This window comes from Ictalurus punctatus, chromosome 18 (genome assembly GCF_001660625.3).
Source record: "Ictalurus punctatus breed USDA103 chromosome 18, Coco_2.0, whole genome shotgun sequence".
NCBI classification, from domain to species: domain Eukaryota; kingdom Metazoa; phylum Chordata; class Actinopteri; order Siluriformes; family Ictaluridae; genus Ictalurus; species Ictalurus punctatus.
Genome location: NC_030433.2, coordinates 9,179,014 through 9,251,102, shown reverse-complemented (window position 1 = coordinate 9,251,102; position 72,089 = coordinate 9,179,014). Strand labels below are relative to the sequence as shown.

General features: G+C 38.9%; 5 protein-coding genes across 6 annotated transcripts in view; all 5 read left to right on the top strand.

Moving 5' to 3' along the window:
• Positions 1-3,018, top strand: part of cdx1b (caudal type homeobox 1 b) — a 12,256-nt gene extending 9,238 nt beyond the window's left edge. The window contains exons 2-3 of the mRNA XM_017492589.2: positions 1,832-1,980; positions 2,497-3,018. Of these exons, the coding sequence (XP_017348078.1) occupies positions 1,832-1,980; positions 2,497-2,670 (323 nt within the window). The 3' untranslated portion in view covers positions 2,671-3,018. The remainder of the gene's footprint in view (positions 1-1,831; positions 1,981-2,496) is intronic.
• Positions 3,019-15,242: 12,224 nt separating this feature from the next.
• Positions 15,243-17,940, top strand: LOC108278547 (uncharacterized). The gene is made up of 2 exons (XM_047161770.2): positions 15,243-15,428; positions 15,994-17,940. The coding sequence occupies exons 1-2, from the start codon at positions 15,375-15,377 to the stop codon at positions 17,164-17,166; spliced, it is 1,227 nt and encodes a 408-aa protein (XP_047017726.1). The 5' UTR covers positions 15,243-15,374; the 3' UTR covers positions 17,167-17,940.
• Positions 17,941-18,642: 702 nt separating this feature from the next.
• rbm11 (RNA binding motif protein 11) lies at positions 18,643-22,304 on the top strand. Its single transcript, XM_017492099.3, has 4 exons — positions 18,643-18,795; positions 20,062-20,224; positions 21,135-21,178; positions 21,696-22,304. Exons 1-4 carry the CDS (start codon positions 18,700-18,702, stop codon positions 21,945-21,947), a joined length of 555 nt encoding a protein of 184 aa, XP_017347588.1. The 5' UTR covers positions 18,643-18,699; the 3' UTR covers positions 21,948-22,304.
• Positions 22,305-23,503: 1,199 nt separating this feature from the next.
• tmprss15 (transmembrane serine protease 15) lies at positions 23,504-42,623 on the top strand. The gene is made up of 25 exons (XM_017491953.3): positions 23,504-23,784; positions 24,778-24,917; positions 25,081-25,148; positions 25,397-25,539; positions 27,249-27,293; positions 28,128-28,247; positions 28,914-29,022; positions 29,350-29,459; positions 29,956-30,093; positions 30,515-30,664; positions 30,780-30,885; positions 31,013-31,160; positions 31,863-32,001; positions 32,576-32,665; positions 34,472-34,597; positions 36,984-37,124; positions 37,537-37,647; positions 39,083-39,215; positions 39,584-39,679; positions 39,917-39,966; positions 40,068-40,308; positions 40,457-40,638; positions 41,514-41,609; positions 41,885-42,024; positions 42,193-42,623. Exons 1-25 carry the CDS (start codon positions 23,658-23,660, stop codon positions 42,376-42,378), a joined length of 3,135 nt encoding a protein of 1,044 aa, XP_017347442.1. The 5' UTR covers positions 23,504-23,657; the 3' UTR covers positions 42,379-42,623.
• A 928-nt stretch (positions 42,624-43,551) lies between these two features.
• poglut3 (protein O-glucosyltransferase 3) lies at positions 43,552-49,138 on the top strand. 2 transcript variants are annotated; one of them, XM_017491864.3, is made up of 8 exons: positions 43,552-43,843; positions 45,155-45,346; positions 45,768-46,048; positions 46,138-46,354; positions 46,858-47,054; positions 47,369-47,563; positions 47,738-47,842; positions 48,360-49,138. In XM_017491864.3, exons 1-8 carry the CDS (start codon positions 43,567-43,569, stop codon positions 48,489-48,491), a joined length of 1,596 nt encoding a protein of 531 aa, XP_017347353.1. In that variant the 5' UTR covers positions 43,552-43,566; the 3' UTR covers positions 48,492-49,138. The 2 variants fall into 2 exon arrangements, with proteins under 2 accessions (XP_017347353.1, XP_017347352.1); XM_017491863.3 differs by having other exon boundaries at positions 45,149-45,346.
• The last annotated feature ends 22,951 nt before the right edge of the window (positions 49,139-72,089 follow it).

The following is a 72,089-nucleotide window of genomic DNA, read 5'->3' as shown; positions in this document are numbered from 1 at the left end:
CTCAACTATTTCACTATCTCAACTATCTCACAATCTCAACTATCTCACTATCTCAACTATTTCACTATCTCAACTATCTCACAATCTCAACTATCTCACTATCTCAACTATTTCACTATCTCAACTATCTCACGATCTCAACTATCTCACTATCTCAATTATCTCAACTATCTCAGTTTAAACCTCAATCATCTGACTTTAACCCAAACATCTCACTTTAATATCAGATTTTAAATATAAAATCATTTACATCTAAAAATATTTTTATTTTAACAGTGAGGCTGATTACATTAACACCACAATGTACAGCTTAGATTAGACTACATACCAGACACATAAACACACACACGCACACACACACACACACACACACTGTGCTGTATTATTAAATAGACTTTATAAAACATTATATATAGTGTTAATTAACCAAGGAATGACTCGAGCTTGTCTCTCTCTCTCTCTGTCTCTCTCTCTCTCTGTCTCTCTCTCTCTCTGTCTCTCTCTCTCTCTGTCTTTCTCTCTGTCTCTCTCAGATGGACATATTGCGTCTCGTGGAGCAACTCATTTGTGTAAACAGTTAAATTAGTAAAGATAGCTCATCACAACCGGCGCCCGGCTGAATGAATGTTAACTCGAGAGATTAAGAGTACTAATGAGTGTTTCCCCTAATGGCCTCCTGACACACACACACACACACACACACACGCACACACGCACACACACGCTTATACCTTAATGTTTAACTCGGAGGCTGCTTTAGCACTTAAAGCTCTGACAGGATAAATGGGGTTTGATATACGGCGCTAATTAAAGAGACGCTTCATGTGTGTGCTTTTAATTACAGGTTTGATAAATTAGAGCTAAAACATGCTGCAGTATGGCACTGTTTTTACATTCACACTTCATCTTATCCACAGCAACTTACAAGTGAAGCAGAATTTAAAACAAGGACACAGACAGACAGTCAGACGTGTAAAAACATACTGACTTATTATATAAAGTAAACTTCAGTGGAAATTTTTAGAATAAAGTTGTGGAAATAAAACGTCACTTTCCAAATTGTGTCTTTTATTTTTATTTTAATTCATTGTCAGTTTGTTTATGAGTGTAGGGAATGAACATGTAGAATCTCTGCTGTTTCCTTTAAAATTTTTGAAAGATAATTTTTTTCTCATCGTCTCATTAAAAACTTAATTTAATGCAAAAGCTAAACACAAATCATCTGATTTAAAAACTACATCATTTTATTTGAAACAAATTCAATTTACAACTAAAACTAAACACCTGGTTACAGCCACTAAACCAAAACACGTCAACATCTGAACTTCCTGTTAAAATCATTTCACTTTGAAAGTCACCGAAAATATATCACAGTTTTATATCAGAAATGTCTCTTTTCAGCACTCAAATGATCCTAATTTAAATCTATATCTAAATTCAACTTAAACCTAAATATTTCAAAGTCCAAAATCTCATTTTAAACCTAAAAATAATATGAACTCTAAATATTTAAATTGATAATGAATCTGGGCTTTAAATTAAAACTAAACTGTCTGATTTCAGATCTATTAGCCTGAATTTAAATGTAAAACGAGTCCAATTTTAAAAATAAAGCAAAGTCTAATCAGTCAGGTTCGAACTTCTTTTTAAACCATCGCACTTTAACAACTACTCCTAAACTAGTTCCTAAACTAGATCCTAAACTCGATCCTAAACTAGATCCTAAACTCATTCCTAAACTCGTTCCTAAAATCGATCCTAAACTTGATCCTAAACAATTTGTTTTTTAAACTGACTCATTTTTTTCTCTTTTCTCTCATTCTATGTTCAGGAGGAAAGACCAGGACGAAGGATAAGTACCGCGTGGTGTACACTGATCATCAGCGTCTGGAGCTGGAGAAGGAGTTTCACTACAGCCGCTACATCACCATCAGGAGGAAGGCAGAGCTTGCCACGGCCCTCAGTCTATCAGAGAGACAGGTTCTTTAAACAATTCAAAATTATTAAATTTATCCTGACGCTAATTAGTGTGGTGTACACTACTGAGCACACTATGTGTTATTAGTGTGTTATTAGTGTAACCATTAGTGTAACCATAATCATAATCATAATGAATATTATAGGTTTAAAGACAAAATAAAATAAGAATAAGTGAAAAAATTTAGCTAAAAATACTAAAGAAAGAAACTGGGCTGAAAAAATAAACAAAAAGGCTCAAGTTGAAAAGGTAAAGAAAGAATACGAGAAAAATAAAAGCATACGAGGATGAAATAATAATAATAATAATAATAATAATAATAATAATAATAATAATAATAATAATAATTAATTGATTGAGTATGTAAGTAAACAAATAAACATGGCAACGCATTACTTAGAAGAAAGTTATACATGCATGACAGGTCAGAGTAGTCTTGTGTCTACAGATGTTTCTCACCTCCATCTATCATACACATTATTCTTAAGTTTTTTCTTTTATCTTATTTTGTGTTTTAGGTGAAAATTTGGTTTCAGAACCGACGTGCCAAAGAGAGAAAAATTAACAAAAAGAAACAGCAGCAGCCACAGGCTTCCACCACCACGCCCACTCCTCCGGGCTCCAACATCACCAGCAGCAGCGCAGGTCTGGTCTCATCCTCCATGCCCATGACCATTAAAGAAGAGTACTGAGATAAAAACAACCCACCGTACACATCTGTAATATTCATAATAACAATGATATTCAATATTCACAGAATTCTCACTTGTTGAGTCATTCTGGACAGTGGAAAACTCCAACGCATGTTTCTGCGCTTTATAAAACAGAAATACAATAACTCACTGCTGTGCTTTTAGAAGGAAAACTTTTACTATTCATAAAACAGTCATTAAAAATTTCTTTGGTCATGTTTGTTTCTGCTGTTAAAACTACATTCGTTTTGCTGATTCCACAACCTGAAATATTTGTAAATGCTTTCGATTCAAATGTTAAAACCCCAATAAGTGTATATTTTAAATATAATTTGTATTAAAAGCTTAGTTTGTGAAACCTGTTTTGTTTTATTCATACATTTCCACAAGACACTGAAGCTCCTAGAGTTCTAGGTTAATCCATACTGAACTTCAGGAAAATAACATAACAAACTGATCGGGTCAAATATGAAATACGGGGCCCAAGAAAACAGGGTATGAACATGAGAACATGGGAGGAGGAAGAAGTCTTGCTGGAGTTCCTGCTTAAACACAGAAGAGTTATAAAGACAGTGTTTATGCCAATGACACTAGTGTACAAACTAGCCAACAAGTTCAAACAATGATTAAGGGGGAGGTCAAAGATGAGTTGTAACTGGAACTGACGAACATTCTGTAACATCAAATTCACGTACGAAAATGACCAAAGAGACCAGATCATTCGTTTATTCATTTTCAGTAAGTGCTTCATTCTGGTCAAGGTTAAGGTGGATCTGCAGCCAGTCCTGGGAACACCTGGTATGAGGAGGACCATCGACACCCTGGATGTATTGTAGAGCACCATGCGTACACTCATTCACATGTAGGGCTAGTTTTAGCCTAGCCAATTCACCTATTGGCATGTTTTTGGAAAGAACCCAGAGAACTCAGTCAGACACTGGGAGAACATACTCAGCTCAGGATCGAACCTGAGACCCTGAAGATGTCAAAGCCAACCCAAAATCTGAGGCGCCGGTGGGGGCGGCATCGAGTGTCCTGATTGACAGAAGACCTAGAAGAACCCACTTCCACGGAATGCTATTTGTTTGGTGTAGGTGGGAAGGATTCACACAGGATTAACCTGTGAAAGGGGCCAGAATTCCTCCTGGTGACCCTGATACGTGTTATTAGCACCGCTGGAAGATACCAGGTCAGTGGTCAAGGGACTTGAGAACCTGCAGAAGTCCTGGAAGTGGTTGAGATTAAGAGGTAGGGGAGATAATAATATATAAAAGGCATGGGACCAGAATGCTAAGCTAGGGTATGTGATCTAGAAAGAATTGTAAGTGAATAATGGCTTAGTAAAACCCTGCCTCAGATTTATTAGCAGGACGAGCCTGTGCTGGAGACTGGAGAAGCTCAGGGCAGGGATGAGTTCAGTCAGGAGCTGAAGCATCACAAACACCAAGATGTGCATGGATAGTCAAAAACCAGGACAAGAAAACAATGAACTGGTTTAATTCCCCCTCAAGTATTTAAAGTTGGTGTGTGTGTGTGTGTGTGTGTGTGTGTGTGTGTGTGAACAGGATTCACAGGGCTGTGTTTTAACTGTTTACTCAGTGTAACGAGACGGCTGGATAAGAGATGATTGCACGCTGGGAGTCCCTCTCCACTCGTCCTTATCAGGGAGGGATGGAGAGATGAAGAGATGCAGCGGCCATGTTTACAAACGTTTACCAACCACGCTAACAAAGTCAGGGTGCGGCGGGCAAAGGGCAAAGCCATCGCAGTGCATGAGCAAACACAACATATGCGAGGCCAAGCAGATCATCGACTGACGTTCATAGGTTTTAAACTGGACCAACACTAGCTCGCTCGCTTTTAAAGTTTACTTTCAATGCAGAAATACCTGATATGATTAATTCACTTTTCTTTTTGGCCCTATATTAGTGCGAAAGATGACTTAACCCCGTAAAGTTCTTTGATGGTTTCATTATTCAGTTATTCATCTGGAAGAATGGTAAATAAGTGCTATAAATCCAGAACTACATTAAGACTAATAAAATTAAACATGTGTCTCGGTCTCATGATTATATCCTAAACTCACTGGCTATAAATGTTATACAACCAGGCTGAAGAGGCGTGAAAGTGAGAATGGGTCACCGAATCGGGGTGACCAACAGGCTGAATGTATCAAGAGATAAGACTACACACACACACACACACACACACACACACACACACACACACACACACACACACAATAACACTTTTGTCCTGGCCGGGTGAGTTAGTGAGTGGAAAAAGTCTGTCAAGAATTTTAAACCCAGTAGAGGAAATGATCTGGTCATGACTTTGCAGTGTAACTGAAGAATGTGGCAATATTTCTGAGAAAAACACACTTCCTGTATCCAGCTACGTCTTGTTTGGATGCCAGTAAATCGTAAATGACACTGCTGCTAACCTTTGATCACCAGAGAGAGAGAGAGAGAGAGAGAGAGAGAGAGAGAGAGAGAGAGAGAGAGAGATGCACTTCATGAGAAAGTAACTCCACATGACTTCATATGATGGGCTGTAATAATTTTGATAATTATACATTATTATACAGACTGTGATAATTATACATTCTCTATCTGCATGTGTCATGCTCCAAATATCAGTATTCTGGTATTCACACCTGAAGTGGGTGTTGCCTAATCTGGAGGTGTTCTGTTCTTTCTTTCTTTCTTTCTTTCTTTCTTTCTTTCTTGTCAGCATAATTGTTCATAATTGGTCTCAACTATGTACATTTTTAATTTATTTATTTAAATTGATGAATCAAGGAAAACAACAACAACAACAAAAATTGTTGCACCTCCTACTTATATCTGTATTTGTATCTGTTTATAGCACAGTAACTCTTCATATTAATGAAATCTCTAGAAAAACTATGTCTCATTTGAAATGATGCATAAATACAGCTCCGTATTTTGGTGAAGATGCAAATAAACAGCAAGTGAAGGTTTAATCTCAAAATGTGTAATTTTTCACACAGACGCATGTTAATAGTATATACAGTCAATACGTGTGATTATTTTCTGTTCTTTTAGTAACAGTTTACAGAATTAGCATGCTATTATTTTGGTATGACAGTTTGCTTATTAAAGAAACAACCTTAAACCACCGTGACGTTTCCAAAAGAAGGCCTCTTGACTTGCAAGACAAGCTGCTGATCCGAAAAAAAGATTTGATGATAATATAATATTGAATATCATGATATTCAACTGATTATTGGTTATAACTGCACTGAGGAAATTGATGGATCAAAGTATTTAAATTAAAGGCATTTCTACTCAAGTAAAATATATAGCTTTAACATATCTGTATAATGTTTATGTTACCACAATTAACTGAGTTCGTAAATGCTCATATTTCTATTAGATGAGTTTAACAAAAACCTGACGTTATTTACCTGTTTACTTTTTCATTTCATTTACTTTTAATTCTGCCCTTAATTTAAATCCACTGATCCACTTTCATCATCTGCTGTGGTCTGAGTAAATCAGAAATAGATCAGAATTGCATTTCGAGACACTGAAACGCTTGAATAACTTCTTTGAATAACATCCTTTTGTAAAGAACTGCACGAATACTGAAGCTACATTTTATATTCAGCAGGGTTTTATCGCTGCTCAGATTCTCATGAGCGATCTATTTTCAGTAAACACGATGTTAATTGTTAAAACAACAGGAGGCATTTGCTTCTTTCCCCAGTGGCTCGTAAAGTTTATTAGAGGGCTGCTGTCGTAAAACTGGCCTCACCACAGTAACACAAACACGCTCGGGGAAAGTCAATACAACAGGATCTAAACGGACGGACTTGTTAGAAGAAAACATTAGCGTCCTTCCATTTAACCGCTCAAACAAACAAGAAAAAAAAAACATCAAAAAACTTACATCACTTACATCATGTCAAGCTGGACATGATGGAAAATCTGGGATTTTTATCTCGGCAGCATTTTATCTATAGTTAAAGAGTTTTCAATCTATTAAATTAAATAAATGTGAAACTATATTGCTGAAGAAGTGAAGGATATACATTATGTTTGTAATGTAATCTAATCTCCAAACTGGTGTTTAATTGTGAATGTCATGACTCCGACGCTGGCACGTGTGAGATCTGCTGCACTTCATGTCGATTACTGCTCAGTCCTCGTACCGAACAGTGTTTATGGGGCAGTTTTACCATAAACTCTCATTTACAATATACTAACTGCCCCCCTAATATCCTCTATATTGGTGAGATTTATTCTGAATAAACACTGAAGCTGTAAAGCAATAGCAATCAGAATGCAGTAGTCGTTTGGAAATTACAGACAGGTTGAAGTGGCCGTGGTGCATTATGGCTTTTAATCTGGACCGCTGGAATCCGATCGCGGATAACGGAACACGCTCGGCCGTTTTTGCATGCTTTAACAACACTGTATCTTAATTAGAATATCAAAAAAGGATTCTTAGGAGTATTAAAAGCAGTAATTAGTAGCAGTTGCACTTATAGTGGCAGTAGTAATAGTTTATACTTTAATATGCATTCATTTTACACTCTTAGAAAAAAAGGTCAAATCTGGAACTGATAAAAGTTCTTTGTAGAACCATGTATATGGCTGAGAACCCTTCATATAGCCTACAAAGAATCCCTTAACACACCCGTTTAAACAGTGAAGACAGGAGGAGTAGCAGCAGTAGTAATGTTAGTATTAGTAACAGTTTAGTAATAATATCAGTGTCAGTAATATTAGAATATTGTCCGTAGCATTCACACTAATTTTAGCACTGGTTTTAGTAATGTAACATTAGCAGAATTATCAGCGCTACTACTAAAATATACTACTAAATTACTACTACAATTAGTGTTAATGCAACTGCTACCTCATCTATGATAATGCTATCAAAGCTAATACTACTTTACCTTACCTACTGTACTAACACTTTAGTAGTAGTATAGCATTATAAGTACAATAGTAACAACAGTAATACTAATACTATAACTGCTATTACTATTGCTATTACTATTACTAGAGTGTATATAGGAGTATCTATAGTAGGAATGGCATTATTAATTACAATAGCAATAGTAGTATAAGAATTAGTAGTATTCTAGTAGAGCTAGTAATATTAGTACTAATCCTAGTACTAATCCTAGTGTGGTATAGTTATTACTATAAGTATTATTCGTATAGCATTAGCAGTATTGATAGCAGCAGTAATAATAATAACTGGCACACTTTACTAGCAATATTCATACTAGTATTAGGAGTATTAGCCACAGTATAAATATGATAATACTTCTACTAATATAATAGTAATTCTAATAAAACTAGTAATTAATAATACCATGATAGAGGTGTTGGTAATAAGCATCAATACTAGTAATAACACTCTAAACGCACTTTACTAGCGATATTAGTATCAGTATTAGTAGTAGTATACAGCAGTGTTGCATTATAATAATTATTATTATTATTATTAGCAGCAGCAGTAGTAGTAGTAGTAGTAGTAGTAGTAGTAGTAGTAGTACATTAACAGGATAAATATTAGTAGAAAAAAGTTTTAAGGACGAAAGCATTACTCCTAGGCTTGGTGGTGAAAATAGTAGAGACTTTGGTAAAATTAGTACTAAACAAATACATGTTACTAGCAATAATAATATCAGTATTAGTATTAGTAGTGTAGTTTATTACATCTGTAATATTGGTATTAGTAGCCTTAATAGAAATAGTATCTGTATTAATAACGTTAGTAATAGTAGTAAGAGATGTTAGTTGTAGTGAGGAATGCATTAGATTGTGGGATTAGTATTACAGGTGGGAGCAGTAGCTATTTTTTTTTTTATTGGAAGAGTTCTTGGAGTACTGTTAGCACTTTTAATACTAGCAGTAAAATAGCAATAGTGGTAGTATAACTAGAGTAGTAGTAACAGCAGTGAAAGTGTATGTAGAATAACTTTAGAGAGGCCTATTTTCAGGCGAATGTGTGGTCATTTTATTCATGCGGTTTAAACTGGAGGCTATAAGCTTGCATTACTTGTTTGTACCATTAGCATTAGTGTCATAGCCTCAAGTGCAAAAACACATCTCGACTGATCGGCCACATCTGGTGGGTGTTTGATTTCAGTTTTGCCCAAACTGTAACACGTACACACACACACACACACACACACACACACACACACACACACACACACACACACACACACACACACAGCTCCAGTTAAAGACTTTCACCCTTCACTCAACTCATTAACCTTTGCCTCCATTGATAAATGTAAGAATTTCACCATGACCGAGCAGAATATGTGTGTGTGTGTGTGTGTGTGTGTGTGTGTGTGTGTGTGTGTGTGTGTGTGTGTGTGTGTGTGTGTGTGATGCTGAGTTCAAGTTTAGTAACATGAAGTATATTTCACCCTTTGTGAATGATTGATACACTTGGATTGTAATATATTCTGTAAAATCTCATGACATTCCTATAAACTTTGGAAAGATGAAAAGCACAATAGGTTATTCACGTGCCTCAGACTGCCGGGGTGGAGTGACCAAGCAGAGTCACTCTTATCACCCCAACGCTGCTTATTTTTCTATTCCAGCATGTCCCTGAGAGTCTTATTCCTCTCACTCCACAGCAACTTACCAACAATTACAATGTTTTATTTACTATTAAAGAACGGCACACTATGCTTTTATCCATTTAGAGTTACCTTTAATGTTGTTAGTTCATGTTACCACCAAAAGTGTAAACTCCTCTGTGCTGAAGATGTGGGAAAACTTAAAGTTACAGCTTTACCTCTGACTGTTACACAGCTCTAACAGTGGAGACTCCTTCCATACACGTTACATAAATAAACATCTCCTTACTTTAAGAAATCAGGACCACATCCACAATGGAGTCCATATGAACAAGCCGTTACTATAGAAACGATAACGTATTAGAAAGAGCACATTAAATGATATATAAACCTGCACTACTGTCAGAGCTGCTGTTATAGAGAATGAATCAACACCTTCTGACCAATCACAGTCCAGATCTCATTAGCAGCGCTGTGGTATAGTATACACAGTGTTTATCGTTTATTGTATAATGTTTAATGTCAGTATTTATGGTCTTGTCTCTAATCTTATTGCCTGTCACTTTTCCTTCCTCACATTACCTCTGTGTGTGATGAGATGAGAGGAAAGTCAGAAAAGCCGAATCGACCCGACTCGACTCAACTCGTGCGTTTGTGGATCAGCTGACTCGGGGAATCCTGTAACATCATGTCACTGCGCTACGCTGCACTAGTAAAGAATGCTGACTCATTAAGGTAATTAGCCATATAGAGATTATATAACTCAGATATACAGTTTCTGTTTTATCACGCGTGACAGGCTCATCACCTGTTTACACACATATTATTAGTAGTAGTAGTAGTAGTAGTAATAATAGTAATCTATTCATTTTTATTCAATTTTTTTTCATTTATTCATTTTTATTCAATTCATTTTTAACACTTATTTCACAATCTTAACTTGTAACTTGCATGATGTTTTAAAAAATAAAGCTCTATAAAATATCCTCTTTATTTGCTCTTGCTTATCAAACCAACACTAAATATACATAAGTTTTTATTATCTTGTATTAATATTAATTTCTCTTTATTTTATAGTATTATTATTATAGTAGTTTTATTTTTATGGTATTAATAGGTCTTTAATTATTTGCTTATTACTAATAATAAGGCGGCTGTGGCTCAGGTGGTAGAGCGGGTTGCCCACTAATCATAGGGTTGACGGTTCGATTCCCGGCCCACATGACTCCACATGCCGACACGTCCTTGGGCAAGACACTGAACCCCAAGTTGCTCCCAATGGCAAGCTAGTGCCTTGCATGGCAGCTCTGCTACCATTGATGTGTGTGTGTGAATGGGTGAATGAGAACCAGTTTAATGCGCTTTGGATAAAAGCACTATATATAAGTGCAGATCATTAACTTTTATATATTTATTCACTTAACTGGTATATTTTAAATTTTTGGCATTTTACTGTATCAAGTTTTTAAACCATAAATTAAGATCTATTTATTTCTCTTTATTTATGATCTGAAAATTATGAAGTAATTTTTATTAAAGTATAAAAATTAAATATTACAATAAAAAATTGTATTACAATAAGTTTTATTGTAGATGTTTTAAAAGCTCAAATGAAGAGCTATTAATTTATTCATATTTTTTGTGTATATTATATATAAAACAAATGTGAATATAAAAAGTGTTGTAGTGAAGTGTTGTAGTAAAGTGAAGAGTGTGTCATGGTGTGTGCTGTGATATAAACACATACCTGCTGCATCGTCATCAGGCAGCAAGACCTCAGCTACGCTGATGAGAAACTTTTATTTATTTTAAATGTGAATAAAATAGGTGTGATAGCTCAGGTGTGTGTGTTTGTGTGTGTGTGTGTGTGTGTGTGTGTGTGTGTGTGTGTGTGTGTGTGTGTGTGTGTGTGTATGTGTGTGTGTGTGTGTGTTTCACCTATTTGTGTCACTGTCACCTGTCTCATTAATGATTGACTAAAGTAAAGCAATAAAAGGTGTAGATTATGGAAAGGTTGATCATGGCATGGTCGTAAAGATCCTGCGGTTTATTGCTCTCAGCGCCGTTTTACCTTGACACGATTTGCATGCGAGCCTTTGACCCTTTCTGAAGAACTCGCAGGTCCTCAGCTCACTGATCACCTTTACACAGCGCTTCCGTTTATTTATTTCATGTTAATGGTATTCACCACAGGTCTGTCGAATAACTTCATACGTTATAGCTCACAATCCGGTTTTAACGCAAGTTCGCACGCACAAGTTCGCATGTTGTTCCATTACGTTAATTTAGTCAAACATAAGAAGTCTGTCCAATCCAAATGAAATCCGATCTCACAGGGACATTTCGGCTTCAGTTGGAAAACATGTGGATTGACACTACCGCCTTCTTCAGAGGACCATGGAGTTTCTGTTAGAGTTGTTTAGATGTGTCACAGCGTAATTAAGTCAGGTAAATGTGTAAAGCAACACTAGGAAGTGCAACCAAAAATGATAAAAAACAAATAGACAAGACACACAGAACACAGTGATGCAGAGACAAATACAGATAATAATGCCAAAGTAAAGCGTAAGTTTAATAGCAATAACAACTCATTAGTAAGTTACCCTGGAGGTAAGGGTTCCAAAACCAGGGAGCGACTGATTTACAAATCTCCTCTTTTATTTATTTTGTTTATTTTACAAACACAGTACTGCTGGGTCTCAAATCGTCCTTTGGTTTGCTTTAGAAACACTTTAGATGCATTGTTTAGCTGTCTTTCTTTGTTAACGTAATATAAAACAGCACTTTCATTCTCATATCTATTCCATAACAATCAGCACAAATGTCTGCCATTTGTTTGAAATGGAAGGACACAACCAACAGATGGACGTCTAATTTAGACGTTATTCAGTGCTAACGCTAACCCTGTTTCCTGTAATCATTAAAATTGTTCAACCTTGCCTTCAAACCTACTGAAAGCTCTGTTTTTAGTTCCAGCCTTCTGGATTTTCTAGATTGGCTAAATACTTTTAAATGTAGAGTTTCCTGCAACCCTCACCAGGACGAGCAGTGTTGAAAATAGATGGATGGATAGAAGAGTTTCAATTTGAGACGCAGCTCAGGACAGCAATCACGACAACAGCAGCAAATCTTAAAAGAGACCCAGAGCTCGTCAGCGTGTTTAACAACGCTCAATACTTTACAGTTGGACTTGGAAACCTGACGGGCAGTGATGTTTTGGATCCGATGTGTCATCTAGTGAACGTGGATTTTAAATCTCACAGCTGTATATAACATACGCAACGAGCATGTGAACAATCACAACTTGAAATAAAATGTCTATTAACAGATTTTCAGCAGAGCAAATGTGTGCAATTCTGTGTTTTATTTTAAAATGAATAATACTATCATGCAGACAGTTGTTAGGGAAGTGTGCTGTTTTTGTATAAAGCGGCAGAAAATTGAACTGCTTTATACAAAGAAACTTTATGTGAACTCTGCGTTTTCATTCCTTATAGAAAACAAGTTTAAGTGATCAGATTAATTAATAAACACAAGTGGGTCATGTTCCCATCAGTGCTGAAGCCATTCAACACTGGGGAAAATGTACATGAATGACTGAAGCTCCGCCCCTCATCGTCTCCTATTGGACTCCTGCGGCCAGTCAGATAATAACACATAATAACAGAAGCAAAACATTCCAACCTAATATAAAGCCTTTTTACAAAAAAACTGGGCAAAATGGGGTCTCTGTATATATATTCATACAAATTTAGATAGTATAGTTGATTTGTTCCTTTAACTATTTATGGCTTTATGCAGAAGTAGAACGCTTCATTTAACTGTGTTATGCCTCCTGCTGGTAGTGAGCAGAACTGCATGGTAGGAAATTTCAGCTCTTTCTCTCTCTCTCTCACACACACACACACACACACACACACACACACACACACACACACACACACACACACACACACACACACACACACACACACTGTATGTACCCTCTTACACTGCATTTAAACTGTATTTATTATTTTTTAGACCACCATGTGTGAATAAACCACAGTGATTTAATAGAAGGTCAGTCGAGTGAACAGGAAGTCTTGATAGATTTGATGAGCACGAAATTTACGTTAGACATGCTGGATAGGCTCTCTGAAAAAGAGCAGACTAAAACATCATCGATATGATCATCTTCTTGAGCAATTCTCAGAGTTAGGTTTGCTATAACTAACGTTAGTACCAGGAATCACTAATAGGTTCCATGTTATATCTCCTGTATGTGTGTATGTCTGTATGTATCTCTATATGATGTTATATCTCCTGATATGTGTTTCCTTTCAGCCTGTTTTGTATCTTGAACTGCCATAATGCTGTCTGACTTCAGAGCAAAACATGAAACTTAGCTTCCTTTGTTCATGCTGCCAAATAGATCAATCCATGCGAGCCTTCCTTCCACACATGGAATGTCTTCACTCACAAAACATGAAGAGAGATTTAAATCATGAGTAAATTAAATTTGTTTACTATTTGTTTGTTCTGAGACAGACACAGGACCAGACCAGTCATGTGGCGATGAGGAGGAAGATCATCACTGAGCATATCGTGAGAATCTGAGGAGTTCAGGTGGTGGTTTTACCTCAGGAAATTCAATAGAGCTGGAAGATACGCTAACCACACAGCAAGACTGAGAGGACCTGGGTCTAATGCTGCATTCGACTTACCTCAGAAACAGGATAGCAGACCTCGGAAATTAATCATTTTGTGGAAAAATCGTGGGAAAAAAATCATGGTTGCCGTCTGTTAGCAACAAGCTAGCCAGCTAACTGTGCTGAGTGGTATATATTTACCTCAGAACAGCCAACTGTTGAGTCAGTGTTATAGATTTATAGATATAATAAGTGAACATGTCTGTATGGGTTAGGGTTAGCACCCCGGTGCCATCTGGTAGCCCCTCAGGGTGCCACGGCCCCCAGTTTGAGAACCACTGATTTAAGCCACTCCAGTGTGTGTGTGTGTGTGTCTGTGTGTGTGTGTGTATGTGTGTGTGTGTGTGTGTGTGTATACGTTCCTCACAATCTGTTAATATTCCAACTAAAAGCTCATTCAGAACTAAAACAGTTCATGTCAAAGTCAAAGTCAGCTTTATTGTAATTTTTAGCACCTTGCATGTCAATGAATAAAAACAAAGCACAGTTCCTTCAGAAGTCTATACCGTGCAACATGTAATAGATAGACATTGACGAGATAATATTACCATAAGGTACACTGAGTCACAGTTAGACATGGCAGTTTAGAAGTCTGACTGCTTGTTCTGAATACTTCTTAGCTTCTTCCCGGATCAGAGGGGCTTAAACCAGTCAAAGGATGGGTGAGAGGGGTCCTTCCTGATGGAGGTTGCCTTCCTCACACACCTTGTGGTGTAAATGTCCTTAATGCCAGGAAGGTTGGTACCAGTGATGCACTGTGCCATCTTCAGTACCCGCTGCAGGGCTTTTCTGTCAGATGCTGAGCAGTTTCCATACCAGACGGTAATGCAGAAGGTGAGTACACTCTCAGTGACACGCCTGTAGACACCAGTGAGCATGGAGGGCGTGCCAGCTCTCTTCATCCTCATTAGAAAATACAGGTGCTGTTGGGCCTTCTTTACTAAGGAGGAAGTGTTCAGTGACCATGTCAGGTGTAGGCCCAGGAATTTGAAGGTCTGCGTCGTTTGTGTGTGTGTGTGGGTGTGTGTGCAATTTTACAAGAAACCCAGTGTTATATTTTTATGTAGGCATTTCTTCGGAAATTTTACTTCATCGAGCTGTTCTCTAATCTTCTAAAGATCACAACCTCGATTACCAGAGAATGGAAATAAACACTTCCTCCTCTGGCTGCTTGACACGAAATGGGTCAAAAGGTAATCAGGGTGTTGGGAAATGCTTTTGTGTAGATTATTAAGAAATTGGTTCCAACTACAGTAACTTATGTGATAACCTTCCAGAAATCAAGAGAAACCTCCCAGAAATTATCTGGAACAATGATGACACTGGGCATTACGTGAAACTGAGTAAAAGTATAAGCCTCCTCATGTCCTATATAAGACTTGGATCAGTAGCCGGATTTCACTCGTTGGTCAGGAAGAACGAAAAGCAAAAAGATGGCAAGCAAAATTCCCAGCGGCAGCAAAAGGACCAGAGACCCCTCTACTCAGGTTAGATCTTACATTTAATAATATCTGTGATACTGTGATACTATTCATTGCTTGCTTTCTCATTATAAATACAGTCAGGAACATAAGTATTTGGACAGCAACACAATGTTGGTAATGTTTCCTCTGTATTCCACCCCAGCAGATTTGAAACGAAGCAGTCAGGGACTGCAATTAGGAATTACAGTCATTTGTTTTACAGCGTCCGTCCATAATATTTATGGTTATGTTTGTTTGCCCAATAACTTTTGAGCCTGTGAGACTCTACCGTTAATGCAATATTTTTGTTAAACTCATTGAATTAAAGCTGAAAGTTGACACTTTAATCACATCTTGATTGCTGCGTTTCAAATCCACTGTGGTGGCTCCACAGCCACTAATGTGGCCTCCACAGAGGTAGCATTACCAAAATTGTGTCCCTGTCCAAATACTTATGGATTCGACTGTATTTTAAATGAAAAAGTAAGCCATTTTGGTCACTTTTGTAGATTAGACTAATTAATGAACTATAATCTGTGCCTGTCCAAATACTTTTGGACCTGACTGTAAGTGTGTTCTGTCTCTTCAGAGGGTAAAGGTCAAGTTTTTGATCAATATACCTTTGAAGGTGGATTCAGAGGTTGAGGCAAAGAAGAGGTGTGGTTATCTCCTCGATGCTTTAATTGATGGATTTAGGGAAGAGGATCGGAAATTAATAAAGGATAAGAATGGCAAAGTCGTTCTGGAAGACGTAGCTGTGATTTTTGGCATGAACGGAAAATATAACGCAAATCTAGCTGAGGTCCTCAAGAAGCTCCAGACCTTCAGGTACAATTGTAAATATGATATCAAGTATTCTATAATCACGTACACCTGGGGAAGCGGTGGAACAATAGCACCAAATGCGACTATGACACCGTACCAGGATATTCGAGAACATCTGAAAAAGGACGCTGCTACAACAAAACTTGTGGAGGAGTTGAGGGGGGGCGATCCAGCATGTCTGGTTTACTTCAGTTTCGTTGATAGCGACACAGTCAGATTCAACTTCATCTACAGTGAATACTTACAAATTGTGAGAGAGGAGCTGGACAAAGACTCCATCCCGCCCACCGTGATGTCAACTGGTTACGAGTTCGTCCACGACAGCAAGCATCACATTGGGAGTTGGCTGGACCGCTGGATTCGTGTAGCCATGGCAGAGGTCGATCCTCTGCTTGTGTACTACCCAGAACCAAACTTCTGTGTTCTAGTGTGTGATGGACTCAACACCCTACAGGAGAGCTTCATCAAGCCACGTAGGAAGACGAACGAGTACAAGATGGAGTCACCAGTTCTGATCTCGCAGGTCAAAAAGCGTGCCCATTTTAAAGCTGTGTTTCCCGACAGAAATCCCATCATCATCATTGATCCGGAGAGATTCAGCCTTCGTGGCGAGGGCTTAATTACCGGACAGTCATGTCTGGATGCGAGAAAATTGGCAATCTGTGCTTACTCTAATGGGGTACTCACAAATAAAGAAACATATATAAAGGAGGATCGCCCAAATGAAACCAAACTGCTGAAAGGAGTAACTGGCTTAAACAGAGGGTTTATCATTGACTTACTTAACTCTAAAGATGACAAGGAATTTGAAAAGCTGAGTCAGAAAAATCCATACAGAATGTACGAAGAAGATGCAAAACCACTAGTCGATGCTATTAGAGAAGCAAGAGAATTAAAAAAGTTTTTTTATGAGTTTAATGACAAGCTCCCTGAATAGATTTCATTAAACTCATCTGTTTCTTCCCCTCATTCTGATCGAAAAATGATTGTATGCAAATTACACATATATATCCATATGTTTATATACAGTACAGTCATCTGAATCTGGAACAGCTACAATAATTATGGCCTGTTTTATGTAAATAATGTGCGCATGTTATGGAAATGAAGCTGATTATGAAGCTGATCAATTTGATGCTGTATAGCATTTTAATGAATAGTTTGTAGCTGGTGTTGAAGCTTGAATCGTAAATAACAAATAAATGTGTACTTATTAAAGTGGCATCTAATGCTATCTGCTGAGTAATTAAAATATGAGTGCATTCTGAATTATATTTACCCTTTTACATTTATTTCCCCAAATGATTTTAGTTGTTTGCTGTTGGCCAGAAAAGTGTTTATTAATATTAATTAGATTTTGATTTGTGCATTGCTATAATCAATAACCTATAAAATGACTATAAAGGGATTATTTGTCAGTGTGTTATTATTTTATTTTTTTTAAATCGTAATTTTTTAACAAATCGGAAGCTTTATTTGATTCTGGACAAATGTATTAAAGATGTAAAGATGAAGAAATATAGCCTGGATATTATGTGTGTCATTTTTTGAGTGTTAGTTCTTAATAGTGAGGTAGCCTATTTAAAAAAACAAACAAACTAGATACTTGATTAAAAATATAAGATGCCTTTCTGGCTTAAAACTAATATACAGTAACTGTGGACTGTATGTGGGGGAACTTTCTACTTTATTACTGAACACCACTGATGTGTGGACCACAGAGTGTGGCCATTTTACATTTTAATTAAAATGTTTAACGTCTCAAATATTTGGATTTTTTTTTTTTTCTGATGAGAGCTTTAAGTGATCTCTAAGTGATATTAAGTGATATTTAAGTGATCTGTACATGTGAATTATCCACTACAAGAGGATTCTTTAGAGGATATATTTATATAAACATTTACCCACGTTTCAGCCTTAATTACTATTTCATTTACATGTTTGGGTTTAATTCATTCAAAGAATTCAAACAAATGCGAGAACCCGCTCCTCATTCAAGTCACGAGTAGAAGAATTAACAAACAAAACAAAAAGCCAAATAAATCAAATATATAATAAATATGAATCAGTCTATATTAATATGTACATCAAGCAGATACATATTTTTTAACTTGTTTGATTTATTTATTAAATGTATGCACGAATTATAAATAAATATAACATTAAAGATGATTAATAAATCAATAATAAAATTATGGTATTTGTTATTATCAGTAAATAAACAATATAACAAATATTGTTAATAAATTAATCAACAATAGCCTAATAGATGTGTTTTGGTTGGTGTTTTAATGTGCTTTTCGCGCTCCTCTATTAAACATATGTATATTAAACATGCGCCCTCTGCTGGAGCAAAGCGGAAGTGCAGTGTCGGAAAATCTGCCATTTTATCACGACAGAGCGGAAAGCGGAAGGAGGCGTTTAATTCTTCTTTCACTTCCGGTCGGTGCTGATGTGAGTAAAGTGAAAGATGCAGGAGAGTGAGGGAGAAGAGCAGCACACTGTGTTCGTGTTCAATCTGAGCAACTGTGTGAGGGAGGAGATTTTATATGAGCTCTTCCTGCAGGTGACACACACACACACACACACACACACAGTAATAATTAACTGATTAATGAATAATTAATTTGAGCTTTAATTACAGTTAATAAAATTTTTTATATAATAATTTATATAGTATATATATATATATATATATATATATATATATATATATATATATATATATATATATATATTAGTGTATGTTACAGAGTGTGTTTATAAGGGTGATGTGTGTTAAAACATCTCACACCACAATGCTGTTGAGTTCTGGATTGTGACTGGTCAGAAGGTGTTGATTAATTCTCTGTAACAGCAGCTCGGACAGTAGCGCAGCTGCAAAGTTCAGGTTTATATTAATGCGCTCCAATGATAATAATAAATGAATTAAAATAATCATTGATGTAGTGACGTTTTCATAAAATAGGGAGATGTTTATGTAACGTTGATGGCAGGAGTATCCAGTGTCAGCACTGTGTAACAGTCACATTTAAAGTTGGAACTTTAAGTTTTCCCACATCTTCAGCACAGAGGAGTTTACACTTCTTTACTGTTTCTCAGTAAATTGACAAGCTGAGCTTTTTGTCTTATTAACTTGAAGAGAGAAAATAGAGAGAGAAGAAAGAGAGAAAATGTATAGAGAGAATAAAGAGAGAGCATAGAGAGAGAAAAGAGAGAGAATAGAGAGAGAATAGAGAGTGAATAAAGAGAGAGAATAAAGAGCTTGGTGATAGAAGGAGTGTTTACAGCTGCTCTATCATAAGTGACAAAAGGAATTAACATGAATTAACATTAAATGTAACTATAAACAGATAAAAAGTATGACATGTCGTTCTTTAATAAATAATACATTGTAACGTCACTCAGAATTGTACTGTAACACCCCCACACACTCAGCTTTAGTAATTAAGCCTTCACATGTGAGCAGTTGATAATAAAACAGTACAGAGCACCTGGAAAAATCTGTGAGGTTTCAAACCTTTAAAAACAAAATGAATTGAGTTTACTGGCATTAAATGATTAAATGATTATGAAACAATAAACTCAGAGGAGAACTCACAGAAAAACTCAATTTTTATTCTGTATATTTGTATATTATCCTGGATTTTCAGCTCCAGGAGCCAAACTCGGTCTTCAGTATAAACAGCATTAATGACCTACACAGCTACAGGAAAACACACTGTAATTCACTAATAATATTGTAAACCATAATAAAACATTCAATCTGTAAATTTCCTGCTGGTGAAGAATGAAATAACGTATTAACTGATTTCTGTTGCCGTGTTCTCAGGCAGGACCGGTGCGGAAAGTCGTTATTCCCAAAGATCGAGACGGAAATCAGAAATCTTACGGCTTTGTTTACTATAAACATGCTGAGGCAGTTCCCTATGCCATTGCGCTATTGGATGGGATCTGGCTCTACGGCTGTCCAATCACACTGCGGCATCATTACGGTAAGTGGCTCACTTTAACGCACTAAAACTTGTAAGAAATTATCTGCACATTTGGCTGTACCATTTATTTCTGTACAGTACATAAATGCAATCAGGCCTCATTAGCGCCTCCTACAGGTGCAGTGTGGTTTAGTGTTTGCTGGCAGTGTTGATGGAGCACAGTGGTATGGTGTTTCCTGAGCAAGTCTTTAGCTAACTTCATAAGGAGCTTTTGTTTGTTTATAACAATTTCAGATATGAGAATTTTACTGCTGTAAGTAACAAACACTGTACTTTCTTTCGTAAACGCACTAACACGCTGTCACATTACAATTAAAGTCCCTATTAAAGTTCTAACACCTGCAGAACAGGAGTCCTGAATCATTCGAGTCGCTTGAGTTAAATGATTTGTTCACTGATTTGTTTAATTGAATATTTTTGAGTGAATCCTTTCACTGATGACCAAATGATTCGTTCACGTGAACACTGATTCTTTGAACAGGAGAGGAACTTAAGCTTGAAAGATTCAGTGAGTCAAGGAATGTGGATCAGCACACATGCAGTTGAGCAAATGACTCACGCGATTCTCACTCACTCACATACGGTCAGTGAAATTGCGCTTTGCCATGCCCATTATCAGCAAAGGAATTAAAAACAAAATGACTCACCTAAGTGAAAGTATTGATTCACTCACCTTCACTCAGTGATTCACTCAGTGAGTAACACGATTGAATTATTCACGAACGAAGCATGGCTACAAACGTATTAGCCCGAAAATATATTTTCGTGATATGAACATGCTAATTGCTTAATATTTTATTGAGTTTTATGAAGCGCTCATATGATCACTATATTATATTTTTAAAAGCATACATTGTGTTTACTTGCAGCGTTTTATAACCACATATCATTTCTCTTGTTTATTTTTCAGTACACACACTCACAGCTCAGGATGATCACAGCTGGAGAGATGCGGTAAAACACACACACACACTCTCTCTCTCTCTCTCTCTCTCTCTCTCTCTCTCTCTCTCTCTCTCTCTCTCTCTCTCTCTTTCAGCTCATAAATATCTTCCTGACGGTTTCTGAGCTTTAAATGTTTTTCTAATTGAATCAAATTCTTTGTAAACCTGAAAGAAATACAGTGCAAAAAACATCTAGTGTTCTCCATATAAGGCAATCACAGGAAGTGATGTCACATTAAACATATATACGATGATTGTGCAGAATAAAAGAATTAAAGCGAGACTTCTGGCAAAAATTAAACATCCTCAGTATCAGTGTCTCTTTACTTCACACCAAATGTAGATGATCAGTCAGGTATACAGTATGTTTAAGTTTTTGCACTGGATTTACAAGGCTAATGCTAATGTAGCTAGGAAGTAATGGAAACAAATGGCCACCAGCTTAGCATCATGCAAACTGCTGGTCTAAATCATAAACTAAATGAAGTCTAAGAAACTAAAGCTAAAGATTCCTTCTGTTCCTTTAGACGTGTGCCCTACGGGGAGTTCCATCTATGTGCCCTATGCAGGGTCCCTACTTCCCTCCTGTAATTCCATGGGCGTGGCCAAAAGGTGGATTTGTTTCCTGGACTTCCTGTTCAGATGAGCTGACCCAGGCTTCAGACTGTACCAACTCGGAAGAGATGGGCGCAGAGCAAAACACAGAGATGGAAAATCATCGTAAAGGCAGAAGAGGCCATGAGAGGAGAAACAAACCCAAGAAAAAATACAGAAGTTAATTCAAAAGTTTTACACACAGCTGCGTCTGTTCATGTGTTAGGCTGATTACACTGTTAAACATGGTTAATGTGTGTGTGTGTGTATTAGCAGGAGGTGTGTTTATGTTTAGACTATCAGGATCATTACAAAACATTTAAGTTTATGAGTATGATAATAATAATAATAATAATAATAATAATAATAATAATATTGATGATGATGATGATGATGATTGGAGGAACAGTCCGGCTCTCGTTCAGTAAAGAGAATTTACACACATCCTTAATATTTGTTGAAAATAAGTGGCCTTAGAAGTCAGCTGACTTTCCTAATGTGACGCACTTTGTTCCTGAAGTGTAAATGTTATAAAAAAAGAAAGAAAAAAAAGTAGAAATATCTCATATATATATATATATATATATATTTGCACATTTCCTTATTTACAGTTTGATTGATTTGTTGTTTGTCTTAATTTATTTGATTTCTTGCTTGTACATCAGAAGGTCACCTGTGCGTAATTTTACACTTCTGAAATTAAATGCACTGTTAAATCCAGTTTGTTTTCAGACAGTTATTACATTTCTGTGAAATCAGACTCAGGAGTGGACATGGCCTGTATCATAAAATTCCACACGTGCAGCCCGATCAAGGCGTTTCTGCTTTTCCGAAGTAGTCGGATTCACATAAAAGAGGACTTTGCATCCACTGCATTTAATGACCTTTGTGATAAAACGATAATCAAACATCTTTAAGTGACGGTTTTATTGCCGGAGGAAAACCACGGCCCCTTCAGGAAGGACACAGAACATTGATCCGGGCTCCAGACGATCCTCCTGATTGATAAATACCCTTTAGATAGGAATTAAAATTACTGCGTTCTCGGCTTTAGTGATAATATACCGAGTGTGTTTAATAAACCGCTGTGTGCAAGGTCATTCCGGGAAATGATTACATATTAATAAATAAATGTGTTGAGAAATGTATTTACTCAGAAAGGTATGACCTAGGAGCTCTCGTGATTTGAGAAATGTCTGCTCATATGAAGACAGAAAAACATATTGAGAACACGTGGGTAATATTATAAAGACTTAGAGTGCAAAGTAAAATATCAGCCTTTTAAAAACCATCATTGTGTGTGTGTGTGGTTTGGGACATGGCCTCGTTAGACTATTGATGTGTCTCAAACCACATGCCTTATTCACTATATACACACATCAATAATCCATTGTGGATGTGTCCCAGATCACACACTATATTTCATACAAAGGCCATATGCATTATAAGTAACACAAACTAGTGCACTATATAGTGCATGTGTCATCTAGGACGCATCTTTCAGGTTATTTTAATCCATTATATTGAAAAAGCTGTGATCAACTGTGAGTTTAATTGTATTCTCAATGATACACTTGATACCCTGATATGGTTCCTGACTTCTTCTCTGCGTCATTAGCGTTGAAAGCTGCTCATTTGCATTGGATGAGGAGTAATAAACGTTTACAGCCATCATTGCGGCACATAAACAGAGGCGTCATAAAGTTATTACAAACTCAGATCTTCACTGATGCTCGTTCTATTTAAGGAGGAAGAAGGTAACGTGCATCAGATCTGTGTTCAGGGTTAAGAGGGAACACTCAGTAAGTATTAGTATTATAAGTATTATTAGGGTTATTAAGTATTATTATAAGTAATATAAGGTTTAGAGTTGGCGAGTAGACGACTGAATAGCGATGTGCAGGAAGACGAGGAGGACGGCACCATGGTCCTCTCTGGAGGTTCTGCTGAGCACCGTGACCATCGTCTTGTTTGCGGTGTGTGTCGGGCTCATCGTCCTGTCCTTTTTAGTGCTCCAAACAGGTGAACTTTCTGCTATTAATTGTGTACGCTGCATAGACTTGACATAGAGGCTTAGACTGATGTAGTGCACTTTGATGAAGAGGTTAACTAAACGAACTGTAAATATTAAATATTACAGTTCCACATGAAACGTACAGTAGAATGAAAAGGGGGTGTGGTCTGGGCAGGGTCGGGAGCGTCATTTAAAAAATTTATTCCGTTAAAGTTACAGATAACATTTTTAAAAATGTCATCAGTAACGTAATCCAACTATCACCATACGAAAGTAATGTAATCTGATTCGTTTTGGATTACTTCAAGGTCATATATGTAAATAAAGTCAAGAGAAAAGCAGTATGATCTAAAATACTTTTATTTAGAGCTTATTTTAGAGCTAAATAAATAAAAGATCACTGGCCCTGATGCAGGTAACATTACATCACAAAAGCTAGACCATATTCTGGTTTTCCAAAGAGGGCTCACCTTTTATTTATTTGGTGCAGTATTAGACCATAAACACATCATAATGAAACTAAAGCTGAATTTTCTCAAACATTTTCTCAAATTTAGACGCACCCTTAAGGTCCGAGGACATGTCCCGGGAAAAGAGGACGTATGGTCCCCTAACAAAAACATTTCAAAGAACAATTTGTGTTCATTTCTACCAAATTAACCTGAAATTTATTAACACCTGCACCAGGAGGTTGTTCACGTGAGTAACGACTGGCGAGAGAACCAGAACTTTAATTAAGAGTGTACCTGTAATCTGATTACTTTGTTTTATGACGTAACTGTAACAGATTACAGCTACCAGTGTTTTATACCCTGATTACGTAACACCATCACATGTATTCCTTTAATCCCCAAACCTGGGCCTGGGACACGCCCACCGTGGACTGATTCTGGTCTACGCATTGAATAGATCATGATTTGGGATTTGTTAATGAGGACATCTTTGTGTAATTAAATCTTTACAGAAATGTTCAGTAATTAAGGACAGTTGTGCTGTTGTAGGTAACGAAGGACAAACAGGAAGCAGCAACTCGTCGTTCAGTGGAACTCTGACCATCTCAGAGGGAGCGAGTTTCACTGAGGAGCTCAGGAACAGTAGCAGTGGGACCTTTAAATCTCTGGCCTATGATGCGCAGCTTCTGGTGAATCACTTTGTCTTTATTACGGACGTTATAGTGAATTATGACATTACTTCAAACTGTACAAGATAAGAGTGTGACATGATGTATAATGTCCTCATTTTCAGCATGTGGCGCACGGTGATGTGTAGACAATGATCTTTTTCTGTGTTTTATTTTGTTTTAGATCACCGAAGCATATGAACTCGGCTCATTAAGCTCGCAGTTCAGGAGCTGCAGAGTGACCAGCTTCAGGTCAGAGTTTATTACTGAAAGTCTTCATCACTCAGGAGAAAAGGTTTATCATCAACCAACATCAGCTCGAATCATAAAGCTGTGCACTAATCACAGTTAGAGTTAGAGTAGGGTCGGGATTAAAGGCGGGGTTAGTGTTTGTACCATTTCTGATGACCTATTTAAAAAAATATCAGTTTTTACATATATTAATTATTGTATGTGTGTGTGTGTGTGTGTGTCTGTGTGTGTGTGTGTGTGTAAAACAGTCCGGGAAGTGTGATAGTGCACTTCACTGTGCTGTTCAGGGATGTTGTGGAAGTAACAGTGGTGCAGCAGCAGTTAATTTCCGGTTTACAGAATATTCCAGACTCAACACTCATCATAAACAGCAGCAGCATTCATGTCACAGGTACACCATCACCGCTCACACTCACGTCACAGGTACGCCATCACCGCTCACACTCACGTCACAGGTACACCATCACCGCTCACACTCACGTCACAGGTACGCCATCACCGCTCACACTCACGTCACAGGTACGTCATCACCACTCACACACTCACGTCACAGGTACGCCATCACCGCTCACACTCACGTCACAGGTACACCATCACCGCTCACACTCACGTCACAGGTACGCCATCACCGCTCACACTCACGTCACAGGTACGCCATCACCGCTCACACTCACGTCACAGGTACGCCATCACCGCTCACACTCACGTCACAGGTACGTCATCACCGCTCACACTCACGTCACAGGTACGTCATCACCGCTCACACTCACGTCACAGGTACGTCATCACCGCTCACACTCACGTCACAGGTACGCCATCACCGCTCACACTCACGTCACAGGTACGTCATCACCGCTCACACTCACGTCACAGGTACGTCATCACCGCTCACACTCACGTCACAGGTACGTCATCACCGCTCACACTCACGTCACAGGTACGCCATTACCACTCACACTCACGTCACAGGTACGCCATCACCACTCACACTCACGTCACAGGTACATCATCACCGCTCACACACTCACGTCACAGGTACATCATCACCGCTCACACTCACGTCACAGGTACGTCATCACCGCTCACACTCACGTCACAGGTACGTCATCACCACTCACACACTCACGTCACAGGTACGCCATCACCGCTCACACTCACGTCACAGGTACGTCATCACCGCTCACACTCACGTCACAGGTACGCCATCACCGCTCACACTCACGTCACAGGTACGCCATCACCGCTCACACTCACGTCACAGGTACGCCATCACCGCTCACACTCACGTCACAGGTACGTCATCACCGCTCACACTCACGTCACAGGTACGCCATCACCGCTCACACTCACGTCACAGGTACGCCATCACCGCTCACACTCACGTCACAGGTACGCCATCACCGCTCACACTCACGTCACAGGTACGCCATCACCGCTCACACTCACGTCACAGGTACGCCATCACCGCTCACACTCACGTCACAGGTACGCCATCACCGCTCACACTCACGTCACAGGTACGCCATCACCGCTCACACTCACGTCACAGGTACGCCATCACCGCTCACACTCACGTCACAGGTACATCATCACCGCTCACACTCACGTCACAGGTACGTCATCACCGCTCACACTCACGTCACAGGTACGTCATCACCGCTCACACACTCACGTCACAGGTACGCCATCACCACTCACACTCACGTCACAGGTACGCCATCACCGCTCACACTCACGTCACAGGTACGCCATCACCGCTCACACTCACGTCACAGGTACGTCATCACCGCTCACACTCACGTCACAGGTACGTCATCACCACTCACACACTCACGTCACAGGTACGCCATCACCGCTCACACTCACGTCACAGGTACGTCATCACCGCTCACACTCACGTCACAGGTACGCCATCACCGCTCACACTCACGTCACAGGTACGCCATCACCGCTCACACTCACGTCACAGGTACATCATCACCTCTCACACTCACGTCACAGGTACGTCATCACCGCTCACACTCACGTCACAGGTACATCATCACCACTCACACACATTTTATTTCTAACACCATCATCTTCTCTCTTATGTTCTATCAGACATTTCCACCACACAGATTCCCCCTACAGCTACACCTGAAACAGGTGAGTGTCTCTCTGTCTCTCTCTCTGACTATCTGTTTGTCCATCTCTCTGTCTGTCTGTCTGACTGTCTCTCTCTCTGTCTGTCTATCTCTCTGTCCGTCTGTCTGACTGTCTCTCTCTCTGTCTGTCTGTCTCTCTGTCTGACTGTCTGACTGTCTCTCTCTCTGTCTGTCTGTCTCTCTGTCTGACTGTCTGACTGTCTCTCTCTCTGTCTGTCTGTCTCTCTGTCTGACTGTCTGACTGTCTCTCTCTCAGTCTGTCTGTCTCTCTGTCTGTCTGTCTGTCTCTCTGTCTGACTGTCTGACTGTCTCTCTCTCTGTCTGTCTGTCTCTCTGTCTGACTGTCTGACTGTCTCTCTCTCAGTCTGTCTGTCTCTCTGTCTGACTGTCTGTCTCTCTGTCGCTCTGTCTGTCTGTCTGTGAATTTAGACTGCATTAATCTCTACTATACATGATATTATATGTTATGCATATCAGATTTTTTCATCAGATTTATATTTATAAACGATGCACTTCTGTCCAATAATAACTGAATGTTTTTGTCTCTGGATTTTAGATTAGATATGGGTTTAAAGTGCAGAAAATCAGAACTGATAAAAACAACAGTAAATCAGTAAATAATGATGAGCATGTTTAGTTAATTACTAATTTAATAACTATGATTCATTTTTATTCACTGATTTTCTGATAAAGAAAAAACTCATGTGAAGCAGATTTGAGTGATGGTTGATTTTTTTCATATTTCAGTACATGGTGTGTGCGTGTGCGTGTGTGTGTGTGTGTGTGTGTGTGTGTGTGTGTGTGTGTGTGTGTGTGTGTGTGTGTGTTTATGCAGTTAAATGTCCTGATGAACAGAAATTTTGCAGAGACAATGTAACTTGTGTTCCTATAAACCTCTTCTGTGATGGAGAAACAAACTGTCCCGACGCCTCTGACGAGTCTCACAGCACCTGTGGTAATAACCTGTCTGTCTCTTTGTCTGTCTGTCTGTTTCTCTCTATGTCTCTCTGTGTCTGTCTGTGATCAGTCTGTCTCTCTGTGTCTGTCAGCGGCCTGTCTGTCTCTCTGTATCTGTCTGTTTGTTTGTCTGTGATCAGTCTGTCCCTCTGTCTGTTCACTTTTATCTCTCAGGTGTATATGTCTATATTTATGTCTAACACACTTCATATATATATATATATATATATATATATATATATATATATATATATATATATATATATATATATATATATATATATGAAGTGTGTTAGACATAAATCAGTAAGACTTTAAATGAAAATTTATTAATTGTGTATATAAACAGATATTACATAGTTTACTATTAATTAACTATTGACCATAGACTGTAAACACATTAATTAAGCAATCTGAAAAGAAAAAAAATCCCATTTTCCCTGGTTTTATTTGGGTTTTTTTTAAAAATTAATGAAACTTTTCTTTTTTTAACGTGAACCCTAAATTTCATCACATTATATAAAATGCATTTTAAACTTCATTTTAATTGGATCAAAATATATTATTTTAAATGACTGATTAAAATGTACGTATTGATGTATAACTTTATTGAATTAATTGTAATGAATTGATTTATTTCCGAGTGTAACTTGTGTTTCCTTAGCGACGGTGTGTGATGGACAGTTCCTGTTGCTGGGGCCGAGTGGATTTTTCCACAGTGATAATTTCCCCCTGGATTATGACAGCAGTACAGAATGTCTCTGGATCATACGGTATCTCTCTCCTACATTTTAATATCTGTGATTTCCTCTCTACACTCGGTCCTCTGGGGTTTTATCCTCCTTCACTCAGTCTCCACTCCTTTCTGCTTTTCTACTCGTCCTTTTTTATAACAGTTTTAATGATTTTTTAAATGATTTCTTCCGTCATCGTCCCGAATATCATCATACAATAATCATACAGCTTTACTCTGATTAAAGGGTTTGTGCTCCTTAATTAACTTTATCTTACCTGATTTATACTTCTTTTATTATTTCAAACAGTCATTTAATTGGTTGTAATATTAAAAATTACTGATTTATTTTTCACCTCTTTGTCAGTGTTAATGAAGGACTGAGCATAAAGATCGATTTCGAGACTTTTGATACGGAGCAAGAATTCGATGTTCTGAACGTGTACGAGGGAATCGGAGCTGCGAAAACACTGGAGTGTGAGTTTATAAACTATATTTCAGCTAATATGAATATTCTCAGCTCATTTGCATACTCTTTGTGACTATAATTATGATTGAATTTAAGAACAGAAGGAGTCATGGAATGTTGAATCGAAGAAACTTTTAATAAACTCCCATTTATTTACCATTTATTTATAACATTTATTGTTAGTGTTAATGGTGTTTTATTTATTTATTTATTTATTTATTGACTTATTTATTTATGTATTTATAAAAGTGAATTTTAAGCACAGGTCATTGTGCTTAAACAAATATGTAAATACAAAATGTTTTGTTTATTTCTTATTTAAAAGTAGCATAAATGTCTTCACAGAAGTGCTTCCAGGCACAATTTCCTGTATTCCAATACCAATGTTAAATAAATGATCACTAAACCAGTTCATTATTCTGTATATAGCAGTAGTTATGAAGTAAGATAGTAAGATGAATTAATGTGAGTAAGACATGACGCAGTGTCCCGTGTCCTCCTCAGACTCGCTGTCAGGTTCGTCTCCTGGAGTTGTCTGGATTTTGTCCCATGAGGCCACAGTGAAGTTCTCCTCTGATTTAATATACAACCAGCAAGGCTTTAACGCTACGTACCGAGCAGAGAACCTCACACACCTCAGCAGTACGTCTCACATCTCTAATCTTTACACTTCTGCACTTTATACCTCCAGCTATTCACCATTATCAGCTTGAGGTCATTAGATTAGGATCAAAGTGACTTCGTTGCAGACTTCATGACTAACCTTCAAGTCTTTTATTTATCAACAGGTTTATTCGCTTGTCACTATGGTTATGTCTTGGTCATTTCATGCTCTTTTCATTAAAATATTTCCACACTTCTTTCGTCCTGCATTGTGCTAATGAAGCATAATCACAGGCCTGGCACAAAAAACACCACTCATTCACCATTCGTTGTCATGGTTACATGGCATCTCAATTTCAACCTCCAATGAAATTAGAGTTTTTTTCTGTAGCTGTGGAATAAAATAAAATAATTGATGATGATGAGATAATAATAATAATAATCTTATTTCTGTGTTCAGATGAGGCGAAGATAAACTGCTCGTTTGAGGAGGGATTCTGTTTCTGGAGACAGGACGCTGATGGTGATGGAGACTGGATGAGGAAGAACGGATCTTCTTTGCCTGCTCTGTCTGGACCGAACTTTGACCACACGTTCGCTAACCAGTCCGGTAAACGTCCACATCTGTATCCAATCCAAAACAATTTGTTTCAGCTTTCCGTCATGTGAATTCTGTTCATCATGACTTCATTTTGGACATGTCCCGAATCACCCACATTTTCTAGGGTACTACATCATAACTCCGACGAGTCCTGGAAGTTGGGAGAAGATTTTCCGTCTCCGCAGCTTCCCATTGGCTCCCGCAACAGAATCGATGTGTCTGAGGTTCTGGTTAGTTCCTTTTGTCTGTCTGTTCCTTTTTCTCTGTCTTTCTAAAGAATACAATCACTGAGCTTATAGGCTAAATATTAAATATGATCAAATATTAACCAACAGCCTTCGTGTTTTGATCTTTGAGGTATCACATGTTCGGTGAGAACGTTCGGCGTCTGACAGTAAACGCAGAGAGAAACTCAAATGTCGTGATTCTGTTCCAGAAAGAGGGAAACTACGGAAACAACTGGAACTACGGACAAGTAACCATAAAGGACACGACCAATCAAACAGTCAGTATAACATACAGGAAATGAAAGATACTGGTATCCATAGTGATGTGATAAGATGCTTTATTTCCAGATTCAGCAACATTTTCAGCTGAGTTTGTGCTTTGACTTGATTCATGTCTGAAGTTTAAGTTTGATGTAAAAGTTATTACAGAAAATCTATAAATAAAGTCAACTGGAATTTTGTTCTGTAAGTTGAAAGAAATTCAGTAATTAATATAATATAATAAATGGACTGACTATTACGGTACACATTTTGTATAATATACCTACATTTTCTTGTTTGTTTGTAAATATATTCTGTATTGACAGTGTCCGTGAACTGTTTAAATTAATGATTTAAAAATGTATTTTTCATTTTTTTTTAACTTTAAATGTTCATATTTAATTGAACCTTATATCACTGTTATCATTTTACAAAGCAAAAATACAGTGCTTTTCTGGGAAGTTATGAGTTTTTATTTATTTGTTTATTTATTTGTTTGTTTGTTTGTTTGTTTACGTTTGGAGCTCATTGTAAGAGAAATTAGACTGAGATAAAATGGTGAAGTTTCTCATCGGTGAATCAGAGAGAAATGTACACTTTTATAACTTTATAACATTCTTTATAACGCTTTTATGTAGAATTGATCAAATTTAGTGTAGAAAAATGTTCAATCCCATCCGCAAATTTATTTCCATCCATCATCTGTCTTCTCATTTCAGATCGTATTTGAAGCGCGAAAGCAAGGCACGAGGAACGATATTGCACTAGATGACCTCAGCATGACCTCTGGGCCGTGTGGACTGTCGCCACCTGACCCGACTCACGTCCCGCTCCCGACCACGCCTCATCCAGGACCAGGTACGACACTCTGCCTTCATTTAGATTCCACTCTGCGTTATACATTATAGTACAGTTTCACATGCTAACGTGCAGGAGGTCATGTGAGGTTCTTCATCAGTTCTCCTGAGTTCTCTCTTTAACCCTTTTATGTTGATACAATGTTTGTGTTCTGTGTCCATGCTCGTACAATAATACTTTAAGGTTGTTTTATTTTCTTTTTCTTTTTCTTTTTTTTTTTTTTTACAAATAAATTAGATCATCTCCAAATCATCTCCAAACCTCTCCAACGTTATAAACACCATGATCCTGATATTTATTACTCATTAGGTGTTTCTCCTCCTAATCCAACATCACATGCAGTCTCAGTGTTTCTGTAATTACTTTATACATTAAAAATATAGTTAAATATTCATTTTCATCACTGTTTTTAAATAAAGTTCTGTAAGCATGTTAGTGAATAACTTTACGAACTGCAGATCTTTTCAGGGTTAATGTTTTTACCCTATTTAAGCACCCGTACTAACTTCTGTCTTCCTCTTTTCTAATTCTAATATTGTTTTGCTTGATTAACGGTTATGTTTCTCCACTACAGCCGATTGTGGAGGTCCATTTGACCTTTACGCATCAAACTCGACCTTCAGCTTGCCAAATTATCCTCACAGCTACGGACACGGTTTATCATGTGAGTAATTCATCTGTAATAAACAGCGAAACACCACACAACGTCCTCAAAAATCAAAAATCCTCTCATTCTACTCACTGTATATATTTATCCCACAGAGCTGCTGAGTTCTGGATTGTGATTGGTCAGAAGGTGTTGATTAGTTTTCTATAACAGCGACTCTGACAGTAGCGCAGGTTTATATTAATCCTCTTGCTCTAATACATTATCATTTCTATAGTAATGGATCATTCACAGGTAAAACTGTAGATGGTGAAGTTTTCTTAAAGTAAGGAGATGTTTATGTAACGCGTATGGAAGGAGTCTCCAGTGTCAGAGCTGTGTAACAGTCAGAGGTGAAGCTGTAACTTTAAGTTTTCCCACATCTTCAGGACAGAGGAGTTTACACTTCTTTACTGTCTCTCACTAACACCACAAACTGAGATTTTTAATCTTAAAAGAAAATAAAGAGAGAGAATAAAGAGAGGGAATATTATGAGTGTGAATAAAAAGAGAGAATAAAGAGTGTGAATAAAGAGCAGGAATTAAGAGAGGGAATAAAAAGAGAGAATAAAGAGAGAGACTAAAGAGAGAGAATAAAGAGAGAGAATAAAGAGAGGGAATACAGGGAGAGAATAAAGAGAGGGAATACAGGGAGAGAATAAAGAGAGGGAAAACAGGGAGAGAATAAAGAGAGGGAATACAGAGAGAGAATAAAGAGAGGGAATAAAAAGAGAGAATAAAGAGAGAGACTAAAGAGAGAATAAAGAGAGAGAATAAAGAGAGAGAATAAAGAGAGGGAATACAGGGAGAGAATAAAGAGAGGGAATACAGAGAGAGAATAAAGAGAGGGAATACAGAGAGAGAATAAAGAGAGGGAATACAGAGAGAGAATAAAGAGAGTGAATAAAGAGAGAGAATAAAGAGAGTGAATAAAGGGAGAGAATAAAGAGAGTGAATACAGAGAGAGAATACAGAGAGAGAATAAAGAGAGGGAATACAGAGAGAGAATACAGAGAGAGAATAAAGAGAGGGAATACAGAGAGAGAATAAAGAGAGGGAATACAGAGAGAGAATAAAGAGAGGGAATACAGAGAGAGAATACAGAGAGAGAATAAAGAGAGGGAATACAGAGAGAGAATAAAGAGAGGGAATACAGAGAGAGAATAAAGAGAGGGAATACAGGGAGAGAATAAAGAGAGGGAATACAGAGAGAGAATAAAGAGAGGGAATACAGGGAGAGAATAAAGAGAGGGAATACAGGGAGAGAATAAAGAGAGGGAATACAGGGAGAGAATAAAGAGAGGGAATACAGAGAGAGAATAAAGAGAGGGAATACAGAGAGAGAATAAAGAGAGGGAATACAGAGAGAGAATAAAGAGAGGGAATACAGGGAGAGAATAAAGAGAGGGAATACAGAGAGAGAATAAAGAGAGGGAATACAGAGAGAGAATAAAGAGAGGGAATACAGAGAGAGAATAAAGAGAGGGAATACAGAGAGAGAATAAAGAGAGGGAATACAGAGAGAGAATATAGAGAGGGAATACAGAGAGAGAATATAGAGAGGGAATACAGAGAGAGAATAAAGAGAGGGAATACAGAGAGAGAATAAAGAGAGGGAATACAGAGAGAGAATATAGAGAGGGAATACAGAGAGAGAATATAGAGAGGGATGGTGAGGGAATGAGTGTTTATAGCTGCTATAACATAAGTGACAACAGGAACTAACTTGTCTCACTGATTGAGTGTGTGTGTGTGTGTGTGTGTGTGTGTGTGTGTGTGTGTGTGTGTGTGTGTGTGTGTGTGTGTGTGTGTGTGTTTGCTCAGGTGTGTGGATTTTACATGCCGAACAAGGGCAAAATATCCGACTGCATTTTCAGGACTTCTCTTTAGAGGCAGCGTATGACGTGTTGGAGATTCGTGATGGAGTTGCACCGCATTCTACTTTACTGAGTGAGAGAGAGTTTCACATCTCAAAACATCCAACATTCACTCCTCTGTCCTTTCAGCATCCTGTTTACAATCTGAATTCATTTAACATTATCACACTGCGGCTACATGGGATATAAATCATGAGAAGTCACATTAAAAAGTATATAAAAATAAATTTAGTCCCAGATTAATTTCATTGGCATTTAGAATGAGACATGTCCTCAATTCATATCATGACACTTGATTCATATCATAGCTTTACATTTTGCTGTGGATTATGATTTTTCCCACAGTGACTATAACAGGATAAATATTGTGGTTTATTGTGGTGTTGATTATTAGCATGTATGCTGTACATTTAATGAAGCTGATGTGATCATAATCGCTTCTCAATGTCTCACTTTCAATTATCTATATTATTTAACATATAAAATTATATATATATATATATATATATATATATATAGAGAGAGAGAGAGAGAGAGAGAGAGAGAGAGAGAGAGAGAGAGAGAGAGAGAGAGAGAGTATCTCACAAAAGTTAGTACTCCCCTCACATTTTTGTAAATATTTGATTATATCTTTTCATGTGACAACACTGAAGAAATGACACTTTGCTACACTGTAAAGTAGTGACTGTACAGCTTGTGTAACAGTGTAAATTTGCTGTCCCCTCAAAATCACTCAACACACAGCCATTAATGTCTAAACCGCTGGCAACAAAAGTGAGAACACCCCTAAGTGAAAATGTACAAATTGGGACCAAAGTGTCAATATTTTGTGTGGCCACCGTTATTTTCCAGCACTGCCTTAACACTCTTGGGCATGGAGTTCACCAGAGCTTCACAGGTTGCCACTGGAGTCCTCTTCCACTCCTCCATGATGACATCACGGAGCTGGTGGATGTTAGAGACCTTGTGCTTCTCCACTTTCCGTTTGAGGATGCCCCACAGATGCTCAATAGGGTTTAGGTCTGGAGACATGCTTGGCCAGTCCATCACCTTCACCCTCAGCTTCTTTAGCAAGGCAGTGGTCATTATCATGCTGGAATACTGCCCTGCAGCTCAGTCTCTGAAGGGAGGGGTCATGCTCTGCTTCAGTATGTCACAGTACACATTGGCATTCATGGTTCCCTCAATGAACGGTAGCTCCCCAGTGCCGGCAGCACTCATGCAGCCCCAGACCATGACACTCCCACCACCATGCTTGACTGTAGGCAAGACACACTTGTCTTTGTACTCCTCACCTGGTTGCCGCCACACACGCTTGACACCATCTGAACCAAATAAGTTTATCTTGGTCTCATCAGACCACAGGACAGGGTTCCAGTAATCCATGTCCTTAGTCTGCTTGTCTTCAGCAAATTGTTTGCGGTCTTTCTTGTGCATCATCTTTAGAAGAGGCTTCCTTCTGGGACGACAGCCATGCAGACCAATTTGATGCAGTGTGTGGCGTATGATCTGAGCACTGACAGGCCGACCCCCCGCCCCTTCAACCTCTGCAGCAATGCTGGCAGCACTCATACATCTATTTCCCAAAGACAACCTCTGGATATGACGCTGACCACATGCACTCAACTTCTTTGGTCGACCATGGTAAGGCCTGTTCTGATTGGAACCTGTCCTGTTAAACCGCTGTATGGTGTTGGCCACCGTGCTGCAGCTCAGTGTCAGGGTCTTGGCAATCTTCTTATAGCCTAGTCCATCATTATGTAGAGCAACAATTCTTTTTTTCAGATCCTCAGAGAGTTCTTTGCCATGTGGTGCCATGTTCCAGTGACCAGTATGAGGGAGTGTGAGAGCGATGACACCAAATTTAACACACCTGCTCCCCATTCACACCTGAGACCTTGTAACGCTAAGTCACATGACACCAGGGAGGGAAAATGGCTAATTGGGAACAATTTGGACATTGTCACTTAGTGGTTTACTCACTTTTGTTGCCAGCTGTTTAGACATTAATGGCTGTGTGTTGAGTTAATTTGAGGGGACAGCAAATTTACACTGTTACACAAGCTGTACATTCACTACTGTACATTGTAGTAAAGTGTCATTTCTTCAGTGTTCTCACATGAAAAGATATAATCAAATATTTACAAAAATGTGAGGGGTGTACTCACTTTTGTGAGATACTCTCTCTCTCTCTCTCTCTCTCTCTCTCTCTATATATATATATATATATATATATATATATATATATATATATATATATATATATATACATATGCAGTTGGTTATTTTCACATGTTTATATCTCCTCACCATCTTTTTCTACAAGTTTTTGCACAGTTGTTATTATTATTATTGTTGTTATTATTATTATTTTGGCACATTAATAACACCCATAAAAAGAATCATATTAGTAATACAGTGTGTTATTTTGTTGTTGTGTTAATTACATGGTGTTAAAGGTGTGTTAACGGGCGAGCGTGATTTTCCGGACATCTTCTCCACGACCTCAGAGATGACGCTGATGTTTTTCTCAGATTCTTCTGGAAGTGATCGCGGATTTCTCGCTAATTTCAGCACGGGCTTTAACCTTGGCCAACCAGGTCAAATAATAAATGTCATAATAAATAATAAATTAGTGAAAAAATGATGAAAAATACTTGGTTTCATTATCACAACCTGAATATTGTGGCCAGTCAGTCCAATTAATTTATTTTTAATTCAATAACTTTTTAAGTCTGAAAAGTTTCAAAGTCTCAAAGTTCCAATGTAAATTAGAGCAATATTTTTTTTTTTATTTAATGTTGAAGTTTTCAGTGAAATGTAAGACATGGAATGGAGTGAAATGGAGCCAGGCTTTAATTACTTAAATCAGTAAGTGTTTAATTCTACAGTCAGCTCAAGGTGTTTCTGAACAACGTAGAGAATTTCATTTGAATTGAATTTGTTCATTAATAAATGAGATCTTATGTGAATTAAGTAAAATAAAAGTAAATTCTGTAATGTTTCCTGCAGAGGCGTGTCAGGCTGGTGAGTACCAGTGTAGATCCGGAGTGTGTGTGTCCACTGCCAGTGTGTGTGACGGCATCAGGAACTGCCCCGACATTTCAGATGAGGCTAACTGTGGTGAGTTTACATTACCCATAATGCACTGTGGTGAGTTTACACTACCCATAATGCACTGTGGTGAGTTTACACTACTCATGATGCACTGTGCTGAGGTTACATTACCCACGATGCACTGTGCTGAGTTTACATTACACATAATGCACTGTGTTGAGGTTACATTACCCATAATGCACTGTGGTGAGTTTACATTACCCATAATGCACTGTGCTCAGGTTACATTACCCATGATGCATTGTTGTGAGTTTACACTACCCATAATGCACTGTGGTGAGTTTACATCACCCATAATGCACTGTGGTGAGTTTACATTACCCATAATGCACTGTGCTGAGATTCCATTACCCATGATGTACTGTGGAGAGTTTACACTACCCATGATGCACAGTGATGAGGTTACATTACCCATAATGCACTGTGGTGAGGTTACATTATCTATAATGCACTGTGCAGAGTTTACATTGCCCATAATGCACTGTGCTGAGGTTACATTACCCATAATTCACTGTGCTGAGGTTACATTACCCATAATGCACTGTGCTGAGCTTACGTTACCCATGATGCACTGTGACGAGTTTACACTACCCATGATGCACTGTAGTGAGTTTACATTACCCATAATACGCTGTGGTGAGTTTACATTACCCATAATGCACTGTGCTGAGATTAATGGGTCTGTAATGACCCATAATGCACTGTGGTGAGTTTACACTACCCATAATGCACTGTGGTGAGTTTACACTACTCATGATGCACTGTGCTGAGGTTACATTACCCACGATGCACTGTGCTGAGTTTACATTACCCATAATGCACTGTGCTCAGGTTACATTACCCATGATGCATTGTTGTGAGTTTACACTACCCATAATGCACTGTGGTGAGTTTACATCACCCATAATGCACTGTGGTGAGTTTACATTACCCATAATGCACTGTGCTGAGGTTACATTACCGATAATGCACTGTGGTGAGTTTACACTACTCATGATGCACTGTGGTGAGGTTACATTACCCACGATGCACTGTGCTGAGTTTACATTACACATAATGCACTGTGGTGAGGTTACATAACCCATAATGCACTGTGGTGAGGTTACATTATCTATAATGCACTGTGCAGAGGTTACATTACCCATAATGCACTATGCTGAAGTTACATTACCCATAATGCACTGTGGAGAGTTTACATTACCCATAATGCACTGTGGTGAGGTTACATTATCTATAATGCACTGTGCAGAGGTTACATTACCCATAATGCACTGTGCTGAAGTTACATTACCCATAATGCACTGTGCTGAGGCTACATTACCCATGATGCACTGTGATGAGTTTACACTACCCACGATGCACTGTGCTTAGTTTACATTACCCATAATGCATTGTGGTGAGGTTAATGCATTGTGGTCTGATCCTCGCGGCTGTGTTTCAGTGCATTTATCAGCAGCACAGTTTCCCGGAGCTCCTCGTCTGAAGATTGAGATTCAGAGCCGTCTCTACACGGCGTGTTCCTCCGGCTGGAGCTCTCACTTCTCCAACTACTTCTGCAGATATTTAGGCTACAGGTGAGGAATCAGATCAAAATGTCCACATCATATAACGCATCATAAATATTAATATCAATATAAATAAATATAAAGTATGATTAGTGAGCATATATTTATATGTGTGGAATTTAGATGTAATCATCAGTCTGTACAGGATTTCTCTCAGTTCTCTTGGGATTGTTGAGGCCAAAAATTGTTTTGCAAACAAATTTGATTTTGCTGTGGCTTTAAAAACAATTTGTGTATTATTATTATTATTATTATTATTATTATTATTATTATTATTATTATTATTATTATTATTATTACATTTAGATTTGTCATTAGGTAAAACTATTTTTATTTATTTAAATTTTTTTTTTTTTTTTTTTTTTTTTTTACTGTAGATCAGGAACCGCTTCGTTCGTGTCTGTTTTGGGTGAAGAAGCTCCCTTTGTCGTGGTAACTCAGACTGCTGATGGCTCAGTGGATGTGAAACCCAGGTAAAAACAATCCTTGTGTGGGATTAAAATAGTGTTATTATTTTATGATAAAGTAACAGTCCAGTTGTTGTTTGTGTGAAAATAAAAGTGCAGTGTTCCTACTGAGGTTGACATTGTTTTTCTTTTTAATTTGGCATTTAAGTGAAAGTCTTTCCTTTGTTTTTTATTAATAATTTCATTGTATTTTTATTTAATTACATGGAAATTCTTTTATTTGTCTTTTATTTTTATTTGAAGTGAAAAATGTCCCAGTGAGAAGGTCGTATCGCTCCACTGTGATAACCAACGTGAGTCAGGGTCCTTTAATTAAAGTTAATAAATAATTAATAAAACCAGATTTGTAATTTTGAAAGATGAAATGTAAACTGATTATAATATAATGTTCCAGCATGTGGAAAGCGGAAGGTGGTAATGAAAACGGAGTCAGGCTGGTCCGTGGTGAGAGAGTCGAGAGTGAAAATGGAGGATGAAATCAGAGAAGGTGTGGAAGGGAGGATTGTGGGAGGAGAGGACGCGGTAAAGGGAGCATGGCCGTGGATCGCCTCGTTACGCTGGACAGGACGACACGCCTGTGGAGGCACATTAATCGACTCGCAGTGGCTCGTTACGGCCGCGCACTGCGTTTATGGGTCAGACAAAATATTATATATATATAAATGATACATTTTATATAAATTATTTTATGTAATACAACCAAGCACATGATGAAGCCCTGATGATGATAATGATAGTAGTAGTACTTTCTGTTTCTTAGCTCATCATTTTTAACTCCTGCAGGAAGAGCGTTCACCTGTCCAACTGGAACGTGATTTTGGGTCTTCATGCTCAGTACGAGTCCAACACTTCAGACAGACAAAATCATCAAATCGACCAGATTATCATAAACCAAAACTATAACAGAAGAACTAAAGACTCAGATATCGCACTCATACACTTACAGAACAAAGTCAACTTCACAGGTAACTAGCGGATCATTTCATCACACCCTGTATACGCTCCATCATCATGCCCCTCAGTGTGGTAAATGTCCTCTTACAGTCATATTACTGAAAAATGATCATGCTTTTCTGGAGAGTTCAGATCCTACTATTCACGGGTTAGGAAACATTAAAGCATCAGACCTTTGTTTCACTCCTTCATTATCATCAGCCCAAAAACTGTGTTCTTATAGGAAAAACGTATACAATAAACAATAATGCAATAATGCAAAAAAAACAAACAAACAAAAAACAACAACAGCCACTGTCATGGCTGACATTCTAGCGTTCGAGACGCTGGGTCAACAAGGGCAGAGCTTACAAATGAAATTTGTTCATCCAATTAAAACTTTGCTCATATGACATAACCATCTGCTTTTATTTAGCATAAATGACTCACTAAGCTAAGATTTCCGAAGCTACCTAGCTATCTAAAGTAGGACTGTGCTAGCATTAGACAGACAACCTTAGCTCTCAGCAATTAAAGATAAAAGCACAAGGCAGGTTTGCTAACACTATTGTGGTCATCTTACAGTGTGATCAGATTTTTGATTTGATGATTAAATGTAAATCTTCATCCCTGTTCAAACCAGGGACACTTTTCACCAAACAAACTCATAACTTGTGACACAAAATGGCTGAAGTTCAAGTAAGAACACCAACGAGACCTGAATTCTAAGTCAGTTGTACTAGTTTGTGATAAATAATAAAATAATAAAGTAGGAGCAGCTCTTTTTTTATTATTATTATTATTTTATTTTATTTTATTTTTACGAGAAATCTGTATAGCTGATAAACTGATGTGCATTTTGAAGTCTTTTTTTTTTTAATCATCATATGAATATTATTTTCCTCAGACTACATCCAGCCGATCTGCCTGCCAAATTCTGCTCAGCAGTTTGCAGCAGGAAGAAAGTGTGTGATCGCAGGCTGGGGGAGATTAACTGAAGGAGGTCCGTCACTCTGGGGCCAAAATATATTTCTTGGCCAACAAATAGTAACCGATCTAACAATCAGCCAATTAGAGAACTTTATTATTTATTTAATAACGTAGAATCTTATGTAAATATTTACTGTCAATTCACAAACCAAAACCCAAGTTTGAAACTTTTTCAGAGACTGAACTTCTTGTAAATATATTCAGTTGCAGGTAATAAGGCTATACATTACTCTGTGTGTGTGTGTGTGTGTGTGTGTGTGTGTGTGTGTGTGTGTGTGTGTGTTGTAGGTACTGTAGCTGATGTATTGCAGCAGGCCGTGTTGCCCCTCATTAATAACAGTGTGTGTCAAGCGAGACTTCCTGAATACAACATCACTGAACGGATGGTGTGTGCAGGATACCCTGAGGGTGGAATTGATACTTGTCAGGTGTGTGTGTGTGGGGGGGGGGGGGGGGGGGGGGTTTACAACATTTTATGGCTGAAACCAAGTGGGGACCAGTTACAGCATGAGGGCTAGAGACAAAATGGGGACTAGAGACAAAGTGGGGACTGTGTGGGGAACTGTGGAAAGAAAATGGATTTTTCTGTGTAACAGGGTGACTCTGGAGGGCCGCTGATGTGCGAGGAGGGGGATGGGTCTTGGGTTTTGGCGGGTGTGACGTCGTTTGGCGTGGGCTGTGCTCGACCTGGACGTCCTGGAGTTTACGCACTGGTCACACACTTCACAGACTGGATACTGGAAACTCGACGCCTGTACACACACTGGGATGGAGCGAGATGAGGACATAGTGGAAGGGATGCTGTAAATATTGTCAATTTCTAAATAGTAGATTGTTGTTTTTTAGATGTAATCATGATATTCATGCTGATGATAAAATCTCACTTGTGTACAGGAGCAGGTTCTCAATTCATTAAACAATGTAATCGAATAATCAAATAATAGAACCAAAAGCTTCTCTGATCAGGTGATTGCTGTTTTATTCTTTAGACTTGCAATCAAGTGGCTCTAAATAAAAGGATTTTGAAACAACTTCATCTGTGATTGTTGTCTCGTGTGAAGAATTATGGTGTGTCATAGTGCTTCTGTTCTGTATAGAGAGAAGTGGAACTGATTACAGGACCTCAGTCTGAGAGATCAAAGTTTACCTGAAGCACAAACCTGCTGTAGGGACCAGAGACAAATTGAGGACCTGTAACAATATACCTGAAATCCAGATCCACAGCCTGACCATTATATAGTGCACTACTTAGGGAGAAGTTTTATAAATCATATGCATTTATAGTGGAGAATATCCAACACATTCCCAATATCCCACAACGCACTGCAGTACTGAAAATCTGCTCACTTGCACAACTTAGATAACAATCAAATAATTTTTACACTGTTTCGAATAGTAAAATTATCATCATCATCAACAACAACAACAGCAACAATAATATTAATACAACTACTACTATTACTACTACTAATAATAAAAAATAATAATAATAATAATAATAATAATAATAATAATAATAATAATAATAATAAGCAGTTGGTTGAATTTATTAATAAACAGTGTACGATGTTAGCTGGCTAATCAGGGCTTTTGAAACCAACCATGAAACATTCATATCCCAGAATCAGTGGAGCATTTCCAGTAGACTATTAATTTGTAAGGATGATAATAACTTTATGTGTGAAACTTTTGAAACGTTTAGCCACACTGTTATTATGTATTATGCAAGTATGAGTTCATGGTTAGTTAAACTCACTACACATGAAGGACAAACGGTGAAACATATATTGCTGCAATGCATTTAAATGAAAACTTAGTTGTTTAGAAAAGCAGAAATTAAAATAGTACTCCATCTCTATATATTTTATTGTGACCAGTGTAATTCTGATTGGTTTATCCACACCTCCAGGCCTATAGATGGCAGTATTTATGGTGCTTGTCAAGTCGAAGAAGAAGAAGAAAGTACCCGTATGAAAACGCGGACGCGCATCACAGCAGTAACAATGCTGCAGAGAAACTGTTTAGGAACTTCATATAGTGCGCACAATGTGTTATTAAGGGTTTATATCGCTACGTTTCTGATCGGTTATGCAAAACCGGGACTCTGTCATGAATATAAAGTTGAAGTAAGTCCAGAAAGATGCATAATTTGGGGACCGGGTTTGGATCCGCGGGTTGTGGTTCCTGTCCGCTATTTTTACATTCAGGCGGTGAATCAAGACGGACAAAACATCACTGTGTCCCCGGGTGAGAATATTCAACACCTCTGAACTCATTTCAAACACATTTAAACTCCTCAACACATTCAAACACCTCTAAACATGTTTAAACACCTCTAAATACATTTCAGCACCTCTCTAAACGCATTCAAACACCTCTAAACATGTTTAAACACCTCTAAATACATTTCAGCACCTCTCTAAACGCATTCAAACACCTCTAAACATGTTTAAACACCTCTAAATACATTTCAGAACCTCTCTAAACGCATTCAAACACCTCTAAACCCATTCAAAAACCTCTAAACACATTTCAAACACCTCTAAACCCATTCAAAAACCTCTAAACACATTTCAAACACCTCTAAATACATTCAAACACCTCTAAACCCATTCAAAAACCTCTAAACACATTCCAAACACCTCTAAATACATTCAAAGACCTCTAAACCCATTCAAACACCTCTAAACCCATTCAAACACCTCTAAACCCATTCAAACACCTCTCAACCCATTCAAACGCCTCTAAACCCACTCAAACGCCTCTCAACCCATTCAAACGCCTCTAAACCCATTCAAACACCTCTAAACCCATTCAAACACCTCTAAACCCATTCAAACACCTCTCAACCCATTCAAACGCCTCTAAACCCACCCAAACGCCTCTAAATCCATTCAAACACCTCTCAACCCATTCAAACACCTCTCAACCCATTCAAACACCTCTCAACCCATTCAAACGCCTCTAAACCCACCCAAACGCCTCTAAACCCATTCAAACTCCTCTCAACCCATTCAAACGCCTCTCAACCCATTCAAACGCCTCTCAACCCATTCAAACGCCTCTAAACCCATTCAAACGCCTCTCAACCCATTCAAACACCTCTAAACCCATTCAAACAACTCTCAACGCATTCCAAATACCTCTAAACGCATTTTAAACATCACCATGAGTTCAGGAGCATGTTAACTATCTGTAAAATTATGAATTTACTTTTATTCTTTGTTTTAAACAGAAGCAAGTCAAGCAAAGTGTGTGAATGTAATTTATTATTAAAATATTTATTTAAAAATCATTTTTATCAAATCATTTATTGTTTAAAAAAACTTTTGTTCTGTTTTTCCACATGGTTCAGTTTGTACTTAAAATTGTGACTATTGCTCTCTTCGGTTTGTAACAATTGTTATTTATTCATATTCATATATAATTCATTTATTGTGTCAATTTCAAGGACAGAAATGAAAGGTGACATTTTTTATTTTACATATATTTATATTTTAATATTTATTCCTTTTAGAATAGGCTGTTGATGTGTGTGTTTGTGTGTATCAGATACAGATTCATTCCAGGTGAGAGTGAGCGCTGTCTCGGTACAGGAGCGAGTCCGTGTTCATGTTCCTGCTCCTCTGGACCGGAACGACGGCTCCTTCCTCGTGAGATTCCGGCTTTACTCCAGCGCGGTTAGCGGCCTGAAGGTGGAGGTGTTTCACAAGCACAAACCTGTGGCTCAATCTCCATACACCCTGACAGGTGTGTGACACAAACACTCCACACTAGAACATGGTGTACATTATTACACATGTGTGTTTGATCCCAGTCCTGAGTTTCTGAGACTGATAAAACACAGCTGAACTTAGTGAGACTGGCCTGGTGGGTGTGGCCTAATATTCTAATGAACAGCTTGATTGACAGCCAGGCTGTCTCTGAGATACTCAGACTTTGTTTATTTGTGTTTAAAATGTATTTGTTTATTTTACATTAATTTATTTATAAATAAAATCTGTGTGAGAGGTCTGAAATCTGCTGTGTGATTGGTGTGTGTGGAGCTTACAGAAGCGGTACCCGAGATAAGCCCCACCCACTTCACATTAGAAAGGGAAGAAATTATAGATGTTCAGGAGCGGTGTATTGTTGTTGCTGTAAAACACTCTGGCCCCGCCCCCTGCTGCAGGAGCAGTGTATCATGAGGACTGCGATTGTCCCGATGAGGACGCGGAGGCATGGTTGAGTGTGATGAAGTGTCCGAGTGAAGATCCTCAGATCAAGCAGGATTTCAGCGCTTTTCCCTCCATTGAGCTGCAGCAAGTGAGACAGGAAGTTCCCTTGCGCTTCTCTAACAGGGGCGTCATTCACTACACCATCATCAGCAACCAGCTGCACCGCCGTGCACTCGGGAAATACACCGACTTCAAGATGTTCTCCGACGAGATGCTGCTTTCACTTATGCGCAAAGTGAGACATTTCTACACCTTTCACATCACATCATAACAAACTTCTGTCCTGCGGCTCTTCTGATTGGTCGGCTGTACATCTCCCTGCAGGTCCGTGTGCCCGACGTCGAGTTCTTCATTAACGTCGGTGACTGGCCCTTAGAGACGCGCAAAGTTTCCGACGTTCCCAGACCACTTCCCATTATCTCATGGTGCGGCTCGAAGGACACGCGTGACATCATCCTGCCCACCTATGACATCACACACTCCACCTTGGAGACGATGAGGGGCGTGTCCAATGACCTGCTGTCTGTACAGGGAAATACAGGTGTGTGTGTGTGTGTGTGTGTGTGTGTGTGTGTGTGTGTGTCATTCATTCATGTATATTTAACATGTAATTTATTTTTATTATCTTTTTTTACATTTAATTTCATTATGTGGCTTGGCATCTTTCTTTCTTTCTTTCTTTATTTTTATTTTCATTTATTTATTTTATTTATTAATTTATTTATTTTGCTTTTATTAAGGTAACATTATTAAAATTTAATACAATACATTTATTAAACAATTCAGCAATTTATGCATTTATTTCACATTTATTTTTCTATGGAACATTTCAACAACTTTCATTTATTTAATTGTTTGTTTTTGTTTTTCACATTTACTTATATCAATAGCAGCTTCTATTTTCAGTAAAGTCTTGATGTGTGTTAAATAAAAAAATACTTTTGAGTGTGTGTGCGTGTGTGTGTGTCAGCTGCAGATTTAGCATTTAGCACGTTAGCATCTTCTGGTTTATCAGGAGGACAGTAAGCTGCTGTTGTCATGCAGGTCCTGTGTGGGGGAATAAAACGGAGCGAGCGTTTTTCCGAGGCAGGGACAGTCGTGAGGAACGATTAAACCTTGTCACCATGTCCAAGAAAAATCCCGAGCTGCTGGACGCCGGGATCACGGCTTTCTTCTTCTTTCGCGAACGAGAGAAAGATCTCGGTAAAGCACCGCTGGTCGGATTCTTCGACTTCTTTAAGGTGAGAAGGACAAACAAAATTATTTCTAATGATATTATTATTATTATTATTATTATTATTATTATTATTATTAAGATATTTCATTTTTATAACACCTCTATCAGGCCTGAGGAAGCTTTTGCAAAGGAAATTATTACAAGAACACAAATAACAATAATAATTAATAATTTGTCTGTGTTTAAAATAATAACCATAATTAAATAAAACAGATGAAATACTCATCAGGTTATTCAGAGGAAATAAAACACTCATTAAACATTCATGTATTCAGAAAAATAATAAAATACAGAGAGAATTATTGTGTGTGTGCGCAGTATAAATACCAGGTGAACGTGGACGGGACCGTAGCTGCGTACAGGTTTCCGTACCTGATGTTGGGGAACAGTGTGGTAATGAAGCAGGACTCTTCGTATTACGAACACTTTTACACACACCTGAGGCCCGGGCGCCATTACTTACAGCTAAAGAGAGATCTGTCTGATTTGATCGAGAAAATCCAGTGGGCAAAGGTGAGAGATTACTGAGTAGTTATTGTGTAATATACTGTTTGAGAGCTGCATATTTATCATTAAAGCAGAAGCGTAGGTGAGTTTCTCCTGAATCACCTGAGATGTCTGTGTAAAAATACCTGGCCACACCCCTACCTGCTGTGGCAGCAGTGTAACTGTGTGTGTGTGTGACAGGAGAATGATGGTGAAGTGGAGGCTGTAGCGAGGGCGGGGCAGGCGTTGGTCAGAGAACTGCTCCAACCTCACAGACTCTACTGTTACTACTACATGGTGCTAAAGGTAACGCTACTAATTATTATTATCATTATATTACCAAAACGAACTACTGGTGTTACTCTACTGTTACTAATATTCCTATTCCCTCTATTATTACTACTACTACTATCTGTGTAAGTACTACTACCACTACTAATAAATAATTTTAATAGTGATGATAATGTCAGTAATAAACAGTAAAAAGAAATGGAAAAGTGATGCATATCTACAACATAGTAATAAATGGCAATTTATACCTGTAATAAACACTGAACAGTACACACCATTACACAGTAATAAAGGATAAAATCACCTCAGCAGCAGCTGTATTCCTGCCCTCTCTCCCCCTTTATAGTGCTTCTTGTGCTCTTAGTTGGAGTTTTTGTTGAGTTTGATCGTTTTCAGAAAAAGTTTGGTGTTAATTCTTAGTTTAGTTTAGAGTTTAGTTCTTCATTCAGGTTCAGGAGTGTGTTTGAGCACAGAGTGTACGTTATTGACGTTATTACTGGTATGTGTGTGTGTGTGTGTGTGTGTGTTTCAGTCATATGCAGATCGACAGGTGGATAAACCTGCTGTTCAACCCGATATGGAGAGAGTGAGACAGCCGTCTGACCACAGCGCAGCATGCGACTGTCGCAGGAGGACACGGGAACGGCCGAGCGATGAGCTCTGACAGATCTGACTGAGGAGGAGCGTAATCATCGGCGTTAGAGCTCTCCTCTGAGAGCGAGAGTTCCTGCAGAGAACCTTTCCACCTGCCACACCCACCTTCTTCCTCTCAGGCCTTCAGATACCGTTACATCTGGTCCACTGTGGCTGAGTCCCAAACCGCACGCTATGTTTACTGCGTAGGCTGCAGAAACACCTTCACCTGGAGCTGGGGCAGAGGAACCTCGGCTGTGTCTCATTCAGCAGTGAAGCACTCGGGCAGTGCTGCCTGGAATATAGGGACCTCTTCCTTTTACTGTTCCGTATGTGTGATTACAGTGGGTAAATCATGTCATAATTTTATATGACTGACAGACACACAAATTTGCGCGTGCGCGCACACACACACACACACACACACACACTCACACACACTCACAGTAATTATATTTTGTAAGTGAAGATGCTTTTAGTGTGTATCATATTTTCTCAAAGAGAAACCAAGCCTGGCTTTTAAGCTGATTGTCCTGTACTGTAACAACTGCAACATCAGCAAAGTGTGTGGGGTGGAAATGCTTTTACATTTATTGTTTACATTTCACAACAGAGCTGCTGAGATGCAGTTATTAGTCACTTTGGATCTGCCATCGGAATAAAATGACTTTCATTTCATATTTTTAATTTTTTTTAAATACTTCTCAGTTTCATCCACAACAGAAGAATGTTGCTGCTTTTTTAAATAATTTTTTATTCCCCCACAATTATTTGTGTTGTGGACATAGTGGAGTCCTTTGGAAGTGTGATTTGTTACAGAGAGAAGAAAAATAAGAGAAAAAAAATGGAAAGATTGTTTGTGGAGACTCAGGCAGTGAGAGTTGTCTGTTCTGCAAAGAGAATTGGAGGTACAATGCAAATAAATATTGCTGTTTGTTTACTGAGTTTAGAGTTAGACCGGTAGTGGTTGTTAGTAATACTGATAACCAATCAATCAATCTTTTTAAAATTGATTCTGAATGGAACCATGACACTCAAAGTAAAAATATCGCTGAACTTGATTACAAAAATAAACAGTACTGAAATGAAATTAATATTAACTGTTAATACATATTAAAGTGAATAAAAGATAACAACAAATAGAGACGTCCAAAATGAACCAAAACACACTTCAAATAGCACAACAAAATTAGTTGGCCGCTCTCATGCCATATAATCCTGTAGAGGCCCTCCGTGAGTTTGCGATGGCAGAAATTAGCTCAAAATCAAGGAAACTTCACAATAATCAGAGGATCTTGCAATTTTTCTAAATTAGTTATCTACAAAAAAGCACAAAAAATATTTATTGCTGCAGCAATCACAGAAACTCCACTTAATTCTGAGTGGACCGTCTAATGACAACGGCCTCTTCTCAGACTCTCTCGCACCGGACGCAACCGGGAAAAACTACCGGTGTGGATTTGTGCAGATAACCGATAGTTCCAGATCTGTTATCATACTGATTAATCCGCAAAACCGATAAACCGGTCGATCTCTAGTTGAGTTATTGTGTGTTATGCTGCGACAGGGAACTCTGAGCTAAACTTGTGTAGTGTGCGTTTGGCTTTCTTCGTAGCATGCAGAGGTAATGACAGGAAGTGTGTTAGTACAGTTACAGGTTACATAAATAAGAGGAAAAACAGTTCTGCCATTGTGATATGATCCGGGATGTTGATTTGACTTTCTCCTTTCCCTTTTCTCCTTTATCTTCTCCTCTTCCTTTATTATGCCTCTCTCTAGTTCCCTTTATTATAGAGTCTGCCGAACTCGCTGCAAAACATTTCCTCACATTCAGCCTGACATTCAGTGTGTGTTAGGAAACAGAGCTGAAGTGTGTTTTATACACACTGTCATGTGAACACGCCCCTCATCAGGACTTCACTCCGGCTGATTCAGCTGAACACCTCGTCATCTTGTCTGACGTCCGTCTGTGGGATTCGTAAAGGAGAGAGAGCTGAGACTGCAGTGATTCAGTCTGATTACATTTGATCAAAGCTGATTGGACTGTAGAGAGGAGATGGTCTGGTGATGAGGGTGAGACCGAGCAGCGTTTCTCTGTCATGGACCTACAAAGATAATGTGATTTATATAGCAAAGCTCATAGGCTGAACATTTACCCAAGATCAATGAATATGCAAAATATGCATTAATATGGAAACACCCCCATGACCTCCTGCAATCCATACCAGCCTAATATGGCTGACTTTTGGATACTGCTCACATCCTCATTTTCTCATTCTCACTGATTTATTGAACAGCAGCTTAGAATATAATTCAGTGTTTCCATGACAACCACCAGCAGATCATGGTTAACATTAGCTAAGTAAGCAAGCTAGCACTGCTAGAGGTTCGGTGGTGGGTGCCATGATATTTGGATGTAAATTGCTGTTCTTAAATGATGATTATTTTCATCACACGCATGCATGAAAGACCGATAACCAGTGACAGCTGAGATGAACCGAACTGTGGTCCGCCATTTTGGTTTCAATCTAAAGGTTTTCACGACACATTCTGAAGATCGCATGTTCTGAAACTCAAGATCTTTAGTTTGGTCTCTGATTCCAGAGGAAGAATTAAAAATCTGATCTGTGCTGTAAAAAAGATATAAAATTCTTCATAAATCCTGTAGTGTGATGTTTTTAATGACCGACATAACATCCAGGACATCTGTCTTCTCTCATATTTACATCAAAAACGTGTGTAAGTATCATTTAAACATCTGTATTGTATACTGTAGTACTCCTTTCCTTTCTATTCTTCCCCCTGTTCCTCTGACAGTGTTCTGTAGGGGGCGATGTTGCTTCATGCTTCATCCTGTATCATTTCTGTGGTTTTAATCATGAAGCCCTCTGAATTTTGGTGTTATTTTTGTTCTCTCAGGAGCTGAAAGAGGTTTTTGATAAACTGGCTGAAAAGACGACGAGGAGCTCCTCGTGCTTCAGAAACGTGACGATGCTATTTGAAATGGAGAAGTGGAATTTTTATCCCTCAGAGAGAGAGAAGGTGGAGGTACAGTGAAGATCTGAGCCCTGTTATATCTTCACATTATCACAATGTCATTTATAAGACAGTCTGTGCAGGTTTATGACTATTTTCTGTGCATTTTTACACAAAGTACACAGCATAACAGGGGACATCACTCATGAGGCTTGTATATATTTACATATTTTATTGAAATCAAACATTTTCCTGTTCCCTCTTAGCTTTCTATCTAATCTCTGGGTTTTCCTTCTCCATATATGTATATATATTTATCTAGAAGCCTCTATAATCGATACAATTTAGCACAGTAATATTCTGTATGACGTATAATATAAACACACAGTTGTGTGTTTGCTGAATGAGAGCTCTTACACACACACACACACACACACGGAGGGTTTTTTTTTTTTTATTATTTAACAATCTGCTGCAGTCACTGAAGCTGAACCCCACACATGCCTTGTTACACACAGCATATGGGACAAAGTGATACAGAGAGAAAGAAAGATAAAAATGGACAGAAGGTATAGAAAGATAGATATAGATGGATGGACACCTGAGATGAGAAAAGGCGTATGAAAAAGTTTTGATCTTCATGCATGTCATAATAATCAGCAAACTACAGTACAGCTTCACTTCTGGTCAGTACTGAATGTGTAAGTGCTAATTGGAGTCAGGTGTTCCGCTTAACGAGGCGCAGTTAGAGGTGTGGGTTGTAGAGGTGCCTCACCCTGTAGAAAGAACATTTCAGATGTCAGAAGAATTGTAGAGAAAATACTACATCATTTCTAAAGACATGTTCAAACGAAGTGAATTTGGTACTAAGGGAAGTCCTGCAAAGATCCCACCAAGATCCCACCCCCTCTCAAAGACTGCTGCACATCAGTAATCAAAACAAAACAAAACAATGGACTCATTATATTTGGAGTCCTACACATCAGCACTGAAATTTTAGCTGTGAAGCATGGTGATGGGTGCATCATGTCCTGGAGCTGCCACTCTAAAATAAAACCAAATCACAGAAATGATTAGCTACTTCACAGGACTCTTTAAATGTTTGGGCTAACTGTGTAGCTAAACGAATCAGTGAACGAATCCAAGTGAATCATTTAACTGAACAGAATCAAATGACTCGTTGTCAAAAAAAAGAGAGAAAGAGAGAGAGACTCAAAATTTCAACTCCAGTCCAAAACCAAAGTAGCAGCGTACAAAACACAAATGTAAACATAAAAATAATATTAATTCTAATAAAATTAATAAACTCTCAAAGGTCATCAAAAATAAAATAGTAAAATAGGCAAATAATAACAATGCAATAAATTACACTGCAATAAAAAATAACTTTGACCGAAAGAATATATATATATCAAGAATATATATAAATATATATAGAATATATCTAGAATATATCAAATATAATAATGTATTAATTAAAAGTTGTTTAAAAAGATTGAATAAAAATATAATAATTATCAAAATATAAAAGGGATGTAAAATAATGTGGCAGGAAATAATGTGGTAAATAATAAAGGCTAGGTCAATTCTAAAATGTTCTAAAATGAACAATGAGATGATTTGAGCTGTTTTTGTTTATTGGAATGAGTGCTAGATAAATAGCTATGTGAATGTTTGTTTTTTGATGTGCTTCAGATCTTTACTGGACAAAATATAAATCCTGACCGTTATATCCGCCCTTCAGCAGGCAGAATCCCATCATCAGGAACATGTCGAGGTTTTCCCCGTAGCAGAATTAGCTTGTCCTAGTTTTGTCTTTCTGTAAACACAGCATGTTGCTGATGTCCATGTGGAGACAGTCTGTTGGACACTGATGCAATACGCAGTAATGTTGTACCGTCTCAGGCTCTGAAGTAATGTCACGGTAAAAATGTTCCTCATTGTGCTCTAGTCGAGCATCAACATGTTCCTGAGTCCTGGTAGTTCCAGTATGAAGATTTTTTTTCTTGTCCAAATCTGCCATTTGTTTCAATTATCTGTATTAAATAGATAATTAGTTCATTTTTTATATCGCATTTTATTTATTTCAATCTGAGGAACATACACAGGGTGAGACAGCGGTGAGGGTATAAAAATAAGCAGACATGCTAACTGCTGATTTTCCTGGTTTTGAAACTTTCTGATCGTTTAAAGTTCAGGTTTGTTGTTATTGCAGAGCTCAGAGAAGTCGATGGTAAGTGTAGAGTCTTTTTACGTCTAACAGAAATGTTGATGCTGCTGTATAAAAGATATACACTTGCAAAAACACGAGCGGTTAGCTACTGTAATACACCTGGTATCCATATCCGTGTCTGTATGTCCCAGTTGCCTAGCAACAGTGTTCTCACGACTTTTCTCCAACTCCTAAAGTTTCATTTCATGAAATATATTTAAATTTTAAAATGTAAATTTCAAGAGTTGTGTAGCATCGTTGATGTTTCTCAGTTGAATTAGCAGTTAGCAGGCTATGGAAAATGTTTTCCGGAAACTGAAGTTGCGAGAGGGAAAAAAAAGACAAAAATTCTTTCACAAACACAGAACCTCCGTGAGTTTATTAATGTTCAGTAGTCTAATGTCATCATGTGTTATGAACAATGCAGTGTTTCAGCCAATCAGAAATCAGCTTTCAGCCAACCATTTGGACTGAAATGTAATTGAGCAAAATTTTGACTGTTGACTTGAGAGGCACCTAAAAACTCTCTCTGAAGCCATTAGATATTTTGTGTATTTAATAATAAATCATTTAATGTCGTAGTTCTACATGAAAGAAAAGAAAATGCATGGCCTTCATTTGCATATTGAGCCTGATTGGTCCTCATACTTTATGATGCAATAACACTTTGCTGTAATGTGAGCACTGGCTTAAATTTTCCTCTCAGATCTTCAGCTGTTTTTTAAAATAAAATGTGGGAGATTTTTTTTTTTTTTTTACACCAAGGCTGTCTGTTTCACCCAAAAGGATTTAAACCCGTTGAACGCCAAAGTTTAGACTTTAAAGGTTTGTCCTTGATGGTTTGAATGTCATGAAGCTCCATTGATCTGTAGAGTTTTTCCTGATGGCGGATGGCGAGTGGCAGTTCAGTTCTGATGGATTGCCATCCTGCTGAAGATCAGAGAGAATTAACGGTGTGGCTGAACATCTGAGAGCTGCATCGTCAGCATCATCAGCCTGTTTAACTTCCAATATTAAACTTTAAATACAGCTGAGGACGGCAGTGCAGGACCAATGCTTTGCTATCTTTGCTGCCAGTGCGAAAAGTTTGAGCCATGACGTGACGCGATGCCCCGGGTCTGAACGATGCAGTTTTTTTTTAATGCTCTGGTCTGGTTTTAACTGCTGACTCACTTCTGGAAATCAATGAGCTGTTTACACTCACACAAGGTCTTAAACGGAGATAATTAAACGATTGAATGAATGAATAGTTTTCACCCTGTAGTGTAACTCTGACTCAGAAACTGAGTTTCTCCAGCGATGCAAATGCACGTCTAAAAATGATCTATTTATGAAAAGCAATGACGTGTTTAAAATAAATATGAAGAGATAATTGAATACATTATTAGACGAGAGTCTTTGGCAATGAGGTGAAATAAATACAATGGGGGAAATATCGTGTTCTTAGAGTAAAACTAGCACAGGATTTTATTTTTGGTTTGTTTTTAATATTTAAATCACCATCAGCATTTAAACCTCTAGTATCACACTCGAGATGTCATAAGACTGGATGTGTAAAATTGCAAAGTAAAGATGTCAGACCCCATCCCCCTCGGCCCCTCCCCCATCAGAGATGGTTTGTTCCAGTTTGACCTAGATGGCATTCTTTACTCATCACTGTGGGGCTGTTTTGTTGTCCAGAAGGTCAGCTCTCAGCTCATAATCTGTGTTTAAAGTGTCCGTGTGATGGAAAGTGCAGTAGACAACCCCCCCCCCCCCCCCCCCCCCCCAAGTCCCGTTTAGGGTTGTTCTATTATTTTATCAGCATCAGTTCATTAGTTGAGAATCGAGTCGACATTACTGTAGACGAGTTTCTTTAACAAATTCCTGGAACAGCTGTTGATAAAGATATAGAGCTCCTCTGTAGTAATATCTGGAGACATGAAGTGTTGTACATTTGACACTTTTTTACACTCTGAGGGTCACAGCTGAGTTACAGAGCAAGCAGAAGGGGCAGAGCCTTCAGAAGTTTGTTTAAAAGTTTGTTGAGGAAGCTCAGGTGTCCTGAAGTAACATACTCTGATCTGTCATTTCTTTTCAATGCAACATGTTAATTACGGTGTTCAGTTTAAGACGTTAGCATTACAAATATCCTGTGACTAAATATCCTGCTCCGTAGTGTGCCGTCTCGGAATATCCACTTTCAGTCTCTAAATGGACTGTGGAAGTAAATCGATATCTCTTTGGTAACTTTTTGTGACTATAATAATCACTTGTGCAATATGAGCTGAGCTTCATGCAGCGTTTTTTATCCCCACGGAGAAGGAAAGAGAAGCGTGTGAAGCTGAGAACGGGCATACGGTATCTAAAACCCTGACTGTGTCCCTGTGTGATCTCATTAATTACTCAGTCTCGTGTGGTCACACCGCTCGGCTGGGGTTTGGTTGCTTCTCCATGTCCCGCTGTTTGTTTTTCCTCTTTGTCCCTGTTTCACACTCCAGATTATATTCCACTTGTCCATGTTGTTTACTCACTCCAGCCCATGTTTCAGTTCAGATCTAACGCCATGTTGCGGCACGTCACCACAGTGGCCTTGTTTCTCGCTAGCTTGGCGCTGGTTTTAGGTTCGGTCTTCTTCTTGCTCTTTAGCTTCACTCTGATTAATGGCCCGACACATAGGTCGTGAGGTCTGTGCTCTGGTATTTGACTTTTCGTGTATTGGACTTTCTCTCCTGGGATTACTGCTGGAAAGCTGGTTTATCAGCTCCACCCATCACACAGGTCATTGTGTAGGACTGTAGCCCAGCTGTTATGCTGCATAAAGTATTGGCCCCCTCTCTATGCTAGCCGTCCATCTAAACAGCAGTAAACATGTTGAAACGAATCCCCATTGGGTTCTATGATGGTCACATTCCATCGGTTGTAGAGGGGGGTCTCATCCTGACATGAGAAACTCTAAATTAATCCACAGTAAATCTCAAATGTGAAATGAGTTAAAATGTTAATAATAGAGATATTCTCAGCATTAGGGACAGAGTTTAGGGTGGGGCCAGGCGTGGCAGGGTGGGGTGTAGCTAGGTGGGGCAGGACAGGCCGGATTGAGACTGTCCATGGCTAGAAGCTTCTGATTTTAGCAAGTGTTTGTGTGTGAGATAATCATTATATTATTTATAATGAGACCCCGTGCTATAAGCCTCAACCCCCGTTAGTCAACCTGAACCCTGTAATTTGTTGTTATTTGAGTCTGATTAGAGGGCGGGTCATGTGACTCGTCCACGCCCTTGGTTTGCGCCATGCCTCTACACATCACACCTGAAGGACAGAAGATGATTCTCCTGTGCTGGAGTTATTTTATATGTACACTCTATAAGTGTGTGTGAGGGTGGGCGGGGGGATGGGGGGTGCTTAAGTCCCCTGTTGGCATAAAACTATGAAGGCACAGGATGTCAGTTACAGCAGATGGGTAAACAATAACACTGAGGAAGCTGAGTAATGAAAAATTACACAATAAATGAGAGACTGAGCGAGAGGGAGAGAAAGACAGACTGTCTCACTTTCTCTGTTACACAAATGAGCACAGATGTAATTATAGATAGCGGTGAGTTTAATTAGACTCAGTCGGAGGAGAATAAAACACGCATTATCCACTGAATTTATGTCTGTCTGTGGATCAGAGTTTCAGGACACTTTTCATGCTCACATTTCCACATTTCCTTACACACATAAATCCAGCGTTCATGCCATAAGAGCCGAGCAAGTCGATATTCACCTGAATCATTTTGCCTTTTCTGGCTTCTCACAAACTCTACTCGCAAATCAGATTTATTTTTAATCTAAACGAGTAACTCAGGAAAATGTAGATGTAATGAGGTCGAGGTTTTGCTTGAAATCACACAAAAAAATTCTCAGTGGACATTTTTACTCTGTTTAGACCTTTTCTGTGTCCTCATCAATCATCATGTGCCTGAATAAACAGTGAAAAATCAATAACGAGGTAGTGTTTGTCCGTTCGTAGTTCTCTAGTAACGTTAATAAGAGCACTAACTAGGCTAGCAGGTAGCATAAAAACGCCACATCGCGTTTTATAAAGTTTGAGTTGGGCTGTTTACAGACGTCTGGATGCCATCACGTGGACATTTAAAAAAAACCTTCACAATGTCACTTAAAAAAAGTTTTAAAAAGTTCAGTTTTTCAGAAAACACTCTGTGACATCAAGAGCCTGAAATTGTCTTATACCATTGATATTATTCCGTATTTATTTTTTTAGAAAGAATAAAAATTATCTGCCGATATCACAAAACAAAATAAGATGGAGCCTGAAATGAGTCAAATATTTGCATCACGCCAGCGCCGGTTATAGCGATGAACTCAGATTCCCAGAATGCATCGCAGCGTCACAAAATGGCCACCTTGAGCTCCATTACCCAGCAGCCACCGCTATTGCCTCGTTATTCTAATATGCCCACGTGTTTTCAGCTTCACCTTGTTTATCTATCTTATTTAAGTCCGCATGTTCCTGTGTCTCTGTTGTTTGTGTCCTGCCTCGTCTCCACATCCTTCCTTGTTTATTCTCATTTTGTGATACTGGTTGTGGTGTTGTTGTTGTTTTGTTTGCTTGCACTTGTGTTCGAGGCTTACTAATCATATATTTGTCATGTCATAATCTCACAGTTTATTCTACAAATTCAGGATATTTTTGCAGTAATTTGCTAAGATTCAAGGATTTCCAGTTATTGCATCAACAGACTGAATCAGCTGAACGGTGTATGAGTTTGTCGTTAGCGGTTCTCTGTGCTGTTTTCAGACTTTATAAGTGGCAGAGATGGATGTGGACGTGTTGTTAAATCAGGAGTGAAGGTTAAACTGTGTGCGGAGAATAAAGAGGAGACAAGAAAGTGAAGTTCTGAGAAAAGTTTCACCTGTCTGATTGTCATAAAAAAAGAAGATGAACTAAAAACAATGAACTACAAAAAACATTGCTATGATGACCCCGAATGTTGTTGTGGATGGGTCACTTATTAACACAATCAAGAGAGCATCATTTAGTAAATTAGCCGCAGGCTAACAGCTTAATCAGCTCATCCTGATTTAAGAAACAAAAAATGTGTGTGTGTGTGTGTGTGTGTGTGTGTGTGTGTGTGTGTGTGTGTGTGTGTGTGTGTGTTAAAGACAAAGAGGTTTATTTTCTCTTTCAACATGAAGTGTAAATGTGAAAGCATCATTGGCTTTAAAATACTGTCCTTCACATAACTACTGAAAACATAGGATTAATAAAAAAAATAATAAAAAAATTACCAGTAGTTTTGTCCTGGTTTATTGATTATTTTCAAAATTGTTGATCATCCCAGTCCTGAAAATTTCATCGTTTAATTCCTATGGTTTCCGACCTCATTACTTTGATATAATTTATGATATTTGAAATACATTTTTTAAAAATGTAAATAATAATTTGGTCTGGAAACAAATCTGGAGCCTGACACTTTTGAGTATTTTTCCAATATACTTTTAATAAAATGTGTCAGTGTATTAAATGTAATATGAAGCAAAAAGTCAATAAAACAAAACTCAGGTCTTTTTCCCCTCTTAATAAAGAAAAAAGAAACAGCAGGACTAAATTCCCCAGATAGAGAGAAACCTCGGCTGCTGTTATTTTCTCATTTTCTGCCCCGTAGTGAACTAAATTATGGCGAGAATAAATAATACATTTGTGTCTTTCTTTTCAGAGGAAAGTTAAACGACTAAAAGTGTAATTTCTCCCAGAGCTGATACAGAAACACTGAGATTGCTTTTCTAATCAGTTTAACTCCTCGTCCTTCACATCACACTACATTTATGATTTATTATCACATTTATTAGCTTATTAAACTCCTCTGGAGTTTACAATCAGTCAACACACAGCAGTAAACACAAATACAACATACACACACACAATACTGATAGGAGTGAAGGAGAAAATATTACGGACCGTTCATGGTGTCGCTGCATTTCTATTCTGATAAAGTTTAGTAACTTCAATCACAAATGGTTACGACGGTTAACATTTAGAAGTGAACCAAGTCCATGATTCTGATACAGAAGTTGTTTGATAACTGATAATAACATAAAAGTAATAATATTTCAGAAAATATAAATATGGATATATGGATGAAGCAAGAGACAATGAAATAAAACAAAAAATAATGAAATAATAAAATGAAACCAAGTCGGTACATGATGTTCCTCGTTCCAGGTTTGTGCAGTTTACTTAGTAATATTAAGGTGAAAAAGTCTATAAAACACGTTGCTTGTTTGAGATCCTGTTGCTCACGTGTCTGAGCGTTGCATCTGGGTTGAGAAGTTGCTGGAGAAGAAAGGAGTTATGATGCTTGGAGAGTGAGTGTCAGCTTTGGTTTGTATAATATTGGGACCAATGTAAGAGCTCAGGTGACAATCACTCTAAAAGTGTTATAACCCCTTTCATCTCCAGATACTGCTGGGGGCAGCTGCGAAGATATTACCCCCTTCCCGTGTCATGCCCTCCTTCCATAATGCTCATCCTGCCACTGATTCTTGAACTTCCTACCCTCACATCCTGGACTCCTGGCTGGGGTTTGAACCATAGCAAATTCTCAACCTCATGAGCTACAAGATCCTGTCCACAGACTTGAACCGGGGAAGTCGTGCACCATCTTGGTTTAATTTTTTTTTTTTTACAACACCACCAGTTACATTTTTCCAACTAACATATGAAGTACTGGGACAATCTGGAGTCAGACCAGCAACTGCCATGTTCAGCAGAAAGGGTTTTACCACAAAGTCACCAAATCCCTTACAGACACATTGGTGTCATAGCACATTTGTGTTTTAAAATGAGGTGGAAGGGGTTGGAAGGGTTAGATGTGTGAGGGGTTTGAGATGAAGGGTGGTTTGAGGTGAATAGGTTTGAGGTGGGAGGGGTTTGATGTGGGAGGAGTTAGATATGGGAGGAGTTATATGTGGGAGTGATTTGAGTGGGAGGGGTTTGAGGTGAAGGGCGGTTTGAGGTGAGTAGATTTGAGGTGGGAGGGATCAGATGTGGGAGGAGTTAGATATGGGAGGGGTTTGAGTGGGAGTGGTTAGAGGTGGGAGTGGTTAGGTGTGGGCGGGGTTTGAGGTGAAGGGCGGTTTGAGGTGAGTAGGTTTGAGGTGGGGGGTTTCAGCTGGCACTCAGATGTTCCTCCTCTCAGGACTTGGCTCAGTTTGGTGGATGAAGTTTGGATGACGTCCTGCCACTGGGGAAAAGCAATAAACAGCTCGCGTCCCTTCATGTCTCCTGCTTTTTCCAGTTGGTTCGGCCCAGTGTGAGATCAAAGAACAACCCAATCTGGCAGAACCCAATTATACAACACCACGGGGGGTGAGAGAGGGTTCACCTGATGAGAGAAGTGATATGTGATGAATTCGTGTCTTTAGGTTTCCCATCTGAAAATCCCAGCAGCTTGTGGGTGTGTCTTTACCCTTCAGCTTCTGATATTACTCATTACTTATTTAAACCTTTATTTCGGGGCCAAGTTCATCATATAGAGATTTCAATCTAAAAAAAAAAGCGTGCTTATAAAGAGAGACCTGCCACGAATCCTCATCAAGACTGTCATGTTACTGAGGCTGTGGAATATGAAGAGTTAATACATCGGCCATTCATACTAAAATAAGATAAATACAATATGAGTGAGCGTTATTCTTCACGCGGGACAGAGTTCGGCTTTTAGACGTCCACATCGTGGAGACAAATGGAAAGAAAGTGAAGATGAATTGAAGTGTTAAAAATCAATATCATGCTCGATATGTCCTCTGTGTGTGTGTGTGAGAGAGAGAGAGAGAGAGAGAGAGAGAGAGAGAGATGGTGGTTGATTCTGGATGCCTGTGATACCTTTCTGTTTTACTGATATTTTAATAGCAACATTCAGCATAATCTATTTAACTCTCTGCCTGTTTCTATCTATCTATCTATCTATCGTAGGGAATTTAGTCCGCGCTGGAGCACAGACACACAGGCCGTTTTCGTGTTGTTCGTGGAGGAATCTTTATGGAAGATGGTCAGTGAACGGAGTGCGGGTGCACGGGTGTGTGTGTGCTGAAGTGTGATCGGGCGGTGAGGGTCTCAGCCGTCTGCGGTTACGGCCGGGGCGGAGCCTCCACTCGCGTCGGATTCGTCTGAAACCAGAAAACACACACCAGCGATTAGCAGTCATGCACGTGTCGCAAAGAAATCACCTAAAACACGCCAGAGAATTCCGCACACGCTCTGGGATACTTCTCTTCCCTCTGCAAGTGGACTATCGTCCTTTTATATTCTCCCCTCGCCTGCTGGATGGTAGGATTCTTCGGCACGGAGCACCATTCACGAACCGTGGGTGTATCAGCGGCCCCGCCCCGCCGCCACGTGCTCTCTGGCCGTCTAAAACATTGGTGGTGCTGAAGCGGAGCTGTCTCTTCAGCGCCACCCCGGCAGTCGCGTGAGGAGCGATCTTTGCTTCCTGTGTGCTGGCCATCGGCCTGTCTGTCTGTCTGTCTGTCTGTCTCTCTCTCTCTCTCTCTTTCTTTCTTTCCTTCTTTCTTTCTTCTATATATAGATCTGTCTATAGAACTATCGGGGTTACCCGGTCAATCTTCTCTTGCATCTCCTGCACGTAGTTGATGACCGAGTGGAATGTGGACGGTTGTTCCTCCCACACTTCGTGGGCCACGTCCAGCAGTCCTCAAGGTCGCCATCCGAAGAGGAGCTCGAAGGGGGCGAAGCCCGTGGACGCCTGGGGGTACTCCCGGACAGCGAAGAGCACATAGGGAAGGAGGAGGTCCCAGTTCTTTCCTTCCTCGTCTACCACCCAGCACAACATCTGTTTTAGCGTCTGATTGAATCTCTCGACCAGTCCATCAGTTTGCGGGTGGTAGACAGACGTCTTGAGGTGTTTCACCTGTTACAGCAGAGGGCACCATTGACAAAAAGCCTCGACCTCTGCATCCATCCCTGGCCAGGTGAAGCGGTCCCTCAGTTTTTCACTGGTGTTTCCGGCCCCCAGGTTTCCCCTGAGCAGATGGGTATGGGCCAGGTGCAACAGTGTTTGGGTTCGGGTCTTGGGGACTACCAGGAGGTCCACGTTTTCCCCTCTGCACTGGGTTTGGTGGTATAGCAGACCTCCCCTGACTAGAAAGTAGGAGGTGGGTAGCCTGTGTTCTGAGTTTTGGTCGACACCATCAATCTGCCGCACCTGGACCCAGCAATGCTTCAGGCGGTCATCCTCTTTCTGCTACTGGCCGAAGTTCCCCTGCTGGCTCACCTGTTGAAATACAGACGACAGTGGGTTAGGGGGTGTGTGTGACTTACCTTCTGCCGGGATGTTCTTCTTGCCCCGGGCCATGTAGGCCAGCCGGGCTGGGGCCTCCTTCCTTTGCTGGGCTGGTTTCGGCGGGTCCTCCTTCGGTGTCCCCCGATCCAGTTTCATTGAACTCCTCCTGGGGTGTCCCGTAGGCGGGGCGGTTTTGGATGACCTCTTTTCCTTCGGCAGCGTGCTGGCGGTCGGGCCGATGTGATGGCCCCCTTCCAGGCAGGCTATGGGGTCGCTGCCCATCCCGGCCAAACTCCAAGAGGGGCAGGGCGAGTTCTAGGGCAGTTAGCAGCTCCTTGGGGGTTTGGGGCACACGTATTTCCACGGCTCGGCGCTCTGGGGGCAGCAGAGCTCTCAGGAACCGGTCCATGGCCACCTTTCCTGCCACCTCGATGTCGGTGCATTGGTCAGGGTAGAGCCACCGTTAGGTGGGGCGCAGGAGGGTGTTCATTTGACCACGAGGTTGGGCCTCCGGCCGGTAGCTCCACCGATGGAAGTCCGCTGCCGCTCGGTAGGGAGTTCTGCCATACCATGCCAAGATCTCTTTCTTTACCTCTCCGTAGTCCGCCGCGTCCTCCGGAGAGTAGGGCATAGTAGGCGGTGCTGGCTTCTCCGGAGAGCAACAGATCGAGGATGCGCAGCCAGGCTTCCATGCCCCAGCCTTCTTGGTGGGTGACTCGTTCGAAGGTCTCGAGGTAGGTCTCGATGTCGTCTTCTGGGGTCCGGCGGGGGAGAAGGTGCTGGGCTTCTCAGCCAGGGTCCTGGAATGGCGGGGAGGCTAGTCTCCATGAGGTGCTGTAGCGTGGGGTCCATGTTCCCCGTGTCCATCTCTCTATCCACTCGAATTATTGATTTATTATTATTATTATTATTATTATTATTATTATTATTATTTTAACTTGTGGTTTTTCTTTTAAGTATTTAAGTGGGTGCGTCTTCGCTCAGTGCCCGCATCCTCCACCAGTGTAGGGAATTTAGCCCACGGTGGGCGGAGCACAGACACACAGGTGGCCGTTTTCGTGTTGTTCATGGAGGGATCTTTATTTAAGATGAATAAAGTCTCCAGTGTCAGTACCGTGTAACAGTCAGAGGAAAAGCTGTAAGTTTTTATCTTCAGGATGGAGGAGTTTACGCTTCTTTACGGTTTCTCACTAACACGACAAGCTGCAGGTTTTTTGTCTTATTAAAAATTATGCTGTGGTGTTCTGTAATAATATATAAAATTAAAATACATTTTTATTTGAGTATCTGGAGTATCATTAATAATTTTATAACTCCGAGCAGCTCCACTGGTAGTGACAGTAAATACTGATTAGCAAAACACAACAACTAAAGCGCAAACTTCAAGTTCTTCCTCAACTCAGGATCAGAAACTTCAACAGAAAGTTTCGTTGAAAACACGGTGCATGACTTGTTTACGGTTTTTTACCCTGGTCCGGTGAGACGTCACGTCTTGTCAGATGTTCATCTCCATGAATGTCATTGCAGAAGAGCCAAGCATGCACACATCAGCGTTCAGTCGAATTACACATTCTGCTCGCATGTGACATTTGGGCTGTAATCGATTTTTGCTCATGGCTCCTGCAGGGAAAATAAACAGGATGGAAACGGAGGCAGACGCCAGCACCGTTCTCCGGAATCTGACAAGGTGGCATTTTGTGTGCAGGAAGAGTGACAGTCTGGCTGCAGAGATCCGGCGGTCCGGTCTGGACATTCAGAAAGCTGGAATGGAAAGAATCTGAAAGACTTAGCAGACTGGACGAGACAATCTCCTGAGGATTAGCTAACATACAAGAAAGTATTTTCACCTATCCAACTAACCAACTTTCATCTAACATCAGTGTCTGCTACTATAAAACTCTAGCACTAAACTAGCATGCTAGTTAGTTATGTAGGCTAACTACATCGATGCTGGTGTTTTGTGGTGATGTTAAGTCAGTTAGCTAAATAACTTTAAACTGTTCCATCAGTTTATATATAGTATAGTTATATATTTTTTATATATATTGTGTTAATATCGTGATATTCAAAGAACCGGAATTTATATAAATAATAAACGTACTGTGTGTGTGTGTGTTTGTGTGTAACAGGGTGGTACGATGAAATTTATTTCTAATGCTATCTCGTATTGTAAGACACTAGTTAGTAAATAAGTTCAGACTCTTTGGTACTCAAAGCTTTTCTTCCATGGCGGTTTTCATCATCGTCACTTTAAACGTTTCGATTGTGGCAATTCTGGTGCTAATTGGTAGCTGAACACAGACAGAGGAGGAGAAAATGGAGCTCTTATCGCAGGATTAACCTCAATGCTCCGTATCCTTCAGCTGTCTTTCTGCAGAAAGCCACTGAAATTGTTACCTGATCTCCAGGCTGTCCTTGGAGCCTGGTCACTTTTTCAGCTGATGATCAGTTTTCAGGAGCTTCAGAGTTTTCACCTCAACACTGTGTCATAACACTGACATAAACATGTCGTAAACACGATCTGCGTCCTGACTTTTTTGTTACTCCTGAACATCCCCACTGATATTTTCCTGCAGAGTAGTTTGATAAGGACTGGAAAACCTCAGTGTTGTTGGACACCACTTGGCTAGCATCTCCATCCTCCAAAGCGCTAACAACAGCACCGTCAGCAGGAAAGTCTGTCAGCCTCAGCTCATCATTGGGGCACAAGTAGATGTGACAGAGTTTTTCCTCTGCTGTTCCTCAAAACTCTCTCTCCGTTTACATGCCCCAGATTTATATCTTTTCATATTTTCTCACTTTTCATATCTTCTTGGCAAGCAAAGGCTAACAACAGCAACAACATCTATCTACCCATAATCACACTGTTACTGTTCTAAAGGGAAATGACACATATGTAAACAAACTGCAACACATCATTTAGTAGCCTGTGATGTAATGATTTTTTGTAAACCAATTTTGTAATAAAATGATTTGTAATGGACATATGATCAATGTTTTGCTATTAAAAAAGAGAATAAATTTACAAAAAAATCTTGGTGATCAGTAGGGGCCCCCCTAGAAGGTGGACCCAGGGTTTTTCGTGCTTTCGCCCATCCCCTCCCCCCCAACTTCCTCCACAGGGTGTACCAGCAGGGGGCAGAGTGGGCCAGATTCTCTCATCAGAGCAGGAATAAAAACCTGGTTAAAAAAAATAAATCTGTCTCTCAGCTCTCTCGTGATTATTCTGAGTAAATGTGCGAGAGTAGAGAGAGCAAGAAATGAAAGGTCAGGAGTGTGTGTATCAAAGCGGAAACTAATCAGCAAGCTGTGTGTGTGTGTGTGCGTGCGTGCGTGCGTGTGTGTGTGTGAGATGTGTTTGTTGATGAGTTCGATCTGTTAGCTGGATTTGTTTGCACATGAAGGACAGACACGGTCTCTCTCCCGTGCACACAGGTGGGACTCAGTGCTGTATCAGTGATTAGCGGCGACAAGGTCAAGAGTTCAAATCCCAGGAGGATAAAGCCGGCTTTGTTGTTATTATAGACCAAAAGGAATTCTTTGGTCATGAGTTGGTCGTGAGATATGCAATGTTAGAACACCTAACATTCTATGCTCACGTTATCGGTGGCTGATTTAGTGCGCTGCTATGACGCTCATCTATAAGCCACCAGTCGGGCCTTCCTCATATTATCTAACACGGAGAAACATGCTAATGTACAGTCTGTTACACAATTCAGAACAGTGTTTGCTAGGATCTTAAAGAACATTCGGGAAAAAGAAATGTTCAAGATATCACAAATGTACTCGATTAGGCTAGAGCTATCAGTCAAGTAAAGGGTGTGGCCAAACGTCTGAAGGCAGAGCTTGGACATTAAAGGTGATAATACACTTCTCATTTTATTTAGATACAGTATTTTAAGTTTGTTAAGAAGGACTAAGTTTATAATCTAAGACTCACCACTGAGAGAGAGAGAGAGAGAGAGAGATAAACATGTATCAATTATATTATTTACTAATCGATTTCACTCTTGACATCAACATCAGTGAGAGGAAACTACACACCACTCCCCTGTATAATTTAACTCATAACTTGTGTATGTGTGTGTGTGTGTGTGTGTATGTGTGTGTGTGTGTGTGTGTGCGTGAGTTCAGATTAAAATTGACACATGACTCACAAATCAGTGATTTGTTTAGAAACCCACAGTTTTAGCATCATTACACATCACATGGTGTTTTAATTACAGCACAGAACTCATTTAAATATGCAAATTAGCCTTAATTCTAAACAAACATTAAAGAGGCTTCCACTTGATTCTCAGAATTAAGGATAAAACATGCTCACGCAGATTAACTCAAAATCACGCTGATGGTAATGTCACGTCGGATTTATTTCTGGTATGTGAACCCGAAAACAAATAGAATTAGAAATAAATAAGAAGTTTCATTATGCTGAACATCTGGATTATTTTGACAGAATCTGGTTTCCAATCCCAAATCTGATGGTTTAGGGTCTTAATCAAGGGCGCTGAGTAACTCTACGGCCATATTTCACTGTAGAGATCTGTAGACAGGTCATTGAGCACATCCCTTCAGACCATATTTGGGAATGTGGTGTGGCTTTACTTCCATATAAGGAAATAGGAAGCAGAAAGTAATTGATATTGTTTGATATGTATCTAGAGTTTCACAGATCTTTTTTTTTTCACCAAAACGTGGTGTTTAGTTTAGTTTAGTTTTAAATTGTAATGCTAGCTACTCACTAATATAAGCTAATGTGAGTCCATATATGGCGTCAAAGACACGCCCATCTCATAACAAGCATAACGTAATTTCATCAACTGTGAGGTTTTTTTTACACAGTTTTTTTTTTTTTCTCACACTGCTTTTGTTTGTTGCGTTATTATTGTTTGTTTTTATTATTTGATTTCACTGCTTAACACTGAGAAGCAATTTACATGCAAGCCAGGTACACTAGAAAATCATTATTATTATTATTATTATTATTATTATTATTATTATTATTATTATTATATAGTAGCAGCAGTAATTTGTTGTTGTTATTATTATTATTATTATTATTATTATTATTATTATTATTATTATAACTCAGTGTAATAATGTGTTTAGAGGTCAGATGAAGTTCGTTCCTCTCAGTAATGTCTCTGCTCTGGGAAACAGATCAGTGCCGGTGTATTTTTCTGTCTCAGCCTGGCGGCGTTTTGTGTTTGTTCTCCTGTTCCTTCTCAGAAACATCCAGAAGACGTGTCCTCTCATCACCGAGTCTGTCGGCTCATGGAGTTTGTGATATTAGTGAGAGAAAAAGAGAGAAACCCATTTCTGCGTCTCGGGTCGTGTCCTGAATGCAGTCCCGGACTCTGCCTCTAGGGGAATTGCATTTGCTCGGCAGTAATAGCAGCCAGAGTTTCAGATATTAATCTTCTGCACTGCTGTGTGGAAAAAAGGTAATAAAGGCGCCTCAGCTTTTCTCTCATACCTGCTTTCATTCCAGCACATAATCTCGTTGAGATCCCTAACGAGGTTTCCTTCTTCATTCTTCCTTACCTTTTTCTTTTCATGTTTTTTTCTTCTTCTTGAGTTCAGAGGAGAAAAAAATCACAGCTGGATACTGCTGTATTTTCTCTAAACTAAAAGACCTGATGTTTTTGTTTTTGTCCTCTAGCTGGTGCAGTGACGCGACAAAACTGCAGGAAGTCGTTCATTTTTATTAATTAAGCAGCGAAGTACTGAGACAGGAGGCGACTTTATGCGAAGTGAAGTCATGCAAATGAAAGCTTTGCAAAGTGACAAGCTGATGACCAATGGGAGTGAGAGTGAGTTTTTAAATATTGTGTGAATAGTCACTATTTTATCGCGTTGCGAATTAAACAGATAAGACACATCTGTACGCATATAAAGTAATCTTACACGTCTGAAGAACTAGCATGTAAACTACCTAGAAGCTAACAGGGTAACCATGGCAACCTACAGGAAACCTGACTAGTGACCAGTGTAAAGTGAACACCTCAGCGTGATGATTAAATCATTAACTCCTCTTTGAAAACTGATTGGGGCGGGGCTACATTGAACTCCACAGCTTTGAACCAATCACAGTCTGATATGCAAATTATTAGAGGATGACAATGTAGTACACCAGACACTTCTGCCTACAGAACCTGTGTGCTAAGTTATATAGCTAGCTAAATTAGCTAAAGTCAGTGATGATCAGACAGTGGTTGTCAGGGTAACATTAAAAAACAAACAAACATACATAAATAAATAAATGAAAGGGAAGAATGTAAGAAGAAAGAAAAATGGGTTGGTAGATAAATAATTAATAAAGTTAAAAACAAGAACAAATAAGTAAGTAAATGAATAAATAAAACAAACCCCCCAAAATACAATAATGAAAGAAGGATAAAAGGAAGAGAGTTGCTGCTGATAAACAATACAATTTTAATAATAAAAGAAGGAAATACATAGAGTAAGAAAGAGAAAGAAGGAGTGGAAAAAGAAAAGCATAATCATAACACTTATGCCATTCTGACATTTTAAAATCTCAACACACACTGAGCATCAGAATGAACCTGACATCAACATAAACTAGCATTACAGCATCTTTAATGAACAAAAAAACTGAAACACTCTCATTAGCGTTAGCGGTGAGGTGTGAGTTAGCGTCAGCTGCTCGCTATTTTAATGTGCGTTTTGCTCCAAAAATAATTTATACGACATATTTATATATTTATACGAACAGATCGCGGGTGAAGTTTTCCGGCTCTGAAATAGTCGAGACTGTTAATCACACGTCTCAGTGCCAAACTCAATTAACTCAGTTACAGCGCTGAAGTCTCACGCTTTCCTCAACTTCCTCCATTTCTGGGTCTATTTCTGAGCTCACTTTATAACTCATCACACACACACACACACACACACACACACACACACTCACAAACCAGATTTCTGCTGTATGTAAACATACACACTGTAGTAATTAATGAATCATTCTGTTCAATTGATTCTTTGGTGACGAATCGGTCGACTCAGTCAGTCCGAACTAAACACCGTGTGGCATCTCTGCTGTGTTACTGTTACTGGGTTAATATCTCCAAATGTCTACAAATCCTTATAAAACAGAACGTTGTATAAAATCTAGCATTAACATTGTCATCTGTATTTGTCTGAAAAGCTGAACATGAGCTGAATCCAAGATCCACTGCGGTTGAATCATTTAACTCACTCACTGAATCAGAATCAGTTCAGTGATTCAGTTTCTGTGTCATATAAACGTTATGAATTAGATTTATAGTAAATTAAAGGCTAACTGACAAAGTTTTAAAGTAAACATAGTAAACTCACAAACTAGTTTTAGTAAACAGGGTAACTCATGAATTAACTCCTTCCTGTTAGCCAGCTAAATTAATCTGACATAAGTTAATCTCCAGTTTTTTAAAAATTATTATTATTATGAACGTTCATATTAATTTAAGACCCAGTGCGATGGAGTCCATGATTCACACCAAGTAACGTAATGTTAAGCTCTCAGCCAATCAGATCTCTCGGTGCTGGTTTCAGAATGAAGAGTGAAGAGTGATGGTGATGGTAAAGGATTTGTTGGTGGATTCTGAATTATCGCTTCCTCTTCCTGAAACTCACGCTGGAGATTTTTCCTCATTATACAGGAGAATGTCAGCGGCTGAACGTTACGCTTTTCGACTGTCGTTATGCGGAGCACAGAAAGGTCAGGAGAGAGCTAATTGGTTGACGGTAATTGGCAGCTTCTCGATGGCGCGAGAACATTTCTGCAGCGGCATCAATATCTCATTCAGGCAACAGTAAAATATTCTACATCAGCTGTATGGATGCCCTGAAACACAAGCTGTTATGCCATTATTTCAACTAAATATTTCATTATATCAGCTTAATATCTCCTTATTTTTAGTTGTTATCTCCTTATTTTACAGCCCACTCTGAATGTTAGTCTATAATTCTTCCTCCACATGCTGTTCCTCAGATGGTCAGTTAACTAGAAACTGTTGTTTTATATGTAATGATCCCAATTCGCTTAAAAGCATCAAAGGATTTGTCTCTTAACACTTAAAAAAGGAATTCCAAGGAAACATCTGGTTTAATAGATTATTTCTGAAATAAATCATGACCTTTGACCATAATGTTTGAATATTTTATCATTTTTTAAAACAGTATAAGTAAGTAAATAGGAAGTAGAAAGTAGAAAGAACAGTGAAAAGGAACAGGGGAAAAAAGTAGAATAGAAACATAAAAGTGGAGGGAAACAGGAAGTAAATTCGTGTTAAAACACATCAAGGCCAAGCACTTCCACAAAGTCGAGTGAGGAGACGCCGCTGTGATAATAAAGACGGGTTAATCTATATGCAGATGACCGCTGCGTCAATCGTCCTATGTCAGCTGAACCATTAACAAGCTTCTCGTTACATCTGTTTAGTTACGATGGACAGAAAAATAACACACAATGTCCTCTAGAAGGATCATTTCTGATTCAGACCAGTGGCTTCATACAGTTTATATCCTGTAAATAAACACCCCGAGAACATGCGTGAAGAGACTTAAATACATAATTAGTCATATAACTGAGTCAATCTGATGCTCAGGTTCATTTCAATATCTAAAGTTTACTTAAGGGTGTAAATATTCAAATTTATTTAAATTTCACTTCATAAGTTTTGTACAAGCTTTTTGTCGGCTTCACACTTTACAGTGAAACAAACATGCAGTAAAAACAAAACAGAAAGGAAAAAAGAAAGGTTATGCAGAACAGAAACAGGAAATAAAAAGGAGACATGATGTACAAAGGAAACAGGAAGTAAACAGTAAATGTGATGTAGAAATGAAACAGGAAGTAAACAGGAAATGTGATGTAGAAAAGAAACAGGAAGTAAACTTGAAAAATAGAAAAGAGACAGGAAGTAAACAGGAAATGTCATGTAGAAAGCAAACAGGAAGTATGTTTATTTACACTTTATTTACATTTGTTGTCATGGTTACACTGTATCAGATTAAAGCTGTTATGAAGGATTTGATTGGATTAACTTCAAAGGCATTCTGATGTACTGCAGGAAAATGACTCACAGCCAATCAGAGAGGATTATTTGTGGCCATGGTGATGTTATTAAAGCTAATTATAGAATTGTGTCATGGA

What these genes read in the sequence shown, in the direction of transcription:
- poglut3 (XM_017491863.3), top strand. Translation starts at nt 43,567, where the DNA reads ATGAAAACGCGGACGCGCATCACAGCAGTAACAATGCTGCAGAGAAAC. An exon ending in AGAAAATCCAGTGGGCAAAG is followed by an intron (nt 47,564 to 47,737) that starts GTGAGAGATTAC and finishes TGTGTGTGACAG; the next exon opens with GAGAATGATGGTGAAGTGGA. An exon ending in ACTACTACATGGTGCTAAAG is followed by an intron (nt 47,843 to 48,359) that starts GTAACGCTACTA and finishes TGTGTGTTTCAG; the next exon opens with TCATATGCAGATCGACAGGT.
- tmprss15 (XM_017491953.3), top strand. Translation starts at nt 23,658, where the DNA reads ATGTGCAGGAAGACGAGGAGGACGGCACCATGGTCCTCTCTGGAGGTT. An exon ending in GAATGTCTCTGGATCATACG is followed by an intron (nt 29,023 to 29,349) that starts GTATCTCTCTCC and finishes CCTCTTTGTCAG; the next exon opens with TGTTAATGAAGGACTGAGCA. An exon ending in GAACCTCACACACCTCAGCA is followed by an intron (nt 30,094 to 30,514) that starts GTACGTCTCACA and finishes TTCTGTGTTCAG; the next exon opens with ATGAGGCGAAGATAAACTGC.
- rbm11 (XM_017492099.3), top strand. Translation starts at nt 18,700, where the DNA reads ATGCAGGAGAGTGAGGGAGAAGAGCAGCACACTGTGTTCGTGTTCAAT. An exon ending in CACACTGCGGCATCATTACG is followed by an intron (nt 20,225 to 21,134) that starts GTAAGTGGCTCA and finishes TTTATTTTTCAG; the next exon opens with TACACACACTCACAGCTCAG. An exon ending in ATCACAGCTGGAGAGATGCG is followed by an intron (nt 21,179 to 21,695) that starts GTAAAACACACA and finishes CTGTTCCTTTAG; the next exon opens with ACGTGTGCCCTACGGGGAGT.
- LOC108278547 (XM_047161770.2), top strand. Translation starts at nt 15,375, where the DNA reads ATGGCAAGCAAAATTCCCAGCGGCAGCAAAAGGACCAGAGACCCCTCT. An exon ending in CCAGAGACCCCTCTACTCAG is followed by an intron (nt 15,429 to 15,993) that starts GTTAGATCTTAC and finishes CTGTCTCTTCAG; the next exon opens with AGGGTAAAGGTCAAGTTTTT.